This window comes from Hippoglossus hippoglossus, chromosome 11 (assembly GCF_009819705.1).
Source record: "Hippoglossus hippoglossus isolate fHipHip1 chromosome 11, fHipHip1.pri, whole genome shotgun sequence".
Lineage (NCBI taxonomy): Eukaryota > Metazoa > Chordata > Actinopteri > Pleuronectiformes > Pleuronectidae > Hippoglossus > Hippoglossus hippoglossus.
Genome location: NC_047161.1, coordinates 18275661 through 18344987, shown reverse-complemented (window position 1 = coordinate 18344987; position 69327 = coordinate 18275661). Strand labels below are relative to the sequence as shown.

The 69327-nt window shown below is 40.8% G+C and overlaps 1 protein-coding gene across 3 annotated transcripts; it reads right to left on the bottom strand.

The window, feature by feature from the left end:
• Positions 1 to 26727: 26727 nt before the first annotated feature.
• Positions 26728 to 48266, bottom strand: oprd1a (opioid receptor, delta 1a). 3 transcript variants are annotated; one of them, XR_004615442.1, is made up of 4 exons: positions 47810 to 48266; positions 37230 to 37585; positions 34418 to 35078; positions 26728 to 26739 (listed from the first exon to the last, which is right to left on the bottom strand). XR_004615442.1 is itself a non-coding variant. In XM_034600461.1 (3 exons), the coding sequence occupies exons 1-3, from the start codon at positions 48055 to 48057 to the stop codon at positions 34549 to 34551; spliced, it is 1134 nt and encodes a 377-aa protein (XP_034456352.1). In that variant the 5' UTR covers positions 48058 to 48266; the 3' UTR covers positions 33893 to 34548. The 3 variants fall into 3 exon arrangements, 2 of the variants coding, with proteins under 2 accessions (XP_034456352.1, XP_034456353.1); XM_034600461.1 differs by lacking the exon at positions 26728 to 26739 and having other exon boundaries at positions 33893 to 35078; XM_034600462.1 differs by lacking the exon at positions 26728 to 26739 and having other exon boundaries at positions 33893 to 35078; positions 47801 to 47842.
• Between the last annotated feature and the right edge of the window lie 21061 nt (positions 48267 to 69327).

The window sequence follows — 69327 nt, the reverse complement described above, 5'->3', positions numbered from 1 at the left end:
ACATGAAGGAGTCAGTCTCTGATCACATGAGGAGACCGGCTGAGACACAACAAATACTCATTAACAATTTTTTTTTCTGTAATCTGACTGCACTTTGCATGAAGTTAATTCATGAATAATAATAGAGAAGCATTGAAAAATAAACACGCACATACACACATTACGTTAGCACCATCATGTCTCTGTGACAGCAAACTAACATCAAAAAACATATTCTTCCTTTTTGTTCAATTCAGAATATCAGTGAAAACATTTAAGAACAAAGAGGAAAAGACGAATGAGGCAAATTCAGCGAATACCTCGAGTAACTAAGAAGCTAAGAAGACTGTTGGACTAAAATGAGGATATTGTCCTCTTGTCCCCTGATTTCAAGCCACAGCGGATCAACCTGTGGGTGTGATTTGGTGTCTCTGGCCCTTCATAGGCTGCTTTGAATGAATCCTATAATTTTATTAACTCTGAGCATGTGGGTCCTTATCAACAGATTGTCAGAAGACTTCCTCTCTAAATTGGTTAGCTAGTTAACACATTGTCAAGCTGTTTGCACAGAGGAACATGTGTGACACTAATAAGAATGGCTGACATCTTGGCCAGTAGCCTAAATGTAGCTGGAGAGGGAGAACAGCAGTACACTTATATATTTCTCTCTCTGGTTTTTATCCATGTTAGCAGAGACTATACATAAAGATTGGGTGACATGATTGTCCAATAAAATGAATGCCAAAGTGTCTCGACAGCCACCTGGTGGAAGTCTGCAGTACAGGTCATAAATCCTGACACCTCAATGATAGTGGATGGGACATGCTGCAAAATAAAAAGTCAGAGTTCTCCTCAAACACATTTTTCTCAAAGACTATTTCTGTCAGTTCTTATCACACCAAGAGTTAAATTCCCTCCTAAGTTTGGTTATTTTTTTGTTTGATGCTTTAAAAACGGGGTGAATCATGATCATGATAGACAGCTGGGACTAAATTGTGATTGGTCGAGTGCAGCACCTTGATGCGCAAGATAGCAGCTCTCATATCCTGGATATGATGGCATCATTTCTGGAAAGTGAGAGGAAGTGGAGCCCCGTCATCCATTTATATTTACAGTCTTTGGTCAGCTGCTTGGGTGGGTGACGTCAGTTGGTTTGTTGATGCCGTGACAGTAGTTCAGACGAATTCCTCAACAAACCGTCGGATGAATTACTGTGAAAGTTTGTCATAGATATTCAGGATCCCTGGAGGATGTATCCTAATGAGCTTCTGACTTTCCTTCCATCGCCACCATGAAGTTTACTTTTGTAGTTTTCACTGAAATATCTCATCTGTCAGATTGATTGCCATGACATTTATCAGGTATCGACCCCTTAACTTTTCCTCAAGTGCCATTGTTGTCTACTCCAGAAGCAATTGTTAGCATGCTAACAGGATAGATAGTATTATACAGACCAGAGTCTAGAAAGGATTCAGGCTCAAAACAATCACTAATATGTGGCCAGAATTATTTTCTGCTTATCTTTGTTCCTGACTCTAATATCTCAAACCCTTATTACATAGATTGGCACAGTATTTTGTACAGACATTCATGGTTCCCTGATGATAAACATTACGGACCTTGGTGATTGATCTTTTCATCAAACACCGTAATTGAGGCAAAAATGTTATTTGTCCGGTGCTTTGATTCATGGACAAATACCTGTAAAACTAATGACACCCCAGTTCTGCTGAAATTTCAGTTTAGTACCAATTGACAAACATAAGCAAGCATCAAAGTAAGACACTGATCTCTTATCTTATTTAATTCTGTCTGTTGTCAGTGGAGCAAACTGTTGGGATTATACCAGCATGCAGAAAAACATTTTCCCTCTAAAACACAGGAATCATAAATCTTAATTAAAATTTACAATATTTTTGAGAGGAAAGTGATTGAAACAAATTAACAAAGTAAATGTTCATTATTTTCACAAAAGCACATAAAGCTTATGTGCTGAAAACCAGAATAATTTTACTTCTATCTTTACCAGTAAACCACAGAAATTACAAAGTGAGAAAAACACAATCAGCAAGAACCTCTGTTCTTAGAAACGGGCTCGGCATGAATGTATAATTAGCAATAAATCTCTAACGTTGACAGCAACTGTGTTTACTGGTGGTGAGTTATGTTCTTGTGGAGAAAAAAAAAGAAAAAAATGAGCTGCACCCGACTTCATCCTGTATATGAGCATTTAATATTTATGACTCCACTGAAGCGATGAAAATTGTATGCCCAATTTGTCTTCCTGGAGACTAATCAATGCATTGAGCTTTTGTGGCAGGCGACCACAATTAGATAGCATACCTCTATTAGTGACATTTCAAAATCTCACCACCGTATCACATCATGGGTTGGAGGGGGTTGGACGGGGGTGGAGGGGGTAGGGGCAGCACTGAATCAATAGAGAAGCCTGGGAGTCTCTAAACGGTGGCTCCTCAGTGGAAGACATTTGGGGATGGGGGGCGGTTGTCATTGATGCCAGGCTGTAATTACATTTCGTGAATATAACAAAGGTAGATGGAGTAAAAACAGGGGAGTGGAAAACTAGGGAGTGAAACTTCAAACACATCAATTTAAAAACAAGTGTCCTCCGGCAGGGCTTCAGTGTTTCCCAGGGAGTGTGTGGATCTGCCTGGAATATCATTTTTAGGAAGCGAGGGATGACAAAATCTCACTGGATCCTTCATGGCACCTTTAAAACTGTGTGATCTAACAACTATGATTGTACTTCAATTATTAATGTTCCAAAGCCCAAACGAGACCTAAAATACCTTCCAAGGTATCACTGCATCACTGTTCGACTCGTGTCATAACTGTAAACAGTGTTCTTGAATGAAAAATGAAGTCTTGGCCTGGATATCCAATGACTACATCAGAAGCCCCAAAATATTGGCTGATTGAGGCTGATTGATTGACAGATGATAGTCGATGTGCTCTGAGATAGAGAAGCTTAGAAGAGGTCAGCCTGGACCTGACATGAGTTTGACGCGTTGGAAAGTCATTCGTGTTTGGACCAGAGCAGTTGGCCGACTGACCGACTGACTGACACTGTCATCCTTAAGCTGGTTCCTTAACCCAGTTTAGGTTCAGTGTGTAAGATTTAGTGACATCTAGTGGTGGAGTTGCATGTAGCAGCTGAATATCCCTCACCTCACCCTCCCCTCCCAAACATGAAAGAGAACCTGTGGTAGCCTTCGGTTGTCATAAAACCTCAAAAGTTGTTTAGTTTGTCCAATCTGGACTACTGTAAAAAACATGGCAGCCTCCGTAGAAAGGACCCGCTCCCTATGTCAGTATAAAGTATTTAAATATAAAGGGCCCATTCAAGGTAAAGAAAAAAACTATTCGTACAAAACATAGCGAAAACATCACTAGGATTATTTTATATTCAATTTCTGCCAATAGATCCCGTTCATCAAAATCGTGGTGGCTGCTGACCATGGACTATGATTACAACAGGACTGCTTGATATATAATATTTCTCCTCAGATACTCGACCATTACTGACAACAATCCATCAATTCATTGACCTTCCATTATGCTACAAAGTGTTTATTCTAATCAATGCTGCAAATACCCATATCTTTCTGATGTTCTCCATTACACGTGGCATCTGTTGCACTTCTGTCCGTCCTGGGAGAGGGATCCCTCACATGTGGCTCTCTGAGGTTTCTACGTTCTTTTTACCCTGTTAAAAGGATTTTTGTTGTCGTTTTTCCTTACTCTTGTTGAGGGTTAAGGGCAGAGGACGTCACACCTTGTTCAAGCCCTATGAGACAAATTGTGATTTGTGAATATAGGCTATACAAATAAAATTTGATTGATTGATGATTGATTAATGGCCCAATGAAGAGCAGAGTCAAATTTGGTGCGATTTGGACACGATACGATCAGTATTAATAAACTTTGAATAAACAGGCGACCAGTGCTCTATAGCAGCGGCGACTAGGACGTAAGTAACATTGTGGATCATGCGTATTGAGTGCAAAAGGCCAAAGGTCAACTTCACACTGAGATCATAATGTTCTGGAAAAAAACTTTTCTGGCCATTATTCAACATCATCCTTCAGAGGGGCAGATTGGGACCATATTTACTTGAATGTGACAGGTTCAGACATACAACCATGAAGCAATAATTCTTGTGTCCAATGCAGCCGGTCGAGAGCCTCGGCCTCAGCTTTTACGTGGCTGCTGGAAAATCAAGTCCATTCCGCATCAGGCTGAATCAGAGCCCTTTGCACCAAGCGCGCTGGTGAAAAATGACTGTTTTACAAGAGGCATGAAAGCTGCAGCGAGACAGAAAAAGCAATGGGGGTCAGCAAGAGGGAATATATAGTGGGGGAAATAGAAATGAAGTGATGAAATGTGTGCTGAGGCACTGAAATCGTATACATTTATATAGACCCTCTCTCCATAAGGACTGTTACATCCAAACCAAATGGATCTCCAGTGACAACCTATCAGCTCTGCTATTAGGCTGGGAGCACTTTGTTGGCCTGCAGCACAAATTGAATTCATTTCACAGACGTGCAAAAAGCGATTCATTTCATCCGCTCCACTCACTCTTTTGATTACCTTTCTCTTTAAAAATGTTTTCCCATGGACTCTTCTGTGTGTTAACCACCTGCATTTTAGAATTGTTGATGCCCCTCTCTGCAGCCCCGAGTGTCGCTGCTTTAAAATGCCCAGGAGCTGCATCAAGTAGCTGAGCTCTGCTCCAACAGGCGTGATGGTAACTGTGGCGTAATTAGAAGGATGCCACTGCATGCTTTGTAATCTAGACTAATTAGAGAAGCTTTACTGAGTTCTTAGCCCACAGGGGCCCCACGTGAAGCTAACAAAAAAAGGAGGCTGAACTCACCGAGGGGCAAACAGATGTCGAAATATTGTTGATTCACATGTCGTGTGACAGAGATTTACGGTTTCCTCTGGAGACCTGGAGGCTGAGGTAACACTGCACTGCACAGCAGGAGAGGCTCAGCTTTGTATCTGCAAATATATACTGCGACATTATGTCACATGAATCAATATAAGTGAAGCACAATCTACCACAGCAGTGTAATACAACCCTGGAATGTGATGCAACCATGTGCTGGGACATGGTGGAATATATCAGCCTAATGTTTTTTAACCTGACTGAAATCATACTTATTAGTCCCCAGGGGAGTGTTTTTTCTAATATTACAAAACAATCTACTCTATATTGTACAAGTTTAAAGGCCATATGACAAACAACTGCCATTTCAAGAATGTAATTTATAGTAATTTAACAAGAAAAAAGTCATAATATTACAAGAATAAAGTCTGAATTGAACCAGAAAAAAGTCATGTTACAAGATTAAAGCCATACCTTAATGATAAATAAGTCATATTTATATATATATTACGAGCATAATTTGAAAAATCATTGTTTAGCAAATAAGCAGCAAGGTAAACCTGTGCTCGCTGGGGGTCCACTCCTTCAGGATTCAGAATCTTAAACCAATCTCATTGTTTCTAGAGAATTTACAAAACCCCTTTGAATATTACGCAGATGTAGCCAACAGTAACCTTGAAATATACAACTATTTTCTCGAGATATTATGACATTATTTTTTGAAATCTCTAATATCTCAAACTCAAAAGGTATTTAGTTTGTCTAGTCTGGGCTACTGTAAAAAAAACATGGCTGTTGCGTTGTAAATTGCTTTGCTAAGTAGTTGTGTAACATTTGTACTTTATATCTAGAAAACGACTCCTTCAGATTTAAGCTTGTAGCAGAAAGGAGAAAACTAAAAGGACAGAATGGCCCTTTACTCCTCAACAGGAAAAGGAGGGGCGAGGGAGATGATAAGTTGGACACACCTGTGAACCAGAGGGGAGAGGGAAAATCAAGCAAAGGCAGCATGGAGTGGAAGCATGTGAAGTGAGAGTAACTGTAGGAAGGAGATCACCAAAAAAGATAAACTAGTTTCTGGAAAGTTGATCCAAGAACCGGCTGGATTTATTTCACAATCGTCCCGGACCATGAAGCAAAAAAGCTGATCCCTGGAGCCTGAAGTGGATTTTAAAAACCCATCTAACCTGCTCGGATTGGAACGTGATTCCCTCTTTCCTGGATGAACCAAACAAGCTAAGTCTCCCTATTGAAACTCTCCTGGCTTCACCGAGTTCCCTTTGCCTTTAAAATTCACCCCTCATCTTCCCTCTATCTGGAGATTAAAGGACCGCCATAAAGAACACACATTTCCCTCACTTTACGCACACACACACACACATCCTTCTTTACCAATCGAATTATGAACTGAATGGCATATTATATACAAACTTTTTTTCCTGAACACTCTCCCCACACACACAATCTCACACTTGATCTGAACTCGAACTATACTCATCATGAACTCTTAATGGAAGCTTCTTTCATATGTTTATTTAATGGACCGTTAATTGTTCTTATTTGGAAATGAATTTGTTTGCATTGATTACTGCATTGATAAATGTCTGTTTATCAATCATACCTATTTGATTGTTAACTTGATTGAATAATTCAATTAAATATATATTGATTAACCGAATTGATTGTTTGTGATTTCTTTTTCTTTGATGCCTTTTGTAGTTAGGTAAATAAGCTATCCGGGTTAACTCTCTTACCGGGAGATATTAACATTTTTGACAGGTGAAGAAGCCCTGTCTGGTGCCCAACTCTTTTATTTTTTCAATTTAGAAAACCTACGCTACAAGCTGAACCCTGATTTGAGGAACATTTTAAATGTTAAGAGCTTCAGGACTTTCTTACTTATCTTCTTTATACTTTACAATGCTTTTAGATGAAGAAGTTTTACATTTCATTCTAACAGCTCTTAAAGTAAATGCATTAAAGGTTCAGTGTGTAAGATTTAGGTGAAAGGGATCTGTTCACAGAAATTGTATGTAAAATAAAGCTTTATATTTAAATACTTAATATTTAAATAGGGAGTGGGTCCTCTCTACGGAGGCTGCCATGTTTTTTACAGTAAATCAAACTGGACAAACTAAACACCTTTTGAGTTTGAATGACAACTGAAGGCTACCACAGGTTCCCTTTCATGTTTGGAAGTGGAGGGTGAGGTAGCAGATGTCACTAAATGAGGTTGCATAATAACAGTCTACTGAGAATTCAGTCACACTCTGTAGCATCGGCCTGTAGCGGTTACTAGGCAGTGCGTGTTCATGTGTTTTGGGGGCGGAGCTTTGATGAGGGTGCTGATGGGAGGGGTAGGGATGTATTGGTTGCATTTTTTTTATGTGTAGCCTGCACTTGCTAGCTTGCTCAGAATTACCAACTCTATCTTTAACCCTGGCAGCTACTACTTGATGTTACAAACAGCAAGTAGTAGTAGTGACGCTACACAAAGCTATTCATGAAGGTCACTCTACAGGGCCGCATCACCTATGTCTAAAAACCTCATGTGACAACACGCCTTCACATTGCATGTACGACAATCTAATTTTGTCATGCTGTTTGGCTGGTGCTCAAGGTAAGAGCACTGGTGCACACGTTCTGGTTAAGATCCAGTTTTTTCCTCAAAATGAACCAGACTATGGGTATATGTCATTTGTCAGTTATGTTCAATGAATGCAGAGTCTCATAATGCAGATGTCAGCAGTTTAAACAGGCTGAGCATCACACAGGATATCCACAGCACCATGAACATGTAGATTTTAAAGTACGACTAACATGACAAGATGTGACATAAGGCACCATTTTATTAATAACATAATATTTGAACTGAATCAAGTTGCATTTAAAAGTTTTAACTCACATTTAACTCACAGCACCTACTCTTCCTGTACCGTGAACTGTGTGCCTTCTATCCTTCCCATTAGTTGTTAGCTAAATTTAGTTTGATGTAAAATGGTGGCGAGAGAGCACTCAGGCATTAAGAGAAAGAGCCTTGCAGATTTACCAATTACCTTTTTAGAAAAGCTCCCCAGAAAAATGCCGACGTCTTGTCACCGAGTGATTAATGTCATTTTACTGCGCTCCTAAATATGAAAACCCTCAGAGCTCCACATTCACTGTATTTTCTTTGTTTAACTCTGCTGAAGCTGCTTTGTTAATGCTTTTTATGTCTGGTCTATTTTTCTTTCATTTTCTCAGTGGGGAATTAGATGAATTCACAGTCAGTGTGGATTAAAATAAGTTAGATAATAAGTGGAGACATTTGAAGGAGTGACATGACATACAATGGTCATGAACAGTGACTGATACAGCAGGAGTGTACAGTAGTATGTCAGTAATATCCTTGACACATGCCCCCCCACAACCCACCCAGCTCAGGTCGGGCCCTGATGGGGACAAACAACACTCCAACAGACGTCCACAAACACACACGCACACATACAGAACAACGGCTGCCGAGCAGCACAATAAAGAGAAAAATTTAAATTAAATCAAAAAAACAAAAAAAGGGGTGGATAATACTAATTACATATGTATGTATATTGAATAAATGGATAAGTAGAAGGGGGAGGGAGTGGGATTAAGGGGTGCTTAGCTACCACAGTAGTACAGGAGCGTGGGGTGTAGTAGGAGTGAGTGAGAGCCTAGGCTTCTTCCAAGTCCGGAGACGGATTAAGAGCATTAAAAAAGTCAAGGAAAGGGCTCCATGTATCTTGGAATACCTTGGTAGATCCTGAAAGTGAAAATCTAAGTTTTTCGAGTTTTAAATTACAGAGAACTTCCTTAATCCAGCGGTCGTGTGTGGGGGGACAAGTGAGCTTCCAATTGAATAAGATCAGTAGCATCACACTTTTAACTGTGATTTGAAAATGAACTACATGATAAACACACTTTAAAAAGCAAGAAAAATAAATGTTGTTTGTTTGCACATATGTAATTACCTCAAAATGTAGCCCTATCTATCCATCCATTTATCCATCTATCAGCATATTCACTACTTTTGCACAAAATTCTCAGAGGGAAAAGCTCTCACAATGGGGTTAAAACAGTATTTGAGTGTATTTCTGTGTCACATCTTAGTTCTGCACTGGGCCGGGTACCTGGAGTTAACCTGCAGACATTCAGTGTAACAGGTCAATTTACATATTCATGTTAATTAATAGTTAATGGTAAAAATGAACAAGGTGTGGCTCAGCTGACGGTAACACAAACATGAGAATGATTTTTGTCAGGCAGATTAAAAAACAGAGAAGCAAACTCTTCTGGGAGTCAGTCCCCTCTTCTCAGTGGGTTTGGTGTAAAAGACACATTAATGATATTTAATTTTGTTCCTCTCAGTTGTCAGAGTGAAGCGTGTTGACCCAGTGCTCTTTAAGAGTATGAAGACTCCACTCATCACCACAATGATTCACACACTAATTGATTCACAACGATATGTGAACTCCTATTGTCGACTTGTGATGTATTTAAATATAGAAACTAACAAACAAAACCAACACTGTAGTAATATATTAGAATAATGAATCATTTATTTATATTCAGAAAAACACACAGGTAAATGTTATACATATATTGTTGTATTATATTATTATATACATTTTTAATATTATTGGTTAGAGGTGGGTATTGAGGTGTTTGTTTTGGGGAGTAGGAAAGGGGTTAGGGGTGAGAGAGTAGGGAGGGGAGGAGTAGGGAGTGGGTGGGTTAAGAAGGGATGAAGGGTACAAGGTTTCAGGGCAGACGTCCTCTCATTCCTCTCTTTGGAGGATAATCTGTCTCTTGTTTCAGGAGTTCATCTTGGTCCTCCATCTTCGATGTCTCCAGCTGCTCCACCTTTCTCCTCCACTTCCTCTTTACGCTGTCCAGCTCAGAGGCGAGGTACGACTTGGTAGAAGCTTGTCTTTTCCTGATTTCCTTTTTCACCAGCTCCTCCTTATGTCTGACTTCCTCCTGGAGCTTTGTGTGTTCACCTTTTAGTTTGTGAACTTGCTCCTTCAGAGTCTCATTTTCTTTTTCGACGGCCTCCACCTTACTGCTGCTCACTCCCTCAGTCTGAGTCATCTCCTGCCGCAGCCTTGCCTCCTGTGTCTCTGCCTGACTTTTGTTCACCTCCTTTTCTTTGACCGTGAGCATGGCTAGGCTGTCAAGGTAGGCATTGGTTTGAATACGCCGTCTCTTTGTTTCGGTGACGATGAGCTCTTCCTTCTTTTTCAGCTCATCTTCAAGCCTCCTCTGTCCGGTCTTGAGCAGGTTGATCTGCTTCTTCAGATCCTCCACCTCTCTGCTGCAGCTTGTTTCAGGCTGAGCCGGCTCCTGGTGCAGACGGGTCTCCAGAGTCTCACATTTGGCCTGATACTCAGTGAGCTGGGCCAGGACGTCCACGTAGGCCCTGAAGCGAGCACACCGTTTCTTGGTCTCTTTTCGTAAGAGTTCATCTCTTTCTTTCAGCTGCTCCTGGAGCTGCTCGACCTGCAGTTCATCTTGGTCCTCCACCTTCACTGTCTCCAGCTGCTCCACCTTTCTCCTCCACTTCCTCTCTACGCTGTCCAGCTCGTTCTCCATGTCACTGAGCTTGTGCTGGGAGGCGAGGTACGACTTGGTAGAAGCTTGTCTTTTCCTGATTTCCTTTTTCACCAGCTCCTCCTTATGTTTGACTTCGTCCTGGAGCTTTGTGTGTTCACCTTTTAGTTTGTGAACTTGCTCCTTCAGAGTCTCATTTTCTTTTTCGACGGCCTCCACCTTACTGCTGCTCACTCCCTCAGTCTGAGTCATCTCCTGCCGCAGCCTTGCCTCCTGTGTCTCTGCCTGACTTTTGTTCACCTCCTTTCCTTTGACCATGAGCATGGCCAGGCTGTCAAGGTAGGCATTGGTTTGAATACGCCGTCTCTTGGTGGCGGTCACGATGAGCTCGTCCTTCTTTTTCAGCTCATCTTCAAGCCTCCTCTGTCCGGTCTTGAGCAGGTTGACCTGCTTCTTCAGATCCTCCACCTCTCTGCTGCAGCTTGTTTCAGGCTGAGCCGGCTCCTGGTGCAGACGGGTCTCCAGAGTCTCACATTTGGCCTGATACTCAGTGAGCTGGTACAGGCAGTCCACGTAGGCCCTGAAGCGAGCACGCCGTTTCTTGGTCTCTTTTCGTAAGAGTCCATCTCTTTCTTTCAGCTGCTCCTGGAGCTGCTCGACCTGCTCCTGCAGAGACGAGTTTCCCTCTTCGAGAACCTTAATCTGACCGTTAGCTTGGAAGAGTTCGGCTCTGAGGCTCGTCACACTGTCTTGGTGCTGCATGGTCGACAAAGAAAAGCACGTCAGAAACTTGGGCTCAAGTTTGGTTGAGGATCGTGGAGAGTTCAAAATGCTTATGCTCTCTTCAGGATCGTGGGTGCAACTGACGTTTGTCTGCAGCTGATGAAGTGCAACATTGTTTTTTCGAACATTCTGATTAGTTGTCATAGTAACCTCCTTTGATCTATAGCATCACACTTTTTTCTTTTCTTTTCAACTCTTTTTATTTGAATTTTTCAATGACATGACATACAATGGTCATAAACAGTGACTGATACAGCAGGAGTGTACAGTAGTATGTCAGTAATATCCTTGACCCATGCCCCCCCACAACCCACCCAAAACCCACCCTCAGGTCGGACCCTGACCGGGACAAACAACACTCCAACAGACGTCCACACACACACACACACACACACACACACACACACACACACACACACACACACACACACACACAGAACAACGGCTGCCGAGCAGCACAATAAAGAAAATAAATTAAATTAAATCAAAAAAAAAAGGGGGGTATCCCTAACCCTGAGACAAGTACGTCAAAGTAGAAATGTAGAAAATGGCCAAAATGGCGCGCTTCCTGTTGCGTTTTTCCCATTGCACTTCGAGACTTTTTTTTTTGTCTGGTCATGATACACCTGGGCTACGATTTTTGTGAAGATCGGTGAAAGCTAACTGAGGGGCTTTTCCTTAGATGGCGCTGTTGAGCCATTTTGCCACTCCGATTTCAAATTACTCTAGAATACAATTACTTTTTGGGGTTTTTAATTTCCTGCAAACTTTGGTATGAATTTGAGCATGTCTAGGCCCTGAAAAAGCCCCAAAAGGGAAATAAAAATCCTTCGAAATACAATAGGGCCTCCCACCGTTGGTGCTCTGGCCCTAATAAAAATGAAGAAAAGCAAAAAGGACAATTTACATGTTTGCACACAGCAGCAGCAATCAGAAGTTTAAGGTTTACACATCTTGTCCATCTTTCAATCAGGACAAACAAATTGAAAAAGGGTCTTTGAGAGTTATTTATGCAATTAATATAATTGGCATAGAGGCTGCGCAATACTAGAAACGCTGAACAGATAGAAAGAACCTTCAGCTATGGCCTCATCACAAAACTGTTATTTTTGATGGGGGTAGTCATGCTGCCATGAGCAGCATAGAAATATGATTAGATAGAGTGTGGAAGTGGTGAACAACTGGATCATGATGCAGTAGCCGAAGATCTGGTCTATGTGAGTGGGATTCCTAAGTGGGTAAGGCTTGTCAGTCTCAGACCTCACACACTGTATCATCAGCTGGTTTGTGGTGATTTGTTGGGGCTTAGGGGAGTGGGTTCCCCCCATTATGGCCTGGGCTCTCATGGTCTTGTGTTCCTAATTAAATTACTTTTAATCAAATTGCTGCAAACTAATTTGACACAGGACAAACATGGGGCCAGGTTGAATTTCAGCATAGGACGACTGGTTGCTGTCTGCAGCTCCAGGCAAAATGCTAGGTAATGAAGCTGCCATGTCTGCTGTGCACTGTCCATAGGCGTTTGAAAATGGCTGGGTACATACATAATGTGTTTGTATGGGTGGAAAGGGGAGGGCAGGAGATCCTGAGTCTGTAAGTTCATTAGTGAACAGACTTCCAGTCTGCACCAAAGATCATTAAAGCTCTCTAATAAGCATGATGTATAATGTTTGTCTTTATCCATATGCAAAGAGCTAAGTAAAAATGACTGTGTGGGTGAGGACGGTTTATGCTCAGCTTGAGAAATACATTTCGAAAGAACAACCATGCAGAGTCTTGCTGTTTGCCAAGAAATAGTTTATGCATAATCCCTTACAGTTGAAAAGCACTGGAATAAAGCCCACACTATAATTACAATTTTGACCTCTCCAATTAAGTAAAGAAGATGGCAAAAAAACTGAACATTGATTTGCAATATTCTATATGGAATGATAATGTTGGTCTGGCAGTTGGCTGGTCCAGACCATGATGTACATAAAGATGGACAACATAACAGGTCTTAAAAAGTGAAGCGATAGCATCTTGCTCGCTACCTAGTGCCTGGCTGCTGTACAGGTCGTCCATAATAAAATTAAGAATATAATTATAAATAAGAATAATTATTTTTACACTACATCATTTTGAACGTGTTTGTGCCTCTCCTCTCACCTGTGCATCATGCTTGCTACACTTATTGCTAATAGTTACCAAACTATGTAAACTTCTATGCTTTATATAAGATTTAGAGATTTTTACACTTTAGGCCCCACTCCAGCAGCTTATGACACATCCTAAAACTCGTCTTTGTTCCTTTTGTCTGCATGGCCTTAAAATTGTTACAATTTAACTCTACATACAATCTTCATTCATGATCTCATGACTGGGATCTATCACTATGTGGCCCCGCCCCTGCTCTCCGTCCCCCCCACCCTCACAGAGTCACCTTTCACTGAGGAGCTTTTTCCAGCAACTGAGCCACACCCACAAGTTGACAGAATTGGTTTGTTAGGTTTGTGACATCAGCCAGTAAATCCACAGCGGGCTTCACATGGAGGTTCAATTTGGGAATGTGTGACAGTGCACAAAATATTTTTTTTCCGGACTGGAATTTGTTTATTGCAGTGTTAAGGTGGAAATGGTCAGCCATGTTGCAGCTTATTTCAATCAAAACATATCTTGAAGAGGGACTTCCCCAACTCACAGTGTTCATGCTTAGCTAGGCTAACCATCTCCAGTTTTTGGCAAGAGAAAAACATTACTTTAATGTCATGACTGTCAAAAAGCAAATAAATAATCCAACAAAAAAGCATGTGAACCAAATCACAACCTCTCCGCAGCAGTGGCTGAGTTACAGCTGCAGTGAGAGCACGTTCTGTGATTTCTCTTTGTCGACACATGAGCACCAGCAGCACTCGCCTATATGTTTAGGTAAGTTTGTTTTAGGCTCTGCTCATGGAGCTGCATTGATATAGCCTGAGCCCTGCAGAGCCGGAGGGATGGTCAGTTTGTCATTTATATTCTACAACTGCTCATATGAAATCCCTGGAGAGGATTCAGATTTTATCTGCAGAGCAAATACATATCCCATCAAAATGATATGAATGAATAATTCCTTTATAAGCCTAAAAGGTGTGGTTATTAAGATACACTAAAATAATATTCCAGTGCAGCATCTAAGAGGAAATGTTTCTCTTTAAAATGAGATGATTAAACTATTGACGATCATGAAATTACTGTTGCTCGTTATAGTTAATTAGCCAATTATATTGTTTTCTCTTCGCACCTAGGATTTCTCTTAATTGATTTTTTTTTTGTCATGAATAAATAATGATGCAGCTTGTCTTTAGACAATAATAATTCCATGGGGTTGGGGTGGGGGGCATCTTTCCCAGCCTAATCCAAAGCAAAATTTTGACAAAAAATGGGGAACAACATGGACATTCCAGAAACACAAAAAAATCCTTTTATACGTATACCATTAAAAAAAATTTGAAAAATGAAATAAAAACAAAGTTGGAATAGTCTTTAGTTACACATGAAACTAATTTGTTAAATGTATTTAAATAAACAGTGATAAGCAACACTGTTCTTCTAGCTTTTATTCATTTTTTTTGTATTCTGGTCTATTAGATCTGTTAAATGATGGATACTTTTACCTGATGACTGTGTGGTGCTCTACTGAATATCTTTCTTTTTTCCTTTAAGAGTCAACATAAAGCCAGCCTGCCAGGCTAGAATTCAGCCTTGTACTGTAATATAGTAATACTGATTTCTCAGGTAATGAAAGTAGCAGGAAAAAAAAAAGAAGAACCCTTTGTTCAAAACAGCAACATAATAATGCAAATTGGATTCTGACTTTAATTCAGCAGGGTCTTTAGTGTGATTGGTGCATCTCTTTGAAGGGATCCATTTAGTTGTCTTTTTGGGAATATTACTGGATAATCAGAGCAGGCGACAGTGAGGCTGAACCGATGTCAGCAGAGGAGGAGCTTTTCAGTTCGACAGCTTTAAAGTAAACCAGCATCTATTAAGTCTTTAATGTAGCGTGTGTATTGTATAATTTGTGAATTGAATATACACCAGGCGGAGCATGAGAGTCATTTATGCACTGAGTTCTGATCCATTAAAAAAGATGCAACTGCTCAATACACAGCAGCTCACTTCACACTTGATTCTGTCTCGTCTGTTCCTTCCAGCTAAAATAGATTCTCCATACATGGAGCATCCCCATGCTCCACCATCTGCAGCTCCTTTTGTTTTCATACTCAGACACACTTTGACTTCAGAAACTCAATAATGTTTTGCCCTTTTATCTAATCCCCTTTGCTGCTCAGAGCTAATTGTTGTTGTTCCTGTACACAGATGATCTCTCTCTCTCTCTCTCTCTCTCTCTCTCTCTCTCTCTCTCTCTCTCTCTCTCTCTCTCTCTCTCTCTTATTCTGCACGAATCTCTGACTTCAGAGCTTCAGGTTCCAGATTATGATGATTATCATCATTATTATTACCTGCTCCTGTTATCATTAATAACATCATTAAATCTATAAATATCATCTTCATTATTGTGACGGCCCTGGCCATATGTGTTTTCTGTTGCAGGTGGTTTGCTGCTTTGTTTTGCCTGACTTCCTGGTTACTTCGATGCTCCGCCTACTCTTGATTGCTGACTCACTGCACCTGCAAAGCCGAGTATAAAGGCGAGGTTGCATTCGACTGATCTCGCTCTCTCCCTGGACAGCCAAGCTCCTGCTCCTTGTTTGTACTTTTTGCTCTACTCGCCATACAACACCAGCTAAATACACATGGCTTTCACTACATTCAACACCTCCACCACACACTGATAACTGATTTGACATTCATACATTTTATTATTCTGTTGATAATATTAAAACAAGTTGCTTTGATTCAAGCTATCTGTGTAGGCTTCCCTTAATTGTTGTGGCCTAAAATGAGCTGGTCATAACAATTATAACAATCAGTCTGACAGAGCTTATATACGTTTCACATCCCTTCCTGGTTTGTCTCTTCTCTCTCCTCTTTTCTACCAACTTCTCCCCATTTCTATGCACTCAATCCAACCGGTCCAAGCAGATGGCCGCCCACATTGAGTCTGGTTCGGTTTGAGGGTTCGTCCTGTATAAAGGGAGTTTTTTCTCTCCACATTCACTGATTTGTTGAGGGAACTGTTGGGTTCTCGACTTTACTGTGTGAAGTGCCTTGAGATAATGTATGCTGTAACTTGAGATAAACCCTGATGACATCATCACCACTAGCAGTTGCCTAATGCTTCCTCATTGTGGGAACTTTGGAATTTCTCTAAGGTATTGAGCTTAGAAACCCCAAAGTCACATAGACTTTACAATGTGAAGTGTCTTGATATAATTTGTCTTGTCATTTGACGCTATACAAATAAAACTGAATCGATTGACATCAGCACCACTGCTATGTAAGACCTCTGCAACATGCAAAAGAGACTGCTCCATGTGAAGGATGGCGGGTTTTAGAGACATGGTAGAGCAGATTTTATGCATCTTCATTTTAAACCATCTGTATTTTCCCTCAACAGTGCTCCCTCTCTTTATGCTGCCTCAATAAACATCTGGTGAGCAGATGTCCGGTTTCTGAGGAGCTTTTAAAGTGAAAGGTGAAGTATCAAAATAAATTCTCGATGAGGGCAGCCGCAGCAAAGGAAATGTTTGTTCATTCTACTATATCCAGTCTATTGCATTCTGAGCAGGATGTGACTGGGACTCATGCAGAACGAGCGACAGTTATCCAGATGAGATCATAAAAAAGGACAGATAACCTCATCCACACCCACAAAGGATAAAAAACCTTTTGGGAAGAACATTCCTGAACAGTAAAAGAAATTCACTTCTATATCTGCCTGATCACTGCCAACAGCCGTAAGCACTGGCACAGATATAAGTAACTTAGAAAGGGTCACGTTGAATAAAAAATAATCACTTATAAATATGTTACTGTTTATGACATCTATCTGCTGGGAACAATCCATAGAATATTTCTGATGAGTGCTCATTTTCTCAAAATGTGCCAAAAACAAATCATCACAGTGCCCAAAACTCTGGTAGAGCCCAATTCATGCTTCTGCGTCGAAGCTACGCCGTAGCCTAGGTGTCGACGTGTACCCTACGCAGAGCCCTAAGCCGTACCCTGACGTGAACCGCCTCAAAAACGAGCTTCCGGCAGACTCGCCACCATTTTTGAATTGAGTTGAAGTAACGAACACAGGCGACTTCTTTTCTTCATTGCAGTTATTTAAGAAAAAGTAATTGCTCTTCAACATCTATCAGCTCCAACTCCGACACTATCCGCTTAGTAACACTCACCATTGTTCTGAAGTAAACAGAGACGCCAGAGAATTTGTAAATAAGTGGACCAGAAACCGGAAGACACTCAACGCCAGCATAGAAACTCTTCTGCCACTACCGTTTCAGCGGTGTCATTGCAGTGCGACTCACACACACCTACCCACAACTGTAAATGTACCTATGGCGTAGCTTCGACACAGAAGAATTGGACTAAAGTCTTTGCAAACCAACAATCAAAAGAATGAACATAACTCATAATCTTAAAATGACACTGTCTTCATGCAACAATGAATGCATGAACTGAAATTATGATTAGTGATCAATTCAAGGTCTCTGGGATAGTCATGTTGTTTATGCATGTACATGGTAGGAGCCTTCTGCATGTACCAAATCAAATAAAAAACAAGGATGTATCTTGATTTGTCATTTTTGTAAGGCCACATGAAGTCATCAACATCACATGCAGTAGTTTCTCTCAACAAGCAGGGGGGAAAGTTTCGCACGGCAGGACCTACGCAGCCCTGATATGCCTCAGCTGCCACATCTCCACATGCCTCCCCTGCTGCAGTTAATAGAGGTACGTAGCGTTAGTAAGTGCATTTTCGACTCGAAAAAATAAACTGGCAGAACCCCACACAGGTGCACTCCTTTGAGCAGAGTGCAATAAGTTCAAGAAAAAATGAACCCCATTACCCATCTGTTATGATTTGATTCAACCATTGGGATAATTAAAATGATACCAGAATGGTCTTGGGCAGGAGGGGAGGTGGTAGTTGATGCTTCTTCATGGTGTAAAATAAAGTTCTAGTAGTAACTGTAACTAGGTAGGGAGGCAATATGTACCTGTGATGAGGCTGCAGCACCACCTAACGAAATTGGATGACTAGAAACTGGGATTTCTGGGACCCTAGTTTTATTCTGGATTATTGTTCTACCCAAATACTACTTCCTGTCTTGCAATTCAACTTGGTTGCTAGAGTTGTATGTTGGGCTATTTGTTTAATTTGCATAATTAACTCATAATCAAGTATAATAAATATGGAATCATATGCAATGACTTTTGCAGTTTCTAGATCTTAAGCAGATATTCAACAGTTGGAGAGGGGTTGGAGAGGAGACTTAATTAAAAAAAATTGTTTACACCATTTAGCCTTAATACACATGTGTAGACACAGGACACAGAATTTGTTGGGGAGCGTGATGGAGCTGCTATGTGGGGGTGCTCCAAACACTGACCAGGAGGTGAACTGGCTCCTCTTCAGGATCTCCCTTCTTAGATTCTTATATGCGTCTTGAAAAAGTAAAAGCATAATTAGTCAAAATGAACAGTAGAGATAATGTCATAGATATGAAGCCTAGTAGTGGACCAAAAGACAACAGGCCAAGGTCAAGGTCAGGAGCAAAGCAGTTGCTTCCTCAGTGCTCATCACCACTCTCTGACATCACAAGGAAGCCAAACTCTGTCTAACCCTAACCTTAACCTAACCACAACTCACCCAACCCCATGCCTTGACCAGGACCTCAGAAATGATCTATTGCCTCATTAAGACTGAGCTTTGGTCACCATGAGGTTTGCTGGTCCTGACAAAGTCACTGTTTGTGTTGTTGTCTCCTAAAGAGGTAACCAAATTTAGTACACACACACACACACACTCCCAATCAGTGTGAAGGTGAGTTACTGTGAAAATGATACTGGTGTTATACTGGAGCAAAACATAAAGCCCTCCTGCACACAGCAGGAGCAGTAACATATACTGAATGCCATATTCCACTGGCCTGTAAAGATTACTACTAAGTATGCACCAATCAGATCTGAATGTAGAGGGTTGTTAAATCAATGATCTACTAACTGGTGTTATACATTCTACTGACTATTCGCTAATAACAGTACATCTTGTGGTCCACAGTGAGCGTACAGTAGATGGAATAACCCACATACTGCAGCAGTAAAACATGGCGGCGTATAGAACTAAGTGCACGTGTAAAGCAACACAGCAACTGTACATGTTAGTGAGAGCTTCATTACCGCTGTCACTCAGGGGAAGTTCAGTGAATGTCTTTCATTTTGTCATCAGTCTGTGTCATCAGAAACAAGCTGTCAGCACTTGATAAAATACAGCGTGTGTGTGTGTGTGTGTGCGCGCAAAGTGAAGGTCATCGTTCGGTCTCATAGATCCATGGTTATAGTCATAACTTACGATATTTACTATTAGGACCTGGAAAAGATCTGCATTACTCGGTATAAACTTTATATTATATTTCATCTACAATACTTTAATTTTTTGGCTGACATTTTTAGACTTAATTCTTTATTGTTTTATTCACTTTGTTCTATTCTTTTTTATATTGTACAGTTGGAGCAAGCTGGTGCAATAATTTCCTTTGGGATTCATAAAGTATTTTCTTATCTTATCTATATCCACTGTGGATCACTATCCACAAATTAAAGGAATCCTGGGTAGTAGAACATATACTGTTGTGCTCTGCATGTAATTTATCTTTCATGGAGGAGAGGTGCTATTTTTTCACAACCTCTGTATATGATAACACCAGACATCATATGAGCAGTTTTCACATGGCAATTCTTGTATTTCACTTAGAATTTTCAGTTTTTGTAGAAATGTACACAAATGAGAGGACTGCTGCAGAGGACATAAGTTCAGTGATAGAAGTCAGACCTGTAAGAATATCATGCTATGAATATTTATATTTTTTTCCCGCCACCAAGAAACCAACCAGAACTCCTGTCTATATATCTATCTATCTATCTATCTAAAACGTTGTATCTCCATACATAAGATTGTAATGTAACAATAGGATTTAATGCTCTTTTGTGGATCCAGGCTTTGTCTTATGAAAGGACAGAAGCAGACATCGATCATTGTTGCAGTCAAAAGAGTTTCAGTTTTGTCTCTTACAATTGAGGGCTGGAGGGTTTGAGGGCTGGAGGGCTGGATAGTCAGGCCGGTAGTGAGCTCCTCTATTGTCTCAGCACCCACAGGGCCACTCATTCTGTCCATCAAAGCCGCTGCTATCAGCAGCACCAACAGCCACACACAGGCCAGAGTCAAACGCTGTGTGGCTCTGATAAGGTGGGCGGCTAAATGTAAGCTGTGGGGTAAGCCCCGTCATTATGTCCATATGCCGTCTACTGTAAACGATGAGGCCTATCTGGTTTAGATTTCAAACCCTTGCAGAGGTTAGCTCCGTGGATTAAAGCAATCTTCAGTCCAGCAGTTACGTTGTGCTGGCAGAAGCGAGCGCTGGTTAGGAACCAGCAGAGCTTTCTGTAGCCATGACAACTTAAATTGAGCCCATGAATCGGCTGAAACATGGATAATGACTTGCAGCAATTTTAAAGTTTAGATAAGGTGTAAGTGCTTGACAGCATTTTCCGAAAGCACCTGGACCTGAATCTACACTGCCTATGAGTATCCACTGTAGATTTACATACATACAGTATTTGGGACATCTTTGCATAATCCACAAGTGTTGGATTATCCAATCCGACTGAAATTGAATTGAATGCTTTTTTCCCCCAGCTGCAGTGTACAGACCTCTGCACACAAAACTAAGCTTTGCAATTTATATTTCCTTTGCCCTCGTTTTAGAAAACAATCGGAAAATAAAAATGTATTTGTATGTTTTAGTTTTGTGAGTTTCCCTGCTGTGTATAATTACAAAAAAGGTGAATTTTTCTGATTAAACTGAGACAACATTTCCATAAACCCAAATAAATCCTTACATATTACAATCTTTATGGTGTAGAGTGAAATTTAATTCAAAATTCCATTGGCCATTGAAGGTTAAAGGCAGCCTTATTGGGACAGAGACCCTCTCAACAATATGTCACGTGGCTCTGATAATAAATTAAGATTAGCACTGTAGTTATTTTTGAATAATAGTTAATGTTTCCAAATTCCCCCAAATAGAAAAAAGAGCCCTAGATGTTCACTGGTTAAACGTCCATGAATAAGGTTAGAACAGTTGTCTTAGACAATCCCCACCAATACATGCGCTCAATCAATTATGAATCAGTAAGGTATAACATTTCACTGTATTCCTATGGCATCAAATAATTAAATAAAGCCAAAAAACTACCTGGAATTACAGAATCATGTATTAGTCATTTACTTACACCTTTCTGGCCCATTTCCCATTCACTAACATGGAGCAAGCAGGGTGTATGACCTATACTGAAGCCAGACACCAAGCGATCAAGATGCCTTGGCTTTACTTTGGAGGAGTTGTTATTGCGTCCATCCTTATTTACAGTCTGTTAGCAGCTAGCTCAATACATCAAAATGAATGTCAATCAAATCAGTTGTCAATCAGATACATGCACCGCTCAACTAAAGGAGCATTTCTGGTGTGGGCCTCAAGAATCTCAATAATAATAATAAAGGGAATCTCTTCCTTTGTGAGATCGATAATAACCTTCTCATCACAGTGCTCCAGAGTAGCCTTCATATTCAAAGTATAGTAAGTTTCTGATTTAAAATGAATCATCGAGAAGAACAGTGGAACACATGCTCCCTGTGGATTACAATTAATTAATCATTTGTTTCTCTCAGAGAACAGTCACCAAAGTGAACACAGTTAGGCTCCAATACAATCAACACTTAAGTTGAGACCAAAACTACAATCACATACACAATAAATGTTCCAAGTTTAGTAAGTATCGATTTGTTTTTTGTTGTTGCAATTACAGGATGTTGAAAAGTACAGATGGGCGTGTTGTGTTTAACTGAAGTGGCTCTTTGGAGCAGCAGTATCCTACTAAGTGTTGCATCAACTCTCTGTGGAATAAAAGTAGTAAAAGCTGAAGTTTACTGTTTTTACACTTTGCACATGAATCATCGGGGGCAAGGGTGGCAAAGAAAACGTCTAATTTCCCTTACAGCAAGTAAAAGTACTGCTACTGAGTAATGGACTCAGAGTTGTAAAACTACATAGTGGGATCAGTTCAAACGTAACAAGAATAAATGTTACAGCGTTACATTTACAAAGCAAACAAATTCCAGTAAGGCACTTTGCAGCCTGTTGAATACAAATATACACTCAGTTATAAATGTATTTGGTACACCTACAGCAGTGTAATACAATATTACAGTCCTGCATTAAATCTTTCTTCATGAAGGTTATAATAATCAGCGTCTATTGATTCAACTGTGTGAACTTTTTGGAGGCTGTGGAGTGTGATGCTGTATTGCATTACACAGAGAGGTGACTCTGTTGTTCAGCCAACCTTCACTGATGTAAGGTGGGTGGTGTATTAACAATTATATTAACAACATAAACTGCAGCTGCAACAAACAGACAAACACTATGTTGCTCCTTTATCTAACTGTAAAACTTAAGCAGTCCTCTCAGCCTCCCTGGTCTCACTGCATTAAACACTGAGCCAACGAGGGAAATATGCTCCCATAGTCACTCTTGTCTGGTTTCATACTCTGCCATTTTTTCTTTTCCTCTTCTTCTTTTGTTCAGACAATGTCCTCTTCAGTTTCTTTGGTGGCTCTGCAATGATGTCCACACTGAGAATGGCGAGCTAGGTGTCTCTTATAGCTACCTGCTAGCTCCGGCTCTGGTAGTTGGTGTGTGCCGTATGCTGTAAAGCAGGCGGTAATGTTCCAGCGTGGAACACCAGAGTCACATAGTGCAGTTCCATGTATCCAGGGGGCGCTGTGGCAATGACAGACATGCTTTTATTCCTATGATAAGTTTGCACACCATCAAAATGGTTTTCAAGCTGTTATTTTAAGGTATAAAAGTCTTTAATCCGTGTTTTTTATTAGACCTGAACCCCTCACGCACCTTGACCCTGCAGTGAATGTAAACTTTTAGTTTATGGATGTTGTTTGTATTATGTGTGTGTCTGCTTCTTTTTCACTCTGAAAATTTCAGCTTTAAATGTAGCAAAGCAATACAGTTAAATTACTTACATAGAGGCCTTACAGTGAAATTACTGTTTTTTAATAAATAGTCCAAAAAGACAATAGCAATATTTGATGTATATCGTTACTTCCCCCCTATATGCAGGAGAGGCAGCTGGAGTTATAGAGTAAATGTATGAGTGGGCCAGTAACCTTGGAAGTGAAGTTGTGATTAATAGGCCATATCAATGTTTGTGATCAATAACAACCTTTACTAACCTCGATATGTACTCACACACTCATCTCCTTTATCCCAGTGTAAAGGTCCTCACCATCTTTACTACATTATGTTGTTGTGTTGCAATTACTAATTTCTACATCCAGTTAAATGCACATGTAGAAGCTGTAAAAGACATTGGGAGGAAGCGGAGTGGAGCGTAGATGCTGCCTTAATCCCTTTGTATGCTTTTGACTGTACTCTCATTTCCCACACATACATTAAACATGCATTATTCATCACCTCTTGCCGCCTCTAATCCTCGAACACTACTCTTCTTTTGCTAAAACTGCTCCGTTTCTCTTTCTTCTCTCCGCCACCATTCTTTATAATCTCGACGCAGTAAAAAGAGCATGACCCCAAGTTATCGATTGCTTGTTCACATGCTCTGATCCGCAGTATTTTTCTCTGAAGGACCCAGACACATATCTTTAGCTAACAAAGTCTCTGAAAGGCATGAGACTCAAGGTCCCTCTCTTTTTATCCATTAACCATTACTGTGCCCGACACATCTTTGAACTGAATGGCTGCTCTCAATGATAACATCTGTGCTGTCCTAGCACAAGCTCAGCCCAAAAAACACAACTGATGTTGGGGAATATGTGACTCAAACCAACAGATGAAGAGATGGATTTGTAGTATTTAAGTGGAGTATGCCTGCAGAGTAATGCAATTAACCTGAAAGTGTTGCATTTGATAATCAAGACTGTGCATATTTATGCATTAAATACTGAGCTGGCTGATTTCTAATCACAAAATTCTTCTTTTCTAAAAATTGCACTTAAATACAACTAGTTTTCTCTGCCCGAGTTTTGCAATCCCCTGACTTTCCACCACATTTGTGGTTTTGACTGAAATGTCTCTACATTTGTCACATGGATTGCCGTTACATTTGGTTCAGATGTTCATGTAATAATGTGAGTGATCCTCTGAATTTTCATCTAGCTCCATTACTGGGTCTAATTCTTAGTTAAACGGATGCAAGCATTTTAATATGCTAACATTCTAACCTAAGATGCTGACCCCAGTAAACATTATACACTAAACATAGCCTGTTAGCATTGTACGTCAACATGCTAACATTCTTTTGAATTCAGCTCAAATCCCTGCTGTGCATAAGTACCCCCTCAGAGCCACTGCATGGCTATAGAATATTTGAGGTCCATTTAAGACGTGTCCAAATCCACCCTTATTGGTTTATCAGCATGAAAAGTGCTTGCTGCAGTAGGTGCATTGTTCACAACGGTTGGCCTTCCATCCCCTTTAAAATCCTTGGCAGATTGCTATTAAAAGACTATACGTGAAACCAGCTAGAGTGTTTTGCACATGTCTTCAGTGTCGTCGCACAAGAGTGCTGCTATCCACAGCAACAGCAAATCTGTGAGAACAACCCTAAAATTCTATAATCATCTATATACAGGAGTCTGCAACTACACCACAGTATGCCCACTTGGGATGGAGCATCTCTCTTATCTAGGAATATTACCCAGTCTATTAAATGACAACCCAGAGTTGGGACCAGGACGCAGAGCTGCAGTGCTAAACACGTCTCTGCGCTCCCTCTGGATCAGTCACACAACCACAAACCCATAGAGATTGTGTCTGTCCACCGTCCCATTACATTATTTAAATCAAACAATAACAGAGGGAGAATTCCACACAAAAATCTAATACAAATTAACACAACCTCTGCAACAACTCAGGAAATAAAGACTTTTAAATGTGGTCTGTTAAACATAAGATCATTGTCATCAAAGGCTATTTTAGTTAATGAACTAGTCTCAGATCATAAAATAGATTTATTGTCCCTCACTGAGACGTGGCTGCATCCTGATGAATATGTCAGTCTAAATGAATCTACTCCCCCAAGTCATGTAAATACACACGTTCCCAGAGAATTTGGTCGAGGAGGTGGAGTTGCTGCTATTTTTAACTCCAGTCTATTAATTAATCCTAAACCTAAACCTACAACTCATTTGAATGTCTTGTTCTTAGTCTTCCACGCCAATCCAAGAAACACCAACAGCCAATCATATTTGCTGTAGTTTACCGTGCCCCTGGGGCTTATACTGAATTTTTAACAGAATTCCCTGAGTTTTTATCAAACCTAGTCCTAAAGACCGATAAAATTATTATTGTTGGTGACTTTAATATTCATGTTGACAATAATAAAGATAGCCTTAGCGTAGCATTTATTTCGCAATTAGACTCAATTGGTTTCAGTCAGTGTGTACACCAACCTACTCATTGTTGTAACCACACACTTGACCTTATATTATCATACGGTGTCAAAATTGAACATCTAACGGTACTTCCGCGCAATCCAATTCTATCAGACCATAATTTAATAACCTTCGATTTTTCACTATCAGAATATATGCCACTAATAATGAACTCATTTTCAAGATGTTTACCTGATAGTGCTGTAGCTAAATTTAAGGAAATAATTCCGATTACATTTAAACCCGTACTATCCGTCGATATAAACAACAAATTCATTAAAAACCCTAGCTCCACTGAGATTGACCATCTCGTCGATAGCTCTGTAAAGTCATTACGATTAACATTAGACTCAATAGCGCCTCTAAAAAAGAAACATATAAAACATAGTAAATTAGCTCCGTGGTATAATTCCAAGACACATGAGTTAAAACAAGTATCAAGAAAACTAGAAAGGAAGTGGCGCTCCAGCAACCGTGTTGAAAATCTCCTAGACTGGAAGAATAGTGTTAAAGCATATAAGAAGGCCCTCCACAAAGCAAGAGCCGCCTACTATTCAAAACTAATAGAAGAGAATAAAAACAACCCCAGGTTTCTCTTCAGCACTGTAGCCAGGCTGACTGAGAGTCACACCTCCACCGAACCCAGTATTCCTCGATCCCTAAATAGCAATATCTTTATGAATTTCTTTAATGATAAAATTCTAACTATTAGAAATCAAATCAACCATCTCCTGCCCTCAATTGGCACTAATACCCCATCAAGAATAGAAAACTCAGAAACGGCCAAGAATCTTACCAATTATTTAGACAGCTTCTCTCTGATCAGCCTCGATCAGCTGACCAAAATAATCTCATCTTCTAAACCAACAACTTGTATCTCAGACCCCATTCCTACAAAATTACTTAAAGAAATTCTGCCCCTAATTGACAGTTCATTACTGAACACAATACATCTGTCATTATCATCAGGATATGTACCACAGTCTTTTAAAATAGCTGTAATCAAACCCCTCCTCAAAAAACCCACCTTAGACCCAGAGGTTTTAGCCAATTATCGTCCGATATCTAATCTCCCCTTCCTGTCTAAAATCCTAGAAAAAGTTGTAGCCAATCAGCTGTGTGAGTTTCTCCAGGAAAATAATATATATGAAGACTTTCAGTCAGGGTTTAGAGCCAATCACAGCACAGAGACAGCCTTGGCAAAAGTCACTAATGATCTTCTAATAGCTTCAGATCAGGGGTTTGTGTCTGTCCTCGTTCTGTTAGATCTTAGTGCAGCATTTGACACAATTGACCATAATATTTTATTACAGAGACTAGAACAGTTAATTAGCATTAAAGGAACCGCCCTAAAATGGTTTAAATCCTATTTTTCAGACCGCTCCCAATTCGTGCAAATTAATGATGAGTCATCTGTGCGCACCAAAGTTAACCATGGTGTTCCACAAGGCTCTGTGCTCGGCCCAATTTTATTCTCATTATATATGCTTCCACTTGGAAACATTATCAGGACACACTCGGTAAATTTCCACTGCTATGCGGATGACACCCAGTTATACTTGTCAATAAAACCTGAACAAAGTAATCAAATAACTAAACTCCAAGCATGTCTCAAGGACATAAAAACCTGGATGACCCGCAATTTTCTCTTATTAAACTCAGATAAAACAGAGGTTCTAATACTTGGCCCTAAACACCTTAGAGATACATTATCTAACTGATATAGCTGCGCTAGACGACATTGCCCTTGCTTCCAATGAAACAGTCAGGAACTTGGGAGTGATCTTCGATCCTGATTTATCCTTTAATTCTCACTTAAAACAAATTTCTAGGACAGCCTTTTTTCACTTGCGTAATATCTCCAAAATCAGACATGTCCTTTCTCAAAAGGATGCAGAAAAACTAATCCACGCCTTTGTTACATCCAGACTGGATTATTGTAATTCCTTATTATCAGGCTCCAGCAGTAAGTCGTTAAAGACTCTGCAGCTTGTCCAAAATGCCGCAGCACGTGTCCTGACAAGAACCAAGAAAAGAGAGCACATTTCTCCAGTATTAGCTTCGCTACACTGGCTTCCGGTTAAATCTAGAATAGAATTTAAAATTCTCCTCCTCACCTTCAAGGCCCTTAACAATATGGCACCATTATATCTTAAAGAGCTGTTAGTACCTTATCAACCCACTAGAGCACTGCGCTCCCAGAATTCAGGCTTACTTGTCGTTCCTAAAGTCTCTAAAAGTAGAGTAGGAGCCAGAGCTTTCAGCTATCAAGCTCCTCTCCTGTGGAATCATCTCCCACTTTCAGTTCGGGAGGCAGACACCATCTGTACGTTTAAGAGTAGGCTTAAAACCTTCCTTTTTGATAAAGCTTATAGTTAGAGCTGGTCCAGGCTTGTCCTAGACCTGCTCTTAGTTAGGCTGCTATAGGTCTAGAAGGTCGGGGGACACATGACACACGGAGCTTCTCTTTCCAGCTTCTCCTTCCTCTTCTCAATCGTTATCACATCAAAGGAATTCATATCCCATCAATACATGTTACTGACTTGACTTCTTCCCCGGAGTCCCTTTGCCTTATCGTCCGCAGATCCAGGGCCGCGGCTGTGGCCACATCATGGATTAGGATCTGTGGATCACGTATCAGAGGTCGTAATGGTGGATCCAGTATGGCGGATTCTGCATCGTGATAATAAAGGCAGATCCTTTATCGTGTTGGCATCAGATACTGGTAGTGGACCACGACCGAGGTGGCAGCTGATGATGGATCCTAATGGCGGCAGTGGACAATGACTGTGGACTATAGTGGCATCCGATCTTGATGGTGGATCATGATCTTGCTGGCTGCTGACCATGGACTATGATTGCAGCAGGACTGCTCGATACATAGTATTTCTCCTCAGACACTTGACCATTAATGACATTAATCCACCAATTCACTGACCTTCAGTTATACTTCAAAATGTTTACCCTAATCAATGCTGCTAAATCCTTTATCTTGATGTTCTCCTTTACACTTGACATCCATTGCACTTCTGTCCGTCCTGGGAGAGGGATCCCTCACATGTGGCTCTCTCTGAGGTTTCTACCTTCTTTTTTCCCTGTTAAAAGGGTTTTTAAGTAGTTTTTCCTTACTCTTGTTGAGGGTTAAGGGCAGAGGATGTCACACCATGTTAAAGCCCTATGAGACAAATTGTGATTTGTGAATATGGGCTATACAAATAAAATTTGATTGATTGATTGATTGATGTAATTTAGAGGGTAGGTTGAAGACTAGAATGAGGGGTTCGGTTTGGTTCATTGTAGGGCCCCCTAGCTCCCTTTTGCATGTGTCCCCAAAAGTCCCTTGAAACATTCCTGCTATTCTTTGTAGGTGCATATTACTATTTTGGTAACATTTCCATAAATACTGCGAAATACAGAACCACTGACTTCAGACCAGGTTAACTTTAGTCAACCAGGCAGATCATGAAGGAATGTGCAGGCAGTGCACCTAACAACACTTCATTTTGAGACCAAAACCCCCATGGAGCCTCCATGGGGATGCAAGTGTGGATGCAAACTGCTTTTCAATGGAAAGGAAAATAACAACTGCATTGGTCTGAAACTATAGCAATAATACTAGTGTCATGTGCAAGGTGTAAGATAGGGCCCAACGTCTTGCTCTCTATCAACAAAGACCTCCTCTTAGTCATAGCAAGTGTTATGTGTGCATAAAACCAACAAAAAAACATTAGTCAGGCTTTATTTGCCAACATAAATAGACTTTGTCATTTGAATGCTTATCATATGTTTTCTATATGTACCCTTTGTGACCTGATAGGTTACATGTGACTTCAATGAGACAAGGTTTTTCACCAAGATCTTGGGATATAAAATAACTTCAGCAGCAGCCCAGTATCCTGCATATTAGAATACATACATACAACGACTGTTGAGTATCACACTAGGGATATGAGCCTTCCCCTCAGTTGGTAAAGTGGCCAGCCTCAGTTGGTCTGCAGGGAGGCTTCTCTGCTGTTGTGGATAGAGCAATCAGCATAATTGATAGGTGGCTGGTAGTGAAGGAAACTTCCGTAATAAAATCGAAATTCTTCATCTCTTCAAGCTAGAGCACTCTGTGGTGCTGCCTGTCTCCATGGCGACTGGATGCTGGTCTGAATTTGCCGAGTAGATGCAGAGTTGGATGCTTAATTTTCTGAGAGCGATGGAAAGCACACCCAGGCACTCACTGCAGCCTGGGGCCATCGTTGTGTTTATCTCCCTTACATTGCAATCCCATGGAACGACGACGACGTCGGACTCTGAAGCACTCTCTACTTTTCAATTGAATCATGGTGTTGCAAGATAGATTACTCCATTATGATCCAATCATTGTCAAGAAAATACCATGCTTTCCTGATCGCACTAGTTTCCAGGAAACCAAACCAGAAGCTTTTAAAAAGAGAGCTCATGCAATTTTTCTATCGGCTTCATTTTATTGAATTTTTGCCAACAATCTAAGTTAGGCTTTAAACATTAGAAATGTTTTCTACAACAAATGCACATGAAGAAGCTAACACAACAAAAGACAGACTATAGTGTCAAGTATCATCAGCAGACAATTGCCTTACACACTGTACTGTAGTTATTGGTTTTACAGATAATTTGCGTCTTACACAAATGTCGAGTTTTTATATTCACACAAGCTTTTTCGGTATTGAGTTTACAATGTAAAGCAGTTTTATAGCAAGTAGAAAAAAAAGGCAAAACATTTGATGACAATATTACAAGGTAAATAACAAAGTACTGAAAAGAAGGATGTGAGAGCAGAGGAGACGGAATAAAGGTGCAATCAGTAATATGAAGTCTTCATTAACACTTCAGTAGCTCCTCTAACATGTCTGAGCAACAGCCTCCGCTCCGCTACCTCACCTCCCACGTGCTTTCCTCCCATCCCTCCCACACACCTTATCCACACAGTGTCGTTCATCAATAGCTAAGTTAATTAAAGGGAACATGATAAAACAAGGCTTGAATGAGTTACTACAGAAAATCACACTGGTGTCCACAAACATCCATGGGGTAATTGACAAAAACCAGACCCTGTTTCCAAGTTTTACATGTAAGCACATTATCCATATTCACATATCAATGTTTGCCTTGTAAAGACAGATCCTGTGTTTGAGTTGCCATGACCACAACCTTAACCCTATAGTGACCAGGTGAGAATTTAAAGAACAAACAAAAATATATCTCTTGGAAAGTAATTCAGTTTTTTTTCTGTGATCAGTTATTTTCAGTGTTTTTAGCCTGTGATTTTTTTCCCCATCAATGTTTTACGATGCTTAATATTAATATTCTCATTAATACTCTGCACACAAATAAGCTCTGGTGAAGGTTCTGGTGACTGATTAACTGAATTAAATCTCATTATAGAGAATATTTTAGTAATCAATTTTGATGGCGTGCTGCTGCCGCCTGCTTGATGACTCTAATTTATCTTGTGCTGGCATTCAAAAACATGGGTTTTAGGGGGTAATTTGGGAAATGTTTTTGACATTGACATTTTGATTGGCTGCTGTTTGCTCCTCCATATTTCATGGTAGTGAAGGTCAGAGGGTATGGCAGCTGCAGGAGAAGAGTTTCATTTCCGAATGGCCTCAGGTGTGGAAGAGAGTGATTGCAAATCTGCGAAGCCATTAAGCCAAAGTTGGATGTCCGGCATTGATCGTAACACTTGGATGCCTCCGCTACTTAGTTATTGTCACTTTGTGCAACGAGATGGTGAATGTTCCTTTTGAACTCGACTACACAGAGCAAATTCAGTATCCAGTAACAATTTGAACGTTGAAGAATGACAAATTATCGACAATGAGGCTAATTCTGTTCCTACAATTTGATGAAAACATTTTCAATTTTTCTTCCCCATGTGATAATTTTAAAGAAAATCCATTTAACTCACTCCCGCCCTTTAATCCTACTCTGAAAGCATGTGGTTGATTACATATATTTTAACCCATCGATTAATCAAATGCGCTTTTCCCCTAAAAAATTGATTTTTTTTTTGTTAGGAAAACTATTTTTCTACATGCTGCCCTTAAATAGTTTGATTTTGCAAAAATAATGAGAGACATTCCACCTGACAGAGGCAACACTTTTTTAAAGCTAAGCAGAGAGCGGGTATATACAGTACAGTACACTTTAAATCACCACTTTCCTTGCAAGAAAAATATTTAGGAATGTATCACACTGTAAAATTGCCAATCTCTTGCCGTACACAGAAAAGCAAATGTTTACTGTTTCTGTCTCTGTTGGTAACTCTGGAGTTAACCCACAAGCAACTGTTGAATCTGAATCTTCCTACTTTTAGTTCTCCGTTTTTTTCATGAGCTTAATGCACTGTACTGAATTAATGAAATCTAGTGTGAAGAAAGCACAGAAAATCACAGGTTGATCTTTTAGTCATTTTTGGCTGAAGACAAATTGTTAAAATGTAAAAGCTTTATATTATCTACAAATTCATTCTTTTTTATTATTTACCTTTTTGGATTTATTTTCTGTTTGAATGTGCTTATTCTGCTTCAGCATGCTTCAGAATGCCAACTTTACATTCAACATATATTTAACATAATGTGTTAACGTGTCAACACAAGTGTATTAAGCCTTTAAAATAGTTGCACATGAGAGCAACAGCAATCAACTCTGCATTAATACTGCTGACTCATCTGTTATGCAAAGATGAAATGTTCATTAACTTCACAGCACCTATTGATTGATGCCTATAAAGGGATTGGTGTGAAGATCCATTGGAGTAAATACATTACCCAGAATAATTTACCCCTCTGGTTAATGCCACTCAGTATCTCTTCAATCTGCTAAAGATTTTCAGTGAGACAGATGACAGCCCTTTTTACCCATTTAAATTGCAGAGCAATAATCTTCTTGAAGCAGTTTGTTTGCGGACATCAAGACAGTCATCTTTATCAGCACTTTGATGGAGCTGCTCTCAGTCGATGCTCTATGACTATATTTGATGTAACACCGAATCCAATAAGGAGTCAAGTGTTGTTGGCGCCAACAGGATTCTTCAGTGGCAGGTTTGATCATTCTGCAGTGATTCTGCTCGGAGGCTCTCTTTGGGACCGACACCCTCCATGAAAGCTCCTAATCTCACTTTCAACACAGTTGATGGTTGCAGACATTTACATCAGTCTAAAGCAGGAATAGGGAACCTTCAGCCAACAGGTTATATACAGTCTGCAAGACAGTTTGATCCGGCCAGGAAGGCATCTCATCAATACAAAATAGGCAACTCAGAAATACAAAAACAATTCATGAGAGCAATTTCTTCATGTCCTTCAGGGCGGTCCCTTCTGGCTGTATGCCTGTCAGCGCACTGTCAGAGTAACAAAACACACATGTTCTATTATGTGTCATCACTGACAAACAGCATGGTAAATGTCAAGAAGAGAAAAGATGATGCAAAATGTTGCGAAGAAGGCAAATCTCAAGCATCTTTACAGCTGGTAACATGTGTAGCTCATCTTTGACGACAACTGTTCTTGGATAAAGTTAACGGTCTTCAGCGAAGATTGTGTGTCCAAAAAGCAGCTTTCACAAGACCACATATTGATCGAGACAATGCTACACACGCAAGTTTAGCTAATAGCTGGTCTTGTTGCTGCTCAACCTGACAAAGTCACATTTTTCTAAAGGGTGAATTACTGATATGGCACAGGATATTGAAAAGAACAGAAGGGCAGCGCGCGACAGTCTTTCTCTATGGCCTTTGAGCAAGTTGTTTTGCCTAAATCCAGCAGGCGAAAGCATCATCACTACCATCTGACATCAGACGTCTTGACAAAGAGAAGCAGTTTCGGCCATCATATTATAGAGGTTAGTGTGATATGTGTTATTATAATAATAATAATTTAGAATGGCCTAAGGAGGAATTTTATAAAAGTTGAAATGGCTCTTGATCAGAAAAAAGTTCCCCATCCAAGAGAAAAAAGAAAAGAAAAGCTAACCTCTATAAGGCTTATTTGTTTTGTGTTGATGTAAAGTTTTGTTTCTGATGTGTAGTTTTCCTTCAAAGTACTCCATCACCAATATCTCATTTGCTTCTCTGAATGTACAGGCAAGTGTTTCTTAAAAGGAATAACAAAGTCTGCCTTCAAAAGGCCAATGTTTTATACTGTTGCACAAGATTCATCTTGACAGAGCCTGTCTGATTCAGTACAATGCTCTTTGATGGGTTGTGTCTGCTGATGCATTCGTTGCTCGACAAGGCAGAAACCTGCAGGTGTTTCCTTGTCTCGTTTTTCATCATCAAAAAGTCCTGTTATCTTAAATCATGGTCTTCTAGGTAGAGAAATCATGGAGGTGGAGATTTAATTTTTCTGTAACCTGGCTTTGTTATCAGAACTTTAATAGAAATGTAAGATCAGAGTGAAACAAATTTTCCAATAACTTTAGCTGTTCCTGTGACTCAAACTGGAGACGATACGTAGTTTGACTGTATTTTGACACTAGCTTTTCTTGTGGAGATATTTCAAAACTCTGTTGTGGAGATCTGAGTTTCCTCCGATTGCAGATCTTGTTGGATCCTCCTTGAGCGAGAGCCATGGGGGACCCCGTCCATGCCTAGTCATGCTGGCTTTTTCATTGCTTCTGTTGGAGCACAGACGGACACAGGCTCCCTGGTGGTGTTGCGGCCTCTGCTCAGACTGTTCTGCTCCACATGGGTGCGACAGGGGAGGCAGAAATCTCTGAAGCATCGCTTGAAATTTTCATCCAAAAATGCATAGAGCACAGGGTTGAGGCTGCTGTTGGTGTAGCCCAAAGCGATGCACAGGTGCCAGCTGGCTATCACCAGGGGATTCCTCGTGTCTATCTCCACCATGGTCTTCACGATGATGAAGATGTGTATGGGGGTCCAGCAGATAATGAAGGCAGCCACAATCACCAGCACCATGCGGGTGATGCGGCGCATGTTGCGGTCTTTCTCTTTTGAGCCTGAAAGCAGGCGGACGCTCTTCAGACGAAGGATCATCAGGCCGTAGCATATGGTGATGACCATTACAGGAACCACAAAAGCAAAGATGAAGACGCAGATCTTAGTCACAGTGTCCCAATACCAATCCGGGTCAGGGAACTTCAGCATGCACATGGTTCTACCTGGAAAAGATGGCAGAATTAGTTAATGTAGGGTTGCACTATTAATGCCAAGAAACTATGGGAAAGGCATGGTTGTAATGCTAGAAAAGAATGACTCTTTACTATGTCTAATTTGAAATACTTCAAGTGAAAAGTTGGCAATAACTGGAGACAAGATAATGTTTTTAGGTAACCATGGTCTTTCTTGTATGGGAGGTATTCATGGTATGGCAAAGTAACGAAGATCATTATATACTAAGTGGAAAAGCAGTGTCTAAGGGACACACTCCAAAGCAATTAATTTCCCTAACTTTAACGTTACCTGGCCAATCACTGCCTGATTATCAGTTTCGTTAATTAAGCCATTTGGAAGGAAGGGTTTTTCTCAAGTTCTCTGTTTGGTCAGGAGTGCCCACTTGTGTGAACTGAGAGTTATATAACACTTTGCTCCATAAATGGCACAGCTGGCTCTGAACATTGGCACTGGATGTAAATTGTGTAGTTTATCCTATATGAACACAATTGCCAGGAATATAGGTCAGTCTTTTGGATCAGTTCCTTACACAAGGTTTCCCTCCTCTCAAGATTAATTTAGTGACATGCAGAGTCCCAGGTAAGCGCACTCACCAAATGTGAATGAACTAGGTCTACCTCTCCTCAAGTTTCATCACTATTACACCTTCTGGTTAAATGTATATACTACTTTTCACAATTCTTTGATTTTCTCTCAACATCCACTGATGCTGTAGCGCTACACAAGAGATGTGATGATACCGGTTTTGGCGCCAGGGACACTGTCAAGCTGAACTTGGCAGCAAGCGTTAACCCCTAAGAGAGTCCGCAAGAATGTGGCAGCACATTGTCAGTATCAGTATTTCTGAAAATCCATCTAACCAATCAATCATCTTGTCCAATGAATTTGTGACCAACCCGAGTAGGCATTTAGTTAAGTGGAGGACAATCTTGCTCTCTCAGGTCCGGATTTGTGTAGATCTTATCCCACCTGTCTTCCTTATCTGTAACTATTATACTACAAACTGATCTATGGCTGAGTAAAGTCACATGACTACCTCTAACGGTAAATCCACTTCTTTGAGGCTGCAGCAATGATTTGTTGGTACTTATCTCTAACACCAGCTGAGACACACTTCACATAACAAAAGCTACAATAAACTGAGTCACATTTACGCTAGTGCAGTCAGGCTGTTGCTACATTGTTGAGTATGCACTGGAGACTGTCGAACTGAAAAATTACAAGAGGGGCATTCAGAGAGTAAATACCTCCGCCAAGGACCAACAGTCGCCTCATGAAACAACATTTAAATTCACTAGAACTGGATTTTTATTTGGTTCAGCACGACATTGTACAAACTCATGCATATCAGTCACCCAAGCATTACTGACAGTCCTGCTAACTAACAGACAAACTAAGGAACACAGACAAAAGCATAACCTCCTTGGTGGAAGTACCTAGCTTCAATTCATTCATATAATTATATGGTATTTGTCTAGTGAAGGACCATGGATTGGGGACGGACGATGGATCTCAGGAGCAGGAAAAAAATCCAAGCCCAATTTTGGCCTAACACTCCAAGATTTAAGTTTAGGTTTTACCAGATGGTAAGTTTCAACAAAATATATACAATAAAATATATACCTATATCAAAATATTATAATTTAGTACTCTCCCTATCTCCCATGGTCTTATTGCTGCCACAAAAAACTATCTATAAGAAAAGCTGACTCACTCAGCTCTATGGTCGGTTGAATAGTATTTCAAAAAGTACATTTTTCAGTTGATCAGCCTCTGGCAGATGGACACTGGTATTCTCTCAAGAGAATCAAGAAAGGCCTCCGTGAGTATAACAGAAGGTTTTTGATTCTGAGCAATGGACCAAATTATCCACAATGGATCATTTTGGGACCTTGAGTGGGAGTGGATTCATAATCATGGTTGTTCTTGCTTTTCCTTTGTGTGCCATGTACCCTCTAATAAATGTCTTAAGGATCTTCTCAACTGTTAATTACATCCTTTTTCCAGCACTTGGTTGAGCCATATAGAATCAGCTCTCACTCACGGCTGAATAAAAAAACATATATAGTAGTAGTATGTAGTTTTACTTCTTTGAAGAAATTGTACTTTAAAGACAGTCTAAGAAAATCCAGTCTCACCATTGTCTGCCACTTTGGTCACAGCCATGACGATAATGGGAACCCCAATCGCTGACGACAGCACCCAGATGAGCACGTTGATCAGCTTGGCCTTGACTGGCGTACGAAACTCCAGCGCCCTGACGGGGTGGCACACGGCGATGTAGCGGTCCACGCTCATCATGGTGAGGGTGAAGATACTCGTGAACATGTTGTAATAATCAATGGCAATAATAAGCTTGCACAGGACTTCCCCAAACGGCCAAGTGTTCATGAGGTATTTGGCACTTTGGAAAGGCAGCGTGCTGGTGGCCAAGGCATCGGCGAGGGCCAAGTTGAAGATGTAGATGTTTGTGGCCGTCTTCATCTTGGTGTACCTAATTGTGATCGCAGAGCAGAGAAAAAAGCATTAACAATAAGGAGCTGTGGTAATGAGAGCAGCTGCTGGGTATGAAAGTCTCTGTTATGGGATGTGGGGATTTGAAAGTGGCTCAGATGAAGAGTTATGTCCCCTGTGCTATAAATGTGCAGTGCAGAGTTGTGAATGCACAGTAATATGCTAATTCATCACAGCTTAGATTTTTTGAAAATGAGTGATTTGAGATAATGGTTACAATTGGGTTTGTTGGCCTCTGATCAAGCAGCTTATTTGCAGGGAAAGCACCAGAGAGCTGTGTCCGTTTTTGGGGAATCCCTCATCACAAACCATGTAGGCTTTTTCTATCCTGTACATAAATCTCAGCTGATTTTCTAGGGGATAAATTGGGACATCCAAATACAATCCAATTCACATTCCCTGAACACCGCCCAGAGGCACAAAGGGCAAACATGAGGGACCAGAAGGGTTTAATATACCATATATTGTACACTGCATATTACAATGCGTCATGCACACTGTATATATTATACCATATAGAATTCCACATACTTATTATGTCCTTCTACTTTGTAAATGAATGATAGAGAATTGGTTGTATTAAAAAGGACAGCACATTCTACAATGATTAATGCATCTGACATTTTAATGGAAAAAAGAGAAAAAGATGGGGGGCTCTATAGGAAATAAATTGAGGGTGTAGGTTGTAATAGTAATGGGAAGGGGCGGCATTTTTTGGAAGCAGGGGGTTTCGGTTATAACCAAACACACAAACGCAGACTCCACGGAGTCACTTGTAATCATTTAACTCATCCTTTCAGACAATAAAAATGAAACCAGATCTGCTGTGTTTGGGTTGAATCAACACCGTATCTTAAACTCAGACAGTTATAATAATAAATTACCCAACGATCGACCACATCAAGCAGTGATCAATAGAAACAGGCAGATAGAGGATGGGAAGGAGGGGTTACATATGTCCGTGAGCTCAGTCAAAGATTATGCATGTAGCGTGCTCTCATGCACACCCTGAAATACAGGCACAGAGAGAGACAAGACACACAGTGTGTTTTATCATGGCTATATGTGAAGGTGTAGACACCATAGCAAGAACCACAGGCAGTTTTGAGTTCTTTGGCAGGTGTATTTATGTGTCTCTCTGTCACTGATTTCACAAGATTTACAGAAGATTTGCTCAAGAAAATGCTGATATACAGCATTGTCAGACTATTAGGTATCACTGGTGTGTGTAATGAGATGGTGTCATTAATACAGTATCAGTCAAACACAAAACAGTGAAGACATGACCTCAGTGGGATAATTATGTTAGCTTCATCTATTCCTCCAAGGAAGATTTACAGTCTTGTTGTCACTCCACGCAGAGTGTAACAGTGCTAATTGGACATCTCCTCAGTGGAGCAACATGCTTTATGTAGGCCATTATTTCTTTGCTGAAACTGTTTTCATTGCACTGTGTCACAATTTCAACATAAGCCTTTCATGGAAAAAACACCAAATCTAACCCATGACAATAGAAGTGCCACAGGCACTTGATTCATTTCAAGCGGCTGATGGTGTGCCCTTGCAACATTCGACATCTGTAGTCTCTCAGGAAAACTGACTCAGCACCTCGTGACACTTATTGTGTCATCCTTCCTGTTTTCCTCTTAAAGCTAGAGTTGATGAGCCTGGAAAAGCTATCAAAAGAAGGCTGCATTTTAAAAGATTACGCTCATTTACTTTACTGCTACTATCATTCCTTCTTTATAAGGGTATGTCTCTCCGGCTTAGCACTCAGGTCATTTGCAGTGGGAACATGGGTAGGGTGTCTGTTAAATGATTAGTCTCTTTATTTATTGATGGCTATCGAGATGTAAAGAGGATTTCAACAAGTAAGATAAGATGCGTTTCAGGAACAACTTACCACCCCTACCTTTAACCCGTGATTTAACACATCAAAAACTTGGGTTAAATTGTTAATATTTATTTTTAGAGCCACTATGATGACACAACTAATTATGCCAACAGGATATGAACAGCTCATCAATGGTCTGATGATTCTCAGGAAAGTTCTGGAGATTAATTTCTCTACAATTTCTAAGCAGAGTTAAGGATGTTTATTCACAACGGACGTCTGATGTTATGATATACTGATTAAGTAGAAGTCCTACCCAGTGATTTCGATATGTTTCATGTGTTGGGGTTTGAGTTTTTAACTCAATTTCACCTCACTACAGAGTTTGCCTCATGTCTCTTTCCCAGGACCTCCCATTCAACTGCCCCATTTTATTAGACTACACCTCAACGGTGGAGGATGAAGTCAGGTCTATTTTTTATTTTTGCCAATTTTTCAATCTGGACAAGAAGAAACAGTAAAACAGTAAAGTCAGCAGCAGACAGATGCTTCTGAACATTCCCTTGCATGTTTGATCATCCTGATCCGACGCCTGTATCAGGGTTACACTTAAAGCAAAAGACAGGACTGAGCTTTTGATCGTTATGTAAGGTCTGTCTATGAAGCAGGCACTATATTAATGCAAAGCTTTGAACCCCTGGAAAACATTTTAAAAAAAGCCTTTGCTCAGAAAGTCTTGGACATAAAATGGCATCAGACAATATCAAAACTGCTTTATAGCCTCATACGCAGAACAAGGGCTGCTCTTTGTTTAGTTTTGTATCTCAATCTGTTTGAAGCCATTGATTTCGCACACCTAAAGCTCGCCTTTTCATAAGTGAATCGTGATTCAAAAGACATCGCTTTCCACTCTGCCTAATCCAAGCTGATAGGGCGGCCCCGCACAAAGCATATCCAGCTCCATGGCAAAGCTTCCACTTCCAACCTCCCTTGAGTAGACAAGGGTTAATGTGGACCTTGAAGCTTTACCTGCATCTGGTTAAAAGAACAAAAAGGCTGCAAACTACCATGTGACAGAGGGCTCCCTGGCCTTCATGTCTAAACAAACAGACAGCCTCCACTGACAGAAGAAAGTATTGACCAACCTGACCTCTGATCTCTGGAGGCAAGAACATGTGAACGATTTCTGCCTGTTCACCAAGATGGAGTGCCATTGATCAGAGTCCATTCAGTTTGTCATTAATCAAATGCCACCAGCTTGGCACTATTTAACTGCCCACTAACCAACAAGAGTTGCAAGTGAGGTTTTCCATGTCAAGTCCTGAAACTTACAAAGCACAGTGAAAAGAAGACCATCCAATGGGTCCAAATTTTTGCTGTAGACAAACAAATTATCTAATTTAGTAAATTTGTTCCGAAAATATAAAACGTCACACCTTTTCTCTAAAAGTACAACTTGATTTGTTTAACTTATTAGTTTTAATCATTCACCTTGGATATTACTTATTTTCACCACATTTCCAATGATTATAAGATGATGAGATGGACGTATCTATACAGTGTGTATTTGTGTGTCCATCTTAGTGTGGACCAATTTTTGTATTTGACCTTACTCTGGGATGGACCTTCAAAAGGCTGTTTGATGGTTGAAACTTTGTTTTAACAGTTCTGCAGAATGGAAATATAATATAGAAAACCCTTGTCCTTAATGCCACTGATGGACGTTAGGTGAACTGCAGTCATCCTGGTGATAGTGTTACTTGCACTATATGAGCGAGCAAGAATCCTATGCATCAGCCAAAATGAGATTGACCTGCATCATGTTGATAGATTAGGTAACTAAAATGACACTGTTTTTACACATATACATTAGTTTGACTATAATCTGTACCTGAGACTAGAGGCTATTCAACTCATCAGTGCTGGCACACGCATTGAAACAATAGTGTGGAGATAAGTCTGAATATGTGAGACTGTAGTTTGACTGGTGTGGAGTTTCTGTTGGAGTCTGTGCTGCGCTGGAAACTGCTCGTTTCTTGATATTAGCAGACTCCATAACAGCAAATAACCTTTGCTAAACGGAACAAGTCTCTAGATACACGTGGTTACACATCCCACCCCGCACCCACCGAATAAATTCTCAACCTGTGAGAAACACTGCTGCAGGCTTCATTATCGTCATCCTGTGTCATGCTGACCCCACTCTGCTTTGTTGGGAAATGAAGAAATGGCTGAAAGCGCTGCACACAACGAAGAGGAGTAGTTGGTAAAAGAAGAAAATTGCACCAGTGCTTTACCATTTCTGAAGTGTGTATGTGTGTGTTTGTGTGTGTATAAAATTAGTGGAGCAGTCGAAAGATGCAATAGAGCTTTGTAGATCGACACACTCATCACCATACAACCAATGCACATAATGCGATCATCCCTACACCTCAACTTTTTGTTGTATTTGTGTAAAACATTTGCAAAAGTTAGTTACAGCTTTCTAACTGACAGGCTATCATGTCAGGCTGTATTTACGCACGAAAAGAGATACGTCAGTTTGAAAAAGAAATTACCGTCACTACCCACATAATTCAATAAGTCCGTCACATTAACACGGACTACATCAACACCCACAAGAGGGCACTACAGAGTCAAGACTTTCTGACAACAACAGACATAACGATGGTGTTGGAGGTTGTGATAATGAGCATCAGCCATGTTGAAATTTCTGACTCGTGGCCTTTGATTGTCTTGCTTGAACTATTAGCTTCACTGCCCCTCATGATTTCCATGTGGTACTTCTCCATTTTGTCCATATTAGTAAACAAATACAGATGAATGCAGTAGTATGGATCAGGGCCGTCCTGGCTGCACTGTAAAACATCCGGGGCTGATCTTGTCCATTATATTGATGCTAAATCCTACTGGCGCATGAAGGCAACATTGTCGGTAATACAGAATTCAAATTTTTAAAGTTTATCCAAAAGCATAGATTTCTATATGTTGTTACTAAGCCCGTTGTTGCTTGTTATTGTACTAATAAAATCATTATTAAAATAACCAGGCCTTTATCCAGTCCATCTGAGCACCCTAAGAGATATGTGATGCCTCCACTTCTGCAGGCTGGACAGTTTACACAACACAATGTCACAAATACTGTAAATCTCAAATATCATTTTTTTATTTCATAACATGAAAGTACAGCCCGAATGCCCAAGCCAGGCGACACCCATGGTATAGATTAAAGGCTCCGTCTCTTTCCGTATAAATATCTAACGTTGAGTATTATTGAGCCTGACAAAAGTAACTGGTTAAAGCTAAGTAGTAGTTCATAGACATACCATGCCACCTCTGTTAGTTTCTGTCGGTCAGCAAGCAACACATCGTCAGCAACTCAAAGTTTTACAAAGTCAAAATGGAAATAAATGATAAATGACTTAATCAGTTTCAAAAAATTAATTAAGCCTTCTGAGAGTGAATATATGTAACAAGAGCCGAAAAATAAGCTTGAAAACAAATTCAGCAAGTCAAAGAGAAACAGAAAGTAGATATATAATATAATATATTCACATATACTTTAGCATTTTAGCATTTGTATTTAGATCAGTCCTGATCCCTCTATGCCGACTGCTGTTACACCACATGATCTGACCCCATCAATCCTGTCAGTGCTCGTATAAAAGGCAAGCTCGCCTTCCCTGTTTCCAGGGCTGATGGCCTCACACACAAAGACATACATGCTGCTCGGGCGAGATCGAAGACAAGCAGTGAAGACGCTGTGGACATGTTGACTCAGCCCAGGAAATAAACTGGCTGACTGTCTGGCATCTCACGCACACACACACAGATACACGCAACTTTTTTCAAATTTCCACTCCAGTCGCTCAGAAGCTTTTTAACTCATGCTTTAGCCTTAGCTTTTGTCTTTGTTACTATATAACCACTGATGTCCAGCATAGAAGCGATGTCCAGGATCTGCTGCCTTGCCTGACTCACAAGCAGCAGATCATTTAAATGTCCAGTTTCATACAGACTAATCCATCCCTCCACTAGCTGTGCATCCAATTGATCTCAAATGGGGGCCACTTGACAATAAATTGCCAGTTGCTATCTAATAGGTGTGATACGAGGAATGGGAGGCGAGGTAGGGGATTGCTGGGCGATAAGTGGAGCCGTGTGATGCTGACCTCTCCTGCGTGACAGAGTGGACCATCTCCAGAGGGGTCCGTGTCAGCCTCTCCATCGGCAATCAGACTGAGAGCCCTCTGTGTCACCCATTGCCCAAACCACATTGGTGTGAGCATCCATGCAGACGCTGCTATGAATGGGGTTTGTGTGCATCTGAGTGTCTCGAGTACCCAAGAATCTAACTGGAGGGAAATATGCAAAATGTATAGCCTTTGCTATATTTATATACTGCCTGATGTGGCAGGAAAATAAATCAAAGCAGGATGCTTTCTAATGGGCTGTCGTAATGAGCTAAAACAGAATCAATTCTGGGCTTTGATTAATCTGTGAAGCCATTTATCAACCCAAATCACCAAAGACACTCTTGTTCCAGCTTCTGAGGTGTGATTATTTGTTGCTTTTTTTGTTGGACGGACTACAAACTATTTAAAGCTTTACATTTCCTTTTTTTTAAAAACATATTTTCTCCTTTAATAATAGTGAAATTCACCTGTCACAATACAACAAAACCCTATTCTTCACATTTCTCGTTTTGTTTGAGGAGCACTGAATTTTCTGATTGCTGTCGACTCAGATTAAGGAAAGCAACAAGTGTTTTCAGTTTAATTATGAGTTGTTTCTGTGTCTCATGTTTTCCCACTCCCTATGTTCTGTTTCCTGTTTTATTTTGTAGTTTGTGCTCCTATTGTGTTTTCTTTCTTCACTTCCTGTCTTTGTGATTGTCTGCAGCAGTCCTCATGTGTTCCACCTGTGTTCAATTGCCCCTGCCTTCCCTGTGTGTATATAAGTCTCTGTGCTTCCCCTCGTCCTTGTTGGTTCGTTGTCTTAATGCCTCATCTCCTATGCTCGCGTCCCCTGCATCGTCTCGTCTCGTAAGTTTCTAGTGTTTTCCCCTGTGTGCTCTTAGTTTTTTCAGTTTTGACTTTTTGAGATTTCTCTGTTTGTAGTTTTCTCCTGCTAAGACACTTTTTGTTTAAAACTCTGCATCTTGGGTCCACCTGCATAACCCTACCCTGACATTTATGATGCACCTTGAGTTGAAGGTTTTGGCAAAGGTCCCATTTTGAATGGAATTCTGGAAACAAGAGTTCTCCATTCTGATTGGCTGGATGATTTAGACTAACTTTTAGTACTAACTAAGATGTAGGGAGTTTGTTTGATGCTCTAATTAGACTATGGGTAGTAAACAGCAACATGGAAGCTTTGGTTATTTGTGTAACAGACCACAGTTGATCCGTGTTCAACCCCCAGATTTCTGATTAATTGCAAAGTTTACATAATATATACAGTTTTACTGTTGCTGTCACCTTTTAAACTAATAATAGCGTAAAATGTAATCCACCAACTGGTAAAAACAGTAAGAAGAGAAGCCTCCCCCATCATTTAATCATTGGAGCATTTTGGCTTCCCAATTAAATATACTGATGACACGACAAGACCAGTGTTTCCTACATTATTGATTCAGTCTTTGACAGTAACATGGGTGCACACAGTTGGCTCTCACGTGCAATAGAGCCCAAGTGACAGAGAACTCCAGTAAATACCTCTTGCGGATACAAACCCAACTGCAGCTGAAACTATGAGGTCTGACTGTTTCAATGGTAAAAACTTTATGGACGATAGCACGAGCATGTGTGACCGAGGGAGCATGAGGCAAATAGCGCTACAGACAACTCTATAGGAATCAACGAAGCAAAACCCTGTGTGTCTGAAGTGTCTTTTTTTTTTTTTGGCGAAACTGCTGATCCGAAAAATAATCTGATGCAAACCTAAAAACCGTGATCTGATCCAAACCCTGAATTCTATGATCCAGTGCACCACCAGTAACCATCAACAACAAAAAAGTTTGGTAGGTACAGTGATTGTATATAAAGATGGCATGACACCCAAAAGTAAAGCCAAAACTCAATCAATCTCCATCACCCCCTGGTGGCTGGCTGAAGTATAGGTTATTAACTCCACCCCTGCCATATTAGCAGATGGAACATGGACCTAACTTAAAAGTCACATCTGATGTATCATCCCTAACTTGCTCCTAACACCAGTATCAACAGGTGTCACTACAGTCAAAGTCTTGAGGATTGAAACTTTTAGCTGCATATTTGTTACTATGCCTCAGACGTTATGATTTATTGTTTATTGTTGTTAGTGTAGACTAGATCCAGTGAAGCCACTTTAGTTTTCAAGTGAACAAATCAACAGTGTGCACCAAAGCACATTACAGGAAGACGAAGGATTTTACCATGTGCAAGTCAGTTGTTTAAATTTTTGGCTTCACATCACTGTATCTGTATCACAGGTTTGTTGTCTAAACTTGCTGTCTAAGCTGAGCAGCTGTTCCACTGCAGATAATACATTCTGACCAGGATGGTGAATGTGTTCAGCTCCCCTCTGCCTCTGTCTGGCATCACTGAAGAGTCCTCTCATTCACACGAAACACAGATGCCAGGCGAAGCGTTGTGCACTGTTTGATTCACTGCCTTTTCCCAAGCTCCTGTCAATCCCCTTTTTGTCTCCCTTTTACCTCCACCCCTCCCTCTTCTCTTCCTTGTCTCATGTGTCTTGGCCTGCCCATTAATTTCACTCCGACTTCTTGAAAAGAAATAATGGGAAGAGTTAAGAATAAATGAATTTTTCTTGTTTCAGTATCTAAAGCTTGGCCTCAAAAGCATTCGCTGGAGTCTTTTTTCCTGTAGGCTACTTTGCCTTTCTTTTTTTCCTCTTCCTTGTACTCCCTTGTCACTCCCCACACTGTATATATTGAAACACAACCACGGTTCATTCTACCTGCTTGTTTAATTCTTTGACCTGGTGGAGTAATTAATGCTTCAGGTGATATTGGAGGAACATGTACAGGGAATGTTTGAGATTAGCAGGTAATTGCCACGATGATGGACGACAAGCAGAGCTGTTGCGAAATATATAAGCTGTTTTATTTCCGACAAGCTTACAGGTTAGGGCTGGGGGGGCTTCTTGGGAAATGACAGGGTGCTTGTATCTAGTGGGAAAGTGGTTGCAGGCTTTATTATATTGGTTTTAGAGCTGAATGGGGAAGGGCAACTGTAACCTTGGATAAGAAATTATGCTGCAAACATCCACTAATGAACAAAATCAATTTATACCAGAAAACTCTATTGGTCAACACAGACCACATTTCAAGAGTCTAAAACCACCAACACTACTTTCCATAAAAATTTAAGCCAAAAGATAACACATTCAATTTAAAAACGGGATTATGGTCGGCTTCATTACTGTTTATGAGCCAATAAGGAGACCAACACATGACGCAGACTTTAATTTATAGCGAGAGAGCCAACAATCCCATCAAACCAGAACACAGGAGTGCACATTTGATGGTCCACACATCCAAGTGAGCTAATGGTGAAACTTGTTTCCTGCAGCCCTCTTTGGCCATGGCGCAGTCGAGTCAGACTGAATCGAGAGACGGAGATGACAGGTTGGACCAACCTTCTTCTGCATAAAACTTGCACATGTTGTCGCTTGATGCAGGAATAATTCAAAAACAATTCCATTCCTTCTGCAGGGAACCCTGGGTCTCTTGTTTGGGACATGCACACAAATAGAATGCAGCAGCCACAGCAATGCAAGCAGGGACAATTAATTCTCTCTCTCTCTCTCTCTCTCTCTCTCTCTCTCTCTCTCTCTCTCTCTCTCTGTCTGCACAGTACAAATGGTGCAATTAATGTTGATTTTAGTTTGAAAGATTTCGGTTAATGACATATCCATTCTACGAGGTTCTGTTAATTTTTACAGGTTTCTAAACAAAGCTACACATTATAATTCTATATGTAGGTTTGTTGTCTAGAAAGATTTGAAGTTAATTTCCTCTTTCAAACCTTTCGATGAATTAGAAGCAATTTGTTTGGGTCTGTTTTCAGTACTTTTTATAAAAATGAGAGAAATAGATTAAAAAACAAAGTTAAAGAACAAAATGAAGATTCATGTTTTGGATTAAAATGCACCAACTTGGTTTTAATACTCTCAATACTCAAATTTTGATCATGGGCGATTCTTTTTAGGGTTATCATAAGGCTATTATAATAAGAACACCGTGAAAACACCAGGAGCGCAGTTTCACATGTAAATCTGGGCTGTGCAGCTCTTATCAAATCTCATTCCAACTTTGACGCAGGTGTCACGCTCAAACCCAAAGACTGTGATGCAAACAGTGTTTACCTGACCACCCCGTACATGACGAGGATGTTGCCCAGGAGTCCCACCACGCAAATGACGGAGTAGAGCGCCGTGATGGATATGGCTATGATCATCCCCCCGGCGCTCCTCGCCGGGCTCTGCCGCTCCGTGTAGTTCTGCAGCCGGTCGTCGCCCAACAAGCCCTCGTCCGGGAATGTGACATTGAAGGGGATGTAAGAGTAGAGGTCGGACAGGGAGAGCTGATCTCCGGGGACCGTGTAGGGCTCCATGCTGCGCGCTCGCTGTGGCTCTGTCCGCTGCGGCCGTGGCGCGGAGAACTTACTCACACAATCAGGCTTTGTACGTGGAGTTGTCCGGTGGAGCAAAGTGTGTCCGAGTTTCCAAGGACAGTGTGCAGAATCAGAGAGGTTTGCATGAAAAGAGTTGAGGATACTGATCCAGATGGAGGAGGAGAGAGTGGTACCTCAGCCAGGGTCGGCTGCATATGCGTGCGCGTGTGTGCGCGTGTGTGCGCGCGCGTGTGTGCGCTCTGGCTGTGTGCACACATCTTATACTCTCTCTGATCCCCTCCTTACAGCACAGGGTGCTCTTTTGCGCCGACGTCAAAGACGCGCATTTGCTTGGGTGTCAACACTCAGGGAATGGCCAAGTGATGGCTGCGCCCTGCCTGAACCTATACGGTAAGTATCTGATACAATCATATTATACAATCACATGGGTATTTCTTATCTTTAGAACAAAGATAGGCTCAAGAACAGTCTTGAACTGTTTGAAGAGTATCAACCAATCACAAGCATCGGTGCAGGAAAAGACAATTAACACTTCACAATGTATGGATCCATCTACGTATTCCTTTGGTCTCCAGGTGTGGTGAACCTCAAGGCAGAGGATACAAGCAGCAGGCTTACATATCTGAATGCAGGCGCATGGTTGAAACTGGTTACAATCTTCTTAGTCTCTTAATTAATCAATGTGTTTAGTGACATGCAATAAACCAATCAAAGTTCCACCCCTCATTCCCTTTAAAAGCCATGTGCGCTTATACTTTGCCAAGTAGGGAAGCTTCTCTGCAGAGGAATTGGATCCACATGCGCAAAGTGAACGACACAACATGATGCTCTGTGTGTTGTACGTCGAGCACTCGCCTTTACTATGTTGACCATGTGCCATGACAAGGGAATCCTGCGCCACTGACTTCAGACCAGTCTTTTACTGTTCAAAAGCACAATCAGTTTCCCTGCCTGGAGATAGTAATGCGCCGACAATGCGCCATGCAGACCACACCCCATCAAGACCACCAGACCCAAGGGTGCTCCGATCGACACAAGTGCATTTAGTATGTAAACAACGCGGAAACAGCGTGAAAATCAAAACTGCATCGGTCTGAAACTGGGGAAAGTTGCTTCTGTTGCGTGCTTGGCTCGACGCACTTGCGTAGCGCTTCGTGCCGCTTTGCGTGTGCTGCAAGAGCGGTTATGTGTTCATTGGTCAAATTTGCATAAATTAAAAGACAGAAATGATCAGGGAAATGTTAATATAACATATGAATTATATTATGATGCCTTTGTTGTATTGATTTTATTATTATTGATGTTGCTTTTATTTTTGTTCAGTTGATATTTTGTTATTTATGATGATTTGGCAACATTGAACTCCATCTACAATTCCCAGAACACCACAGATATGAGTTTTTTTTTGCATTTAAATAAAAATATATTTTCAAATGTGTTCCTTTTGTATTCAGTGAGCAAAAAATATGATTTACTTCTCTAATTCAAACTGTGTCAAATTTGAAGCAAACACAATGGAAGGGTTAAAGTTAAACTGGTGTGTCTGCTTACAAGCTGTGGAAATAAACAACCCAGCTTCTGCCAACAGACAAACACGTCTAAATCAATAAAGGCCCCACTGAAGTAATTTAGGAAGGTGAATGAGAGAGAGAAGGTTTCACTAATGTCTGCCACCGGGTGAAAACCAAACTCAGCAGTAGGCTACCTCCTGACAGAACAATTAGCAACAGAGAAATGAGTTTTCCACGCCACTTACAAAGGTCACAGCAAAAGCTTATATTATATAACATAATATAATATAACATAAAAATAGTTTTACAGCTGACAACACAATCTAACCACAGCAGGGTCCATTTAGAAGATTCCATCATATAACGTGATGGAGTGTGTCCAGTTGTCATGAAGTTGATGTATATTTTATATGGTAATTGACAGTGATGGCAGGAAACACAAGTTGTAAACACTGACACATCATCACATTTTAATAGAATAGAAAGGCTTTATTGTCATGGTACTGTACAGAGTGCAATTAAATTAAGAATGCTACTGCTGGTTGGTAAAAGTTAATTTGATTAATGTGTTTTTCTATTATAAATTGTGTGTGATATTTATTGCCTACTCACTGATGGTTTTCCACCTGACAGCTAATCAGGTCGCACAGTTCTCTGAGGGTATTTCCCTTATTCACTGGCGACTCTTGTCTGCTCTGCCTCAGCATCAATCAGCAGGGTTATGAAAACAGTCAAGCTCTGTGTCTGGACGGATGAGCACAGACTGTATGTAAAGATGGAAAAAATGTTCCCCCTTCCTCCCACTATCCGAAGTGGGACGCCGAAGTATGCCGGATACCAATAATACCATCTTGCACTGAGGATATCATTGGAAAGTCTGTGTGGCGCAGATTAGAGGATGGAACCCTGGTTCCGCGGATACACAAGCTTGAACCAATACACAACCAATGACGAGTCAGTCGCAGCTGTCAATCAAGATGTTTTACCATGTTTGTACAACATCAAATAAGTTATGAAAACCAAACTTACCGGAACAGTGAGCACTTGTATTTACATCAGTGTGATGAGAACTACCGAAAATGATCGAAACTATCTTTGAGAACATTTTTTGTGTACTTTGACTACTCAGTTTGGTTTATGTCCCGTGCACTAACTTGAAGGAGGTAAGATTAATGAGACAAATTGCAACCAGCCACCAGGGGGAGACAGACACTTTGGCTTCACTTTTGGGGAGTGGTTATGTCATCCGTCTTTATATACCTATGGTACAAATTAAGTAGGTTCAAACTGCTCTTAAATGGAGCAACGCCAGCAATCTAGTTCAGGCAGCCAACTCGAGCTGCGCTGCGCCAATCATGTGACATACATCATGTGACATACCTCACTCTCCACAACCATCTATAATACACACCCACCTTATCAGTTGGTCTATTTAAGCAGAGAGAAATTTCCCATCATCCCCTTTGCTCGCACTGCTGCTGCAGTACTGCTGCCAGTTGCTTCAGCCCCTCCACCACCCCAGCATCCACCTGTAGGCTCCGACGGGGGGGTTACAAGTATTTGCTCATCACTCCCATTATTCCTGTGTAATCATATGGGGGGGGAGTGATTAAGTTGGAGCCTAGACGCCAAACACTAAACCTGTTCTACTGCTGCAATAAATGTTTGAACGTGAGTTGTCTGACTGAATTATTTAAACAGTGAAATGCGGATAATAGAATAAAACACTGGCATCTGCTCAACTTCTGCAGTTTGTGTAAGCCACGGGACTCAATTGAACCACTATGCAGTTCAACATTTTATGATGTCCTCCCATTCAAAGTGAATGAGCTGTGTGAGTCAAGCCTAAGGGTACGTTGTCTCGGAGTTTTAGGATATATGTACAGTTTGTACTATTTGAAAATTGAGCTGTTACCATGTTGAGAGGTTTCCTTCCTCTGTTGCCTTTTTATCTATGTTCTATGTGAATGAGTGAGTTTCATTTTCATTAAAAGCAACAACTCAAATAAATGGCATCTCTTGATGAAAATGTTTACCCTGATATATAGTGGGAGATAACTGAGCTACAGAAACCGATTTAGTGACATTTTTATATATTCAAATATATTAATTTTTCATTTATATATTTTCCTGAAAGGAGCACCAGGCCCCCCGGCTCTAATCGTAGCCCTCCAGAATTTTGGCTCGATGTGATGATTTCATTGCTCACTGTGCACCTGGCATTGTATTTGCTATCCATTTATTTCACAAAAAGCCAAGTGCAAGAGCAGAAATCTGAGAACAGAGCTTTGGTGAGTGCACAGAAGCAATCTGAGCATGAGGAGACAGACGGACGGGAGCACAGGAAATTTGTACAGCAATAGTGCATCTGATGATTGAAAGTTTCAAGCTGGAGCGGAGGAAATTTGAATAAGAGTATTGAGAGCGGACAGGATTTCCTAAAATGAAAGAAAAAACTATTGAATAACTATAATGGTTCTCAGTGGCGCACATACTGTACCTCTGCCAAGGTCCAACAGTCCTCTTATAAAACCACATTTTAATTAACTGGATCCAGATTTTTATTTGGATCTGCAACAAATTTCAAAACACTCAGAATATGGTAACATTCAGTCCCATACAAGATCCATGAATTAATCGGACAAATCAACAAAAATGTCGAACAATGCCTACTGCCTACTCTCTACTGAGAATGCCACTCAGTAGAACATACCTCTGCCAATTGGCCTAACAGTCCCCTTAAATTCAATCAAGCTGCACCAAATTTCTCAGTTATTCATTAGGAATCAATTCCAATCAGTAAAAAAGTCACACACAAAAAAACACCCAATCCCCCTATTTTAGACAGATTGATAAACCTTTCCCTAATCCAGCCCCAGATTCGGATCAGCACCAAAATATAAAGGGTTCTTCCAAGTTTCATGTAAATCCATCCAGTAGTTTTTGCATTATATTTCTTACAAACCAAAAAACGGACAGGGGTGAAAACATAACCTTGTTGGCGGAGGTTAAGAAAGGAAAGTAGACTTTTAGACTTTTCACATTGGCCACTGTACAGCATTACACTTTAAATGTCTTAACAGATCACATCTCTGTGCTGTCCGACCGTAGAATTGATCAAGGTGAAGCAGAAGTTCAGCCAAACCGCAATTGCTGTGTGCTCTCCTGGGACGGACAAAGTCTGATCGATCCTGGACCTTTTCCACTTGCCCATCAACACTCATCTGATGGCTCTGGTGCCCCCCCCCCCCCTGGGAAATGAAATGCTTTGCAGATATACTACCTGTGCTGGAATTCAGATAGGTCATTAGGCACTTCGGGTCCATCAGTCACCCTAACACATCCTGTGTCTACCCCCCCTCCTCCACCACCAACCCCGCCCCTTTGATGATTCTCACATTGAACTGCTGCATTGACCACAGCAGCCACATCAGCCGCTCACCTTCACTGGCTTTCCAGAGAATGCTCTCCTGACTCTCATCCTGCCATTACAACAGAACTGAGCTAGCTGTATCTCCAGCAAGTCTCTTTTTAATTACTGCTGGGTACTCCTCGCTACGGCACAGTTTTCAATTGCTTTATGTTCGCCGCAGCCCCCAGGGTGCAGCCCGTTCCCGGAGATACTGTTTGAATTCTTAATCACAGCAAAGAAAATGTGTGATTTTTTTCTTTGCTGAATAATTATGTTTTGTATTTCACCTTCTCTTCACTTTTCATTTCTTTTTTGTCGTGTTAGATAATTTGCCCCTCACCTCAGACAAGTAATAGAGTTGACATTTAGTAACAGCCAGTAATCAGGATGCTCATCCCCACTCGTAGTGATGACTAGAAAAGAAGACTGTGACTGTCAATCATTCGCTCAGGCTGGGAGGTAGAAGTTTAAAATTTGAGAGAAACAACAATAGGCTCACTTCAAGGGCCACTGACTTGTGGATAGACCCTTGAGCAAGGCACTGGCTTCAGAGTTCTCCACATGCTGAGGAGGTTTGCAGGGGCCTCCCATTAGATAAGCAACATTTAAAGAGTCTGAAGGTGGCAAGCAATAGGTTCAGTATTTTGCATTTAGACTGTAAAATATTGTGTCAGTTCAAACACTACATTTTCCCTCGGGGCTGCTGTGGCTCAGGAGGTAGAGCGGGTCGTACACTAAGTAGAAGGTCACTTGTTTGATTTGCATTCTGAGGGAGTCCTTGGGCAAGACACTGAGCCCTAAATTGCCCCTGATGTCTGTACCAGCAATGTATGAATGGTGTGTAATAGAAAAAGAGCTGCGTATAGAAGCACAATATTATGTGTGTTTGAGTTGGTGACTGTGACTTGTACTTTAAAGCACTTTCAGTGGTTGTTAAGACTGGAAAAGCGCGATATAAATACAGACCATTTACTAACCAACAAGAGTTCAAATTAGGAATATAAAAGTGTCGTAGTTTACACTGATGGTAGCAGATCTTTGTTGGGTTTAGGGAAGTTTAAATTAGTCAGATTTAAACCAAATCCTAAAAGCCTTTTCTCTGTTAACGTAAAAGTAAAAAATCACCATTTTCAAAATATAAAAAGGCAGCAAACAGGATCATTGAATGCATACTTGTGTTTTAAAATGAGAAAACTGAGAACAACCAGCTGGAGGTAACGTTACCTTAATTAAGCAGCTTGCTGTAGCCGATAAAGTCTGCCAGCGGCAGTTGTCATATTCGTCAGCGAAATGGACTATTTCTCAAATGAAGGGCCCATCGTTTAAAAATGTAAATGTGCCGCAAAAACAGAAAGCTGGACGAGAGTATCTCAGTGGCTGCAATTCGAAGGCTGAGGTTTAGTTTGCTGCTGCTTACAAACTTCTGCATCAATAGAGTATGCAGCAGGGAGTAAGAAAAAGAGGCATAAATAAATTAAACACTTAAAAATTGATGAACTGCGTCCCTGAGTCTATATATAAGTTCAGACGACCACCGTTTTCTTTTTCTTGTTCCCCTGAGGAACTGAGAAGTCCTGTTGCTAAGACTTAACCTACTGCATCTGGCAGGTAGTCTGAAACCAAAACAAAACATTTCAACTTACACCTGTAGGTCATGACAGCTCTACGTCCCTTGCAGGTTTCAGTTATTCTTCCCCTCCAAATCCTTGACTGGTTCAGCTATGGTGAAAATGCGTGAACCGTCCAACTGCAGATAGCTCACATCTTAAGAATTTAGCAGAGGACTGAGAAGTATGTTCCATGCAAACCTGGGGCACATTTTCAGTCATGCAACTACTGGTAAATAAGCTAGTATGTGTGACAGTATTCCCACTACTGGAATTTCACTCCTGCCTGTAAAAGCAAACACCAAGAAATTAAGTCTGGGATGGTTATGCTTCTCAAAGGGTCCTAATGATTTTAGTGACCCTGTGATCTTCCCTCTTCTGCCACTGTCAGGTCAATATGTCCTATATCTTGCTTTCTTTCATTCCCAGGGAATTTGCATTATTTGCCTCAGGGGTAATGTTTTTGGGTTGTGACACCCTGATCTTTCCTCTCAAATGAAATTCACTTTTTCTGTTTAATAATAACCACCTTGTTACCAATTAACAATGATGCGCTTCACTGCCATGCTTTGTCAATTAACTTTCCATTCACACCAGCAGAGGGAACGTGTTATTCAGTGATGAAGAGCAGTTTTTTTTTTAGCTCCCCCAAAAGAGGTCTGAACTCGGATTAAAGTAACAAAAATTTGAGTTAATTGCAGGGAAAGCCTTTTTTATACTTATCATGGCTTTTAGGCTGCTTTCATGTCTAGTATTGTGTGCCTATGTATAATTATTGTGCATGGATTTTGTGTTGGCTGAGCATTTCTCAATGACCAGCCACTGGAACTGAGCTCCTGACAGCACGTTCAGTTCAGCAGCCTCTCTCTCATCTTATCATTTTTTCCCCAAGCACTGTGAAATGAATTGTGAGACGTATTAGTTCTGAACTTACGATAAAGTCTGTATGTCTCACAGGCAGTGCATGGCTCTGACAAACATATGCTTGGTATAGGCTACCATCACATGGTAGGTTAAAAGAATAGTTCACCCAAAAATGATAGTTCACTCATTATCTACTCACCCTTATGTGGATGGAGGGGTGGGTGAAGTGTTTGAGTCCACAAAACACTACAGGAGTTTCAGGGGTAAACAGAGTAGCAGCCAAATCCAATACACCTGAAGATATTAGGGGCTTATCTTCCGACGTAAAAAAACAACAGAAAAAAACCCCCAAAATGCCTCCATATTGCTCCTGTGGTGTCATCCAAGTGTCCTCAGGCCCCAACATTCATATTCAACTCGAAACAAGGTCATTTACACCATTTTAAGCATTAATGTCTGCTGATATCTTCCGACGAGGTGCATTCAGGGACCATCAAAAATGCTAACGTCTGCTAGCTTAGTCACTTCTGGTGGACTTTTAGGCGTAAAACACGGTGGAAATGACCTCTTTTCGAGTCAAATATGGATTGGACCACAGGAGCAGTATGGAGGCATGTCTTCACCCACCCCTTCATTGGCATAGGTGTGAGAAGATAATGAGTGAATTATCATTTTTGGGTGAACTATTCCTTACCATATACTGATAATAATTCCAATTGTGATGTGGAGATATTCACAAAGATAGTCTTTCAATAGATATAGATGTGGTACTATCAGCCCACATGACTCACAACTTTTAGAAGGTTACAGAAAACCGATCAGACCCAAGTCCATTGACTTGTGTTTACTTTAGTGGGACCAGGATCGGTAAATTAAGAGGCAACAAAAAATTTTTTAGTCTGAGATCCTGTTGGCCCTATCTTCCATCCACCACAAAGAAAAGCCAAACGAGACACATTTTTGCTAGTTTCCATTGTTTCCCATTAGTTACCTTGAGAGTTTACCATAGTTAATTTGTGTCACCACACTTTCGTAATGATCAGGTTTTTTCATTTCTCATACTATATATAACATAATCCATCTCTGGTGTAGTGCTTTGCTTCATTGTGGAGGTGCATGTGTGCAGTGCTCTTTGCCCTGCTGTTGCTCTTTTTGTCGTGCTCAACAAGCAGGAGTTGTGTAAAGAACCTTCCCTATCGGTCAATTTAGAGCACAAGGGAGCATACTGCATGCAAGTTCACTGGGCAGTTTCAATTATCAAATCTCGTCTGCCTTTTTTCCTCTGTTAAGCCATGAAAAGTGAATTTTGACATGTGTTAAAGGTACTTGTGCATTGTGCCTTAGACCATGTGCCCGGCACGTCTCTTGTCCAATTAAAGGAAATGTTATGGACCGTAAACACAGTTTAAATAAAATTGCATTACATGCAGGAGTTCTCTTAGTCTTGTAATGCTGACAGGTTAGTGAGCATTGACTTTAAGATCAATCCCTGGCCTTTCTTTGTATTGCTGTAATGAGGCTGAGGTGTTGATCCATAACTGCTGATGTGTGTTTACTCTGTAAATGTTAGAATGGGGTTGGAAAGCATTGCTGAGGAGAGGAATGCCGACAAGAAAGAGCAGTGGCTCTACCCACAGCTTACTCTGGATGTACAAACTCAATAACCTATCACTAAGGTTAAACCCAGCATCTCAATGGAGGAAACTCATTTTCTGAGGCAATTCCCTCTGTCACACAAAGCTCATGACAGTAGGTGAAGGCCAGAGCGTAGATTGAAAGGCTTTGCATAGCAGCTCAGCCCACAGTCTGATACAACTCCCGCATTACTGCTGATGCTACACTGATCCCTTTGTCCATCTCCGACTCCATCTTCCCCTCACTCGTGAAGAAGATCTCGAAAGACCAGTGGCAGCACCTCACCTCCAATTTGGAGTGATCAATCCACTGTTTTCAAGATGCCCTTGAACTTGGAGGTGAGGATTTTCATCACAACCAATTCACAAACGTTCACATAAAAGAGGTGTGTAAGCCACACAAGCCTAACAATGTCCAAAGCCTTCAGCATATCAGGGTAGATCTCATCAACACAAGGCACCTTGGCACCTACATGCCGGTGAGGAACCAGGGACCAGGATTATTTCCAACAACTGGATTATTACCTTGGTGAAACTTTCGTGGATTACTGTGGGACTAGGAATCTTTTTCTGGGTGGTCAGAGGTGGTGAGTATAGCGTGGATTATTTTTATATTTCTGGCTGTGGCAATCTCACCACGCCACACCAGCTTAAACTTTGTTTCGGGACATGTTTCGGTTCTGGGACTAAGTTGCACAAACTATTTCATTTGATGATCTGATGAATTATATGAACGGGGGGGTTCGGGGGAAAGGCATTGTTTGTATGTCAATTGTTTGGAGCTGAGATGCTCACGTTCCGGTCTTTGTTTGCAGGTTGACGTCCGGGTGGGACGAGTGTTTAGTTAATTTTCTTGGAAATGCAAACTAATAATTGAAACTTGTATGAGTCAATTTCGTTTATTATATATATTTTCCCATATTTTAGAGGGACAAATAATAAGGTTTCAGATCTTATGTCGTATTATTTGTTGTAGTAAGAGGGTCAGAGGGCAGCGTCCATACACAGCATCACAGATCCACCCGTTCTCAAGAATAACGTGTGATTTAATTCCCTTATATTCTAAATAAGGCGAATTGTTACTGTTCATGCTTTGAAAACATATATCCACCATAACATCATCTATCCTCTCCTCTCGCACTCTTGTTTCTCTTTCAAGTTCTGCCTCTCTGTGTTTGTCAATGTCTTACATCAAACATTGGCTTGCCTTACAATCAGTTTTATTTATGATGATTTACCTACAGTACTTTTAATCATATGTAAATATGTGCCCTGGAAATACCTGTTTTCATGTTCTACACCATGAAAAAACATTCGAGAACCACTAAGCTATGTTGGCATGTTAAAGATCCCTCTTCTTCACCAACCTGAAGCTTTTCTCACGTTCTGTTTCCTCTTCTGCCTCAGTAGCAGGAGATATTCTTCTTCCACCTCCTCTAGCTTCGGGTGTGACTTGTTGCCTTCATCCATTTTCCGTTTGAAGAAGCTTCTTATATCCACTACCTCTTTGGATATAATCTTACCTCAGTGATTAGCTTGCTAGCTACCATCAGATGCCAACCAGTGAGCTCTTTCTCTCCCACACTCCCACAAAATATACGGATACCAAGTAGTGTGGAGTAGATACGTTGCTTGAATGACACACAGAGGACCAAAACCTATCTGTGTTCTGATCAATAATATAGTACTCTTGAGAGCTTTAATGCATGCTTGCAGATGAACAGATCCAGATTTTATTGCTCTCATTTCTGTAAAATTATAGTTTATATATTTTAAGATCTAGGGCTTTGCATAAATCCAATGAGGCTCTAGCCTCAAATGCCCAGGTTTAACAGAGCCTATGAGTATGCGTATTGCAGATTGTCCCTTCAAGGGCTATTTACGTGCCAGGACAGAAAATCCACTAGAAGTGAGGCTTATCATAAGGACATTTTCTAATATTTCCTCAAAGAGGATTCTCAGAACTGTAATACATTTCCTATAAGCTGAATAACCCCAGCTTCAATAACATCTGAATCATACCAAGCATCTCAGGGCTATTGGACAGTCTTTAAGGGTTCAAGCCTGCATGGCAGCTTTATCAACCAGCAACAGAGAATTTAAAGTGGGCAGGTTTTCAACCACACACAGCAGTTAATATCCAAGATTTTGTCATTATAGCAAACAGGGACAGATCAAAAGGACGTATTTTAGCTTTTCTCATTTGATCCTTATATAGGGGTTTCTGCTATAGCACATCTTGCAGCAGCCACCGCTATCCTTGTCCAGTGCCGTATTACCCTGCCGAATGTCCTCCCTCCGTGCCGAATGTCCTCCCTCTGTGCCGAATGTCCTCCCTCCGTGCTCACCTGCTGACCTGCGCTCACTTTACAAGTTAACAATAAACACCAACACTAATCAGAAGTTCTTAGAACACATATAGTACATATATGTTTGATTCGCTCTAGTTTATCAGACACTTTTTAAAACACTTAAAAAGTCCCAACATTTCCCACACACAACATGAGACTTAACGTGCACAGCCAGGACTTCAGTGTTAAAGTGACCCAGAATTATTACATTAAATGTCATTTGACAGACGCTTTTATCCAAAGCGACTTACAAGTAGTGTATTCAACATCTATGCGGGGCAATTGAGGGGTTCAGTATCTTGCCCAAGGACACTTCGGCATGCAGACTGGGAAGACTGAGGATTGAAGCGCAGACCTTCTGGTTGGAGGACGACCACTCTACCCCTCAGCCACAGCTGCCCGCACATTTATTTATATCTAAATAAATGTGATCATCACTTTTTGTGAAGAGTGAGCAGACGCACAGATACACACAGTCTCCCGCAGATGATGACGCAACATGTTTTTTTAAAATGTATGAAATTTTTGCAGAAGAAACGACATTTGTTATTAAAAAGATCATTTCTACATGTGGGTGATTAGAAAAGAGCAGAGGAGTTTTTCCTCTAAGGCTTAGGTGCAGCACACAAGCCTTAGTGCATTGAGGTGGAGAGCGTCAAAATAATCCAAACAACTACATCACTACTGATTTTATTTTAATTTGTAAAAATGTGTTTTTTAGCCTCCGTTGCAAAAAAAAAAATCCTAGAACAAACACTGATAATATATATGTTTTATTGTCCTCTGTGTCTTGAGTCCAAATCTGCCTAAAGTGCTGCTTTAAGTTCGGAGTTCAATTTGGCTGATTTATTCAAGGAGAGCACATTAACAACCAGCAATCACACATCATTTCTCTCTGTGACAAGACTCTTGAGTGTATTGGGATGCTGTCTGCCATCTTGTGACACTGCCAGGTAGGGAGCACTGAATTTAAGATCATGACTGGCCATTCTTCAGTTTTGCTGTAATGAGCCGGAGGTGTTGTTCCGTAACTGCTGATGCGTTTTTACTGTGTAGATCTTGTGTTGATTTAGGGCTTGAAGAACATGAGCAGGCGGCTCGGCCACGAGAGGGGCGAAAGTCAGCCGGACGCTATTAACTTTGCTCTGAAGTCTCTCACTGAATGAAGCCTTTCTGAAAGTGTCCTTCAGTCATTTCCACTGGGACATCCACCCACATTTTTAAGAATCCCAGCCCAGCTCATTTTTTCATTTCAGTTTGAGTGACTCACCAAAACCTCTTCAAACAGCTTCCAGAGAAGAGAGAGATGGTAAAAAAGTTTCCTCTGAGCCTCCATCACACAATATCATATGCTTTCAGCGATAACTTTAAAACGCTGTGATGAGTGACGTGAACTTTCTTTGAACTGAGATTGGCCTCTCAGACTGGAGACGTCCTGGTAGGTGCTGGTTGTATGTGCAGCCTGAAAGGAAGCACAACCTCAGAGCTGACAGAATACTGTGACCTCCTCTGAAACATTACACAACTTGAATTAAGTTTTTGTGGCAGTATGGTTAATGCTGCTTTTAGTTCAAATGCATTTCTTTACCATTATGTATTCCTTCCATAAGATTACAATAGTGATAGTGATTGTGGGTGGCTTTTGCTTAGTTGGTAGAGAGGGTGGTCCACTAAGGTTGGTGGTTCAATACCCAGCTCCTTCAGTCTGCATTATGAAGTGTCCTTGTATTATATGTGATAAAAGGGAGATGTAAGTGATATGTAATGAATATTTACATAAATTTGTAAAAAGCAGGACACTGCATTCACAAAAGATATACAATTTTAGATATATATTTTTGGGCTCTATTTCTTTCTGCCTCTGTACAAAATGCACACAGTTTTTTATGATGTAAACCATGAACTCTGATCATGTTACTCATGTTGGACTCATGCCGATGTTGAAACAGCCAATGTGATCCTTCATGTCGACCCCTTCAATTGAAAATTGGGAGCTTTCTGGATACCGCTTCATCAGCGGCGGAGCAGATGGAGAAGTGAGGCGGTAAATGTCGAGTCACATTAGTTCCAGCCTTCACCCTATTGGAAAAAGAAATGACATTAGCAGAGCTGGATCTGTAAAGGACCTGGGTTTCTGCCATAACATATGGTCAGTGATCCTGGTCTCCCATTTTATGCCAAGACTTACCAGTGGAGCTCTGAGACAAAAGCATGTTTGAGTTTTTGTCATTTCGTCAACACCCGTGGGGAAAATGTTCAGTCTGGCAAATTAGTTTCTTGTTATGAAAGAGCAGGAACCTGTAAGGGGGAAATGACAACCTTCAGAGAGTAACTGATGTCTCACCTCTGCTGCAGCGTTGGGCATGTTCTGCTTCTCCAGGGTCACGTCCAAGTCACGACCAATTTTTTATTGTTGCTGCAAAAATTTCTGTGGATGCAGATGACATAATAACATAATAAAACTGGGATGTTATGAGTGGCAAAGGAAATTATATCCACTTCTGTGCAAACTCATTAATCAGCATTACTAGTGGGCTGCAGCTGACACAATGGCCGCCCTGCTGTTCCCCGTCTGAATGTCAAAGCATCTTGGTCAGGTCGACACGCCCTTTGGTTTATTGAGGATTGTGGTGCCAAGCTGACATCTGCTCTTAAATTGATTGGCATCAAACGTGATGCTGACATTTTTTTTTTGCCAAAGGACATTAAATTAGGGTTAGGGTTGGTATTCAGATTGTGAGGCCATACGATTTAAATAAAGGGGACAGTGATGTCGAAATGGACAGTTTCTGCTTCTTGTTCAGAAATCAGAGGAGAAAAGCTGCTCTTCAGATCTCTTTCCAAAACATTTGTTTTTTAACCAAAATGTGAGATAAGAAGTGTTGAGCTCTGCAGGATAAAGATTTATAGCTTTTTACCCCATAAGTCAATATTAAGTCTGGTACCTGGATGGTGGACCTAAATTCCTTAAAGGCCCCATATTTTACACCTTTCTGGGATTTAATTTGAGGTATTGGTACCACACCACCTGCTGTGAAGTGAGGAGGCTTGTGTGTGACTACAAAGGAAAAGTGTTGAGATGGTGCAGGTTGCAGACTGAAGCAGGGAGATAAGTGGGAGGCACGGAGGAGGACAAAATAGAATATCAATCTAAACGTACATGTTCTGCTCTGTTTATATTTTCTTTCTATCAACCTGTTGACTGCAATGCAGCTCGGTGTGACTGATGGTGCAGCTGGCATACAGACAATAATTGTTTGAGAGACGCTGTGTATTTACAGCTTCAGGATTACTTCACAGAGACACCTTGACTTTTACTTTTCTCCCTAGTTCATCATTTTGACTTTTATTATGATCAATTCTTTTTGTCCTTGAACACGTCTCACCATGAAAACTCAAAGAGAATTCTAGCAGAGATTGTGATAATTGGAAAGTTAGTAGAACAATGGGCCTCATGCAGGAACATGTTTGTATTCTCCTAAATTACATGTGCTAGTACGCCCGGTCAGATACAACAAACACTTCTAACGAGCATATTTGAGGCAGCGTGTACGAGGATAACAAATTAGCATAATTATCACTCCAATAACACTATATAAGGCTACGATTTCTGCCCCATCTGTCGGGAGTTCAATTATGAAAATGGCATCAAAGAGTGAAACGAACGTAACAAGTTCAGAGATTGAAGTCTCAGAGACTCGGTGAGGAAAGTTCGGACTTTTTTGCAGCGTCAGAAGGGAAATTAAGAGACAGACAAAAAGAGAGCTGTTAACGCTGTGACACCTGTAAGTTGCACAGTCACTGAAATATAGAAGAAATGGTTATATGACCATAGCAAGGTGATTGACGACTGCAGCAGGTGGATGTCAAGATAATTAGAGGTGATGTTACACTGGCATGTTTCCTCTTTGCATTGCATTATGGCAAATATGCAGCACGCTTAAAATTTTTTTTTAAAAAAACACATTATAGCTCAGATAAATTTCACTTGAAGTTACTGGCATGTAGAGCAGCCAGCAGTGGTGTCAAGACACATCGACCTGTAGTTTCACAATGCCAACTGTGTGACGCTTGGTGTATAGACGCTCTTGTCTTGGCTGCTGGTCGACCTCCTGGTAGGTGGTGGTTGTACCTGCAGCCTGAGAGGAAGAAGAAGCAGGAACTACTAAGAGCTGAGAGACAAAATACTGTGACCTCCTCTGCCAAATGAAAACATGTTTTATTCTTTAACACTGTGGCAGCAATGGACAATGCTGCTTTTAGTTAAGATGCATATACAGTACATAGCCATTCATTTCCTTTATTCCTTTATTCAAAAAAGAGGCAGAGAGGGTGGTCCACTAAAAAGAAAGTCAGTGGTTCAATCCCTGGCAAGATACTGAATCCAGGATTGCACCAGCAAATGAATGGTATGCGATGGAAATATGCGTGAATGGATGGATTATACTTTAAAGTGCTTTAAGTTGTCAATAAGTGTGGCGAAGCAGTATTTAAATACAGTCCATTTATCGTTTTGTGGAAAGCACAATGTGAGAAATTTCATAAGAATGTGCCATTTAGAATGTACATGAATGTGTTAAAAGCAGGAAACTGCATTCACATAAGATATATCATTTTAGATATATCTTTTGCAGCTGTGTTTTTTCCTTCCTCTTTACAAGATGCACACAGTTTTATGTGACGTAAACCATGAACTCTGATTATGTTATTCCCGTTGGCCGATGTTGAAACAGCCAATGTGATCTGAACACAGCTTACATGGCAACAGTTAATAATTGACAAGTCAAAGCAGCCTTCTCTATATATATATATGCCTGCAACATTTTGCAGGTACATTATTATGTGTGCAGTAATGCATTTCATTGCACATATATTATTATTCACCATACTTCTTATTATTGTTATTCTTAGTTCTTCTGCCATAAATGTTAATAGCATACTCCTCCCGCAGTTTGTCGCACATGAACAAAAACTACATCAGAACGTGTGGCTCGTTTATATTATAATTCTGAATTGCAATAAAGAAAATACTGTAAACATAATTATGAGATTTAATTTATATGTTTGGTTATAATTGTTCCAACTTAATGAAATATACAATATATTAGAGAACAACATGATCTGAAAGAAATTACAAGAAAATTGGTGAATCAGGCAAGTTGAGGACGAACGATTCCTGCATTCTTACAATGTCCAAGCTCTTTTCTTCTTTGTTTCAAATGCACAGATCTTGTTCCAAAACAGTCTTTGGAAGTTGTCTGCTTAACACTTGACTGGAGTGAGGGCTTGGTGTGCACAAAATGTCTGTGTGGAGAGCAGAGTCCTATTATGGCAGTTTGTCGGCTTACTGCTGAAATAAAAGAGTCAGTCGGCTGCAACACTGAAACATTTTGTTCTCCTGTTTGTGAGGTAATTGTTGCTAACAGAAATGCACTGAGCTTTGTTATCTGTTGCGAATACAAGGAGGAAACCAGCAGAGTGTGTTTCTGTTGGTGATACACCTGAGGGCAACATACAGTAAAGCCTTGATTTGTGTGTGGCACTATATAACTTCGCTGGTAGAGGAGATGGAGGAAAATACAAAGTCCAGAGAGAGAGAGTGTGTGATGGGAATTGATTTGGACAAATAAGCATTAATGACAAGCAGGTTGCTCTAATCAGAGACAATCAAGCAGGTGTCTTGGTTTGGTTGGTTTAATTATTATGGCCAAGAGCAATTATGGTGTTTTTTCTTTCAAGAAAATCAGAGGAGTGTTGGTGGGGGGTGTCACTTATGTAAGCAAGTATGACTGAGGTGGTCAGTGTTTTACCCCCTGGAGGAAATCTGGCTGCTGTTGGAAAGAGATGCAGCCTGGAGAAATGTACACTGTTGAAATTTGCCATCAAATTATTTTCCAATGTAAAAGCGCAGCCTTCCGACCTCCAGAAGCCAGCTGTTACTTGTGCTGGTGGAAAATACAATTAATGCTGGGTTTGTATTGATGCGAGGGGTAAACAGCAGTCGAGGGGTAAACAGCAGTAAACAATACCTGTGGTGTTGGCTTTAATTTATAGTTCTCTGTCATTTCACCCACTGGTAGCCCCACTGATGTACTGTAAGTGATCGGCTTTTCATTATGCTTTAAATACCAATACCGCCCCCACTGTAACTGTGATTTGTGAGAACAGCAACGATGACATACACACATTCTTAATGAACTGGACTAACAGAGCATCCGTTCTGTTGCTGTGCAGTTCTGCCGTACACGATCCACAATCCACCATTACTATCCACGATCAGCTGCCCCAACGAACATGATTCACCATCACAATCTCTGATTGACGATCCATTTTCATGGTCCATGATGTGGCTACAGCAGTGATCCTGGATCTGCAAGCCATAAAGCACATGGATTCCGGGGAAGATGTCAAGTCAGTTACATTTATTGATGAGACATATGTGATAAAGAGGGAGAGGAGGAAAGAGAAGCTCCATGTGTCCTCCAGTATTCTAGACCTATAGCAGCATAACATAAGCTTTATCAAAAAGAAAGGTTTTAAACCTACTTTTAAACGTAGAGATGGTGTCTGCCTCCCGAATATAATCATAATCCACTGCCACCATCAGGATTCACCATCAGCTGCCACCTCAATCGTGGTCCACCACCATTATCAGATGCCAGCACGATACAGGATCTGACATTATTATCACGATCAGCCAGCACGATACAGGATCCGCCAATATGATCCCGATCAGCCAGCACCATACAGGATCCGCCAATATGATCCCGATCAGCCAGCACCATACAGGATCCGCCAATATGATCCCGATCAGCCAGCACCATACAGGATCCGCCATTACGCTCACGATCTCTGATTCGCGATCTACCATAATAATCCACCACTGCCGCGGCCCTGGATCTGCGGACGATAAGGCAAAGGGACTCCGGGGAAGAAAGTCAAGTCAGTAACATGTATTGATAAGACACTAATTTGAATCAATCTGATAAATAGGAGTTAATCCTGTTCAGGGTGTTTCCTTCCTTGCCTATTAACTGTCCTAGTCTCTGTAGATGATCTGAAGCTATGAGAAGGTTATATGTGACTTTTGTCAAGGCTGTCTCCGTGCTGTGATGAGCTTAAACCCTGACTAAAAATCTTCATGTAGAAGGAGAAACTCTCGGGTCCGGAATGGGTTTTTTGAAAAGGGATTTAATTACGGCAAGCTTAAAGGACTGTGGTACATATCCTGATAATATTATTTATTAGGGGCAGAATTTCTTTAAGTAACTTTGTTGGAATGGGAAAGAAGATACAAGTTTAGACAGTGAGATAGTTGGGGCCAGCTGATCAAGGTTGATCGGAGAGAAGCCGTCTCAGTAAATAACAGGATTCTCAGTTGCTCCTGAGATTTCTTTGCTTGATATATGCACATCAATTCAGGGCAGGAGATGGTGGATTTTGAAGTACCATGTCTTCATATTTTCCAATAGATATGTTATACTGGTAAGATGCTTGTTTGGCTAAATGTTACAGAGACAGCTGAAGTGCAGAATGGAATAGAAGATTTTTCCCTCAGAGCACAGGGAGAGATGGGCTGGAGGTCAGGGGGTAGCTGTGAGGCCGGGGCTTGACCAAAATGTATTGCTTCTAAATAAAAGTAGTTTTTATTAACAAGTAGCAATTCTCAGTGCAGGTATATATTGACCAATGCCCTCTGCTCCAAAACTATGGAGCATGATAATAGAGAAACATCTCTGCTCTGCTGAGGGTTTGTCCTGTCGAGAGAAGAGTGGAGAGTCGTCTTCAGTGTTTGACAAATATCAGCAAAAGGACTGATGGCCACATGCTCATGAGACGAATGAGGGCGACTGTATAAAACACTGTCAGTAAGTTGATAATTGTGCAGTAAGCATTAAAAATCCCCTGAGAGATACATTTCCATCTACATCACGCAGATGGTTATGAGTTTAATTAATTAACGAATGGATGAATACTCTTTATTGACATTGCACTTTTTACAGCGGAAGCATCTGAGTTAAACTGCAAACACAAATGAAAACAGCCATCTGTCACATGAGTACGACACTCAACTAATGTCAAACGCTCCAAATCAAGTTTAAATGATTTTCAACATCATATATTATTGTGTATGCAGTCATTGAATTATTTTCACCTGCTTTCAACACAAATGGTCTATCAGAGTTGCTTCCTGTCCATCAAAATAAATAACCTCAAATTACCTTTAACTACAAAAGTGCTGAACCGTCAGGAACAATTAAAAAAGCGGACTACTTTTTCGGCACTGGTTGGCTGAATGGTGAGCCCTGTGGGTTTTTGTCCCCATAAAGAAAACAAGTCCCCATAATGTGATTGTGACACACACACACACACACACACACACACACACACACACACACACACACACACACACACACACACACACAGGACAGAGCATCTCAGAGAGTGATTTGGTTTGGAAGTTAACAGAATGGCAGATGATGTCTTGGGGACGATGTAACACTAAAAAGTAAAACCACAAAATCAAAACGAAAACACTGCTACAAAATGTTGTTTGAGCATGTTCTGAGTGACAGAGTTTTTACAACTTTTAAATTTTCATTAACTTCCCTTCTGTTTCATTCTCACTGCATGAAAAATTCATTCCAGCTCAATTCCTTACCGAGACTATTATGTGTTTAAAATATGAGTGAACACAGGGTTCATACGTGCCCTGGCAGCGTGTCCCGCCCTCAGGCCACTGACTTGGCACGCCTAGAAGCAGGCTGTCTCATCCCCCACCTATGGGACAGCAGAAGACACAGAGACCTTCTTGGAACAGATTTCCAGCGCTGCAGGTGGTGGGGATAACCTAGGGCAGATCTAGTTTGTCTCACTGGCATCTGTTTAGACCAAAGCAGGATTCGTCTGCTGGCAGCAGATGCAGAACCACTCTGTGGGGAGAAAAGAGATAAAAGAGGCGTTTGTAGCCAAAGGCAGCTTCAACAGGAACTAATGCTCATTCACCGTAGCGGACGACTTTGTCAGCAGCAATAAACTTCTGCTCGTTCTGCTCCTGCTCCTCAGTAAGATAAAAACTTGTAATGCAGCATAATGTGACGTTATTCAATTCATTTATCTTGTCAGGTTTGATTTCATACATTACTTGTGTGAATCTGATGAAAATTATATTACCTCTTGATTCTAACCCTAAGACATCATGATAGTTAATCAGACTCAGCTTCTACCACTATCTCGCTTACTTGGACGTTTGTGTTCCCCAGTTACATCTGCATGCAGAGGGGGCTCTGCTGTTTGAGGACACACTAAGAATAATTCATTAACTTTAAATCGTCTCACTTTGAGGGAGATTCCTTCATTGAATTCTTAATATGAATGTGTTCAAGTCCCAGTCTCATTCATTTACATGATTAAACAGGCACTTCAGTTAATGTTCATATTAAACTTCAGAATCAGGGAAATCTTCTTTTCTTTCATACGGGCATGTTTGACGCCCCGGGACACACAGCAGACACGCAACTGCTCATGCAGGCAGTGTTGTCTGGGCATGAGTGTCTCTGAAACTGTTCTCTCCTGGGATTTTCTCACACTTCAGTCTTTTTCAGTTTTTCCTCAGAAGGACGAGAGGTCAGAGCTAATGGGAAGGTTGTCACTGTCAGACACTTCTTTCTCAGCTGTGGTGAACAGAAAAGCATCTTAGGTTGAACAACACATCGCACATTGAGACATCACACTCTTGTCTGTGAACAGCCAGGCGGCTGCGCGCTTGAGAATGACGCTGCGAGGCACGGGGCGGCGCTTCAGCGCCCGGTGTAAACCCGGCGTTACACACCAAGAAGGCCACATGCAAGTAATAAACAAATATCGGTA

Bases quoted from the DNA above. Each gene is read 5' to 3' on its own strand.
- oprd1a (XM_034600461.1), bottom strand. From the start codon at position 48,057: ATGGAGCCCTACACGGTCCCCGGAGATCAGCTCTCCCTGTCCGACCTC. The intron at 37,586-47,809 runs GTAAACACTGTT...GATCACAATTAG, and splicing joins GTCATGTACGGGGTGGTCAG to GTACACCAAGATGAAGACGG. The intron at 35,079-37,229 runs GTGAGACTGGAT...CATCTTTTCCAG, and splicing joins GACCAAAGTGGCAGACAATG to GTAGAACCATGTGCATGCTG.